The sequence below is a fragment of the Lissotriton vulgaris genome, chromosome 1_1, assembly GCF_964263255.1.
Source record: "Lissotriton vulgaris chromosome 1_1, aLisVul1.2, whole genome shotgun sequence".
Lineage (NCBI taxonomy): Eukaryota > Metazoa > Chordata > Amphibia > Caudata > Salamandridae > Lissotriton > Lissotriton vulgaris.
Genome location: NC_141685.1, coordinates 542,695,463 through 542,767,551, shown reverse-complemented (window position 1 = coordinate 542,767,551; position 72,089 = coordinate 542,695,463). Strand labels below are relative to the sequence as shown.

The 72,089-nt window shown below is 44.4% G+C and overlaps 1 protein-coding gene and 1 non-coding gene across 3 annotated transcripts; both read left to right on the top strand.

Moving 5' to 3' along the window:
• The first annotated feature begins 21,824 nt into the window (after nucleotides 1–21,824).
• Nucleotides 21,825–55,699, top strand: RPL5 (ribosomal protein L5). 2 transcript variants are annotated; one of them, XM_086953927.1, is made up of 8 exons: nucleotides 21,825–22,083; nucleotides 24,039–24,108; nucleotides 24,191–24,306; nucleotides 25,291–25,425; nucleotides 46,169–46,371; nucleotides 48,865–49,042; nucleotides 53,914–54,002; nucleotides 55,540–55,699. In XM_086953927.1, exons 1-8 carry the CDS (start codon nucleotides 22,081–22,083, stop codon nucleotides 55,637–55,639), a joined length of 894 nt encoding a protein of 297 aa, XP_086810053.1. In that variant the 5' UTR covers nucleotides 21,825–22,080; the 3' UTR covers nucleotides 55,640–55,699. The 2 variants fall into 2 exon arrangements, with proteins under 2 accessions (XP_086810053.1, XP_086810054.1); XM_086953928.1 differs by lacking the exon at nucleotides 21,825–22,083 and having other exon boundaries at nucleotides 24,006–24,108.
• On the top strand, nucleotides 52,322–52,407 carry LOC147747458 (small nucleolar RNA SNORD21). The gene has a single exon (XR_015300481.1). It is a non-coding gene; the product is annotated as a small nucleolar RNA SNORD21 (small nucleolar RNA).
• Nucleotides 55,700–72,089: the final 16,390 nt, after the last annotated feature.

The following is a 72,089-nucleotide window of genomic DNA, read 5'->3' as shown; positions in this document are numbered from 1 at the left end:
AAAGCATTAACCTTTGACGGCGTAGATAAATACCATTTTAAAGGCTGAATTGTATAGTCTGAAACTAGAAAATCCCTTCTTGGACAATTTGTGTGATCCTAGGCAAATACATTATGTTACTGAGCATCCCTTTTGTTCGTTATCACTTATAAGAACACCTCAATAAACAGATGAAAAAAACATATAAGAGCACCTTCAAATACTTTAGTTAAGGATGTACGCTGCACAAAAAACTTCTCTTGTGTTTGATTAAATAGCTTATAGTTGCTCTATTCATAATACGAATCTAGGTCATGTATTCTGCATGCATGACAACTGATGTGCCTCTTTGTTCATTGAAAGCATTGTCACCAGGTACGGGACAGGAATGTTTCCCAGTTCATTTTAAGAAAATCCCAGTTTTAATAAATACTTTTGAAATAAAATGATATGCCAAGGTGAAACCGTTCTGTGTGTTAAAAGAAAACGTATCATATTCTAATGTGATGTTTGTTGCAAGATTTAGATGTTAAATATTTTCAGAAATCGGCTAGTGAATGGGATGTTAAAGCTAGAGTCTGCACTTGGTTCAGCTCTCCCTGTTAATATGTTGGCCTACCCACCTCTTCTTACTCACCACTTCGCTGCAGGCTGCAGACAGTAGTTAATTTGTGTTCCCTCCCCTTCCATGGCACCCAGCGTCAGCTATTTCATGATGTCTCAAGTGTGCTGCCTGCGAAAAGAAAAATCATACTTGTCACCATGGCTTTAAGTGGGATGGAACAATAGAGAGTCTATAAAAGGGGCATGGCAAACGGAAGTATAACTGCTACTGGGGTTTGTTGAAGGTGTAGTGCAATCATCCCTTACCTGTAAGAAATGCATTTTCATTTACTTTAGCTGTTTAGGGTGTTTTGTATCTCCATCACACACGTTTGCATATAATCACAGTTACAATGGTAACATTGCTTTGTGCGCTCTGCAAACGGACCAGCAATTGGATGCAAAGTATTGTGAACAACATTTGGACCCATTGACGGGCATTGTGTGAATCTCAAACCTCCATTAGACTCAACTTCAGAGCTCTCCATTGTGGCCCATTATAAACAACCACCTAAAACCTGAGCTGGCTTGGGTGCAGAGATCTGAGCACATAAAAAAAGCAGAGTCTATAAAATGTTGGTTCACTTTCTCACAATTGACATACCATGACTAGGGCGGTTTGTATTAATTAAATTTACTTAAATCCTCTACTTTCCATTAGGGAGCAATATATGCATGTGTGTAACAAGTACAATGCTCAATCATGTTTCTGATACAGCATAATGAGTAAAAAGTAACATAATTAACACTGTATTTGTGTAGTTGGGTGCTAGCACCCCAATTTCCTTCTATTCATATTTACCAACCAAACTCAATAAGAGAGTGAATACTGGAGCACAACAAATTCATCCAATGTAATGTACGAGTATAAAATGACACACTTCTCATAACTACCTATGCAATGCATTCCCCGTTTTCCCCCTACCCGTCTTCTTGCAGAAGAACACCCAATGTTTAGCTTCAATCAATGATTCCACACAAAAGCACTCTATGGTGTCACAGTCTGATACCAGTGCCTGTTTAAACTCTACTTTGACTGCCCCAGTAAAGCATTTTCAAATTGTTAAAAAATCAGACACATTTTGCCTTATTTGGGACTTGCTAGTGTGATGAGGAAAATACTTTCACCTGCGGTCCCAGATTCCTGATGGATTAGCAGACAGCAACACTACTGAGCAGAGTGGTTTAGCAGGTTTTTTCAGGATTGTGGGGACAGTTTTGGTGTTGGTGAACACATTTAATAAGAATGTAAATAATGTGGTGTTCAAGATCAACTGACCTAGCACCCATGGAGGTCCTTGATTCCATGAAGGAGGAGAGCCTGGGAAGAAAGTGCTCAGGTGGGAAAGGGGGACAAGACTCATGGGGAATAAGGTCAGAAGCAGTGATGGAGCAAGGATTCGCACATTAAGCGACTTGCTTGTATCAAGAACCTCAAATAATGTTAATAGATTAAATCAACCTGTTTGTCTTACTAATAGTGCACATTTTTTACACTACACGATGTGTTCAAGTGAAGCTTGCCTATGTGTCTACTAATCGTAATATGCTTGCCATTAAAATGGTCGCTGCTACGCGGGAATTTAATCTGCGCATGCGTCGGTTATACCCATGTGGCGTGAAGTACCCACAGTTCTGGTGGGAATTTGTTGCTCATGCGCAATTCAGCTGATATGGCCGCTTTGTGTTCTCACATGCTCTGAGCTTGCATTGCCGCTTTTGCATAGCTGTTTGTTCTGCACTTACTCATAACGCTATAGTTATTATAAAGTAAGGGATGTAGTATAGCCATTCATGGTAAACAGTGTAATCTTTTATTCTGTGTTTCTAAATTGTTTTCGCTTGCTTTTCATGTATCGTATTCTTTGGGCCTGGGTGGTGCTTACTACCCCATTTTGGAAGCCCGTATGGTACCAGTCAAGTGATGGGAGAAAAGAAAACCATGCAGCAGTGGAACCCAGCCAGCTGGCAGCCACGGCCAAGATGCTCCTGGGAACCTGAACTCCAACCTAGCCGAAGAAGCTGAACTGTACTAGAATTTGTTACATTTGTAATAACTGCTGTATATCCCATTGTTCACTGTAAAATATATGTCATGGGAAGTTAGAATTTAAGGGGTGGGAACGAAAACTGAATATTAAGCCTGAGAAAGTCTAAAATTTAGGTGGTGTGATGACTTAACCTCGTCCTTTGTCCAATCAAAATTGGGGATCCTTACACTTGCAACATTGGGGGGTGGTACACTGACCCGAAAAACAGTATAACTAGCCTAGGTTAAGCTGGAGAAATTGTCCGACTTGTCTGAAAAGCTGACCTGTCACTGACCCAACGCACCCTATAGGTGACTGAACTCAGAGAGCTGCCAAGCACTCTGTTGGGAGGTTCGAGAAACCTATTCGGGGTTTATGCAGACTTAAAGTGCTGGCGAAGAACTTTGCTGGGAGTTTCGAAAACCCAATCAGGGTTATTGGCAGATTCCTTGCAGAGAGGGAGTAGCGCAGGCGTTGCAACCAAAGCTGCGGGTGTTGGTCATACCCTTTGGTGAACCCGGTCCTGATCCAAATTCTGGGGTTATCCTGTCCTGACTGTCCATGAGCTGTACCTGCTCGCCTACTGGCATCTACGTCCTTGAGGGTCCTTTCCCGTCTTTCCAAACTGACCCGTGGCCAGGGTTGGTCTTCACTCTATCCTAGGTAAATATAAAGTCTCTGTGGGTGATTGTTTATCTAAACTTGCCTTCCTAACTTCTCGAATAAAGCATAATTGCATATGTTCTTTTTCTCCCCTGTCCCTTATAAATGAGATTTCCATGCATTAATTGCCTAATAGCATGTTCCACTTTTGTACCTACCTTTAGTCAAATGCTAAATCGTTTTTCATATATAGTTTATGTTCCATTCTTACCCTCCCTGTAGAGAATAAGCACATCTGGATAAATCAAATTGCATAAGTTCCATTTCCTTTGAACCGTTAGTGAATTTCGAAAGTCTACTTTGATTTAGCATGTTCCCTTTCATTACCCGCCTTTAATGAAGTTGTGAAAGTCTGTTGATTTAAAATAGCGTGTTCTTTATTTTTCTCCTTCCCTTTAATTTTCGATTTCTAAATGATTAATATTCTCTGCCTTATTCATAGCTATACGATATTTCTAATTCTTGTTATAGATAGTTTGGTCTGTGTTAATCTTCTACTCATTAATTTTACACAAAAACAAGGGAACCCTAAAGGTATGCCATAGGGACCTTGGGCGGTATCATATTACACAAAATAGTGGTCCCTATTATTGGACAAGATAATGTACAGGAGCACTTGACATCTAATTGTTCTCATATCCTCTGAAATTTAACTGAATGAAAAAATAAAATTCTTGTCCGGCTGGACAAAAGACATATCACTTATTAGGTGTATGATTACTGCTCCTGTACATTATCTTGTCCAATAATAGGGACCACTGTTTTGTGTAATATAATCTTCTACTCATGGCATATGATGATGATGATGATTAGATAAAGGTTTTCAAAACTTCCTGAGTCTGTGGTTATTATAAAGAGTACAAACATTTCAATTGTATATTGTATTGTGTTGTCTACTTATTTTACAGCTAGCTCCTTGATCCATTGTGATCTTAGGTACCTGTGACGAGGATTGGTAAGTAAGGTACATTGGAAATAAATAGAAAGGAATAGGGTTGCTGGTAGTAGAGTGTAGGTTACCCAATTAGAATAAAAGTGAAAGTGAAATATATTATGGGCCCAAGTGTGAATATTTGGTAATAAAATTAGTCCGGTGACCTGCGTGCTCTATCAGTAATTTTCTGGTAGCAGTATGATGGTTAAGGACTAGTTAAGATAGGTAGATAGGTTAATTTCTGATAACTGTAAAATATAATTGCTGCTAAAATTTTATTGCTGCTAAAAGTATTGATCGATCAAATGTAAAATTGCTTTGAAATGTTATAAAATGTTTTTGAAATATTTTTGATGAAATGCTGCTACATTGATTCATGTATTAACACAACTCGTTAGTGACTGTTATATGTTAGTCTGGAATCCCCGGGGGCAGAATAGCGGGTGGTGAGGAGAATCCACCTCGCAGTGAGGTCAGTGGCTCGAGGAAAATTAGTGCATGGTTAGGCAGAACTCGAAGCACTAATTAGTGTTTTTCTGTATGAATAATTGAATAAATGATAGCAACGAGTTCGCTAACGAAACTTCAATTGTGATATAAGCTAGTAAGGGTCACACAGAAGGAGTAGTAGGTTTGTCGGAGCTTGAGTGATAGCAAAAGGGTTCGCTAGTGAAACTTTAGACCTAGTATATATCCCGAAAAGAAGTGGATAAGTCAAAGAAGTAGCAGGTTCTCTAATGCTTGTGTGAAGGATAGGCAGAAGGGATCTATCCGCAGTAAATGAAAAGTAGACAGAAGAGGTTTACTTGCAGTGAAACAAATCTTTCCTTTCTAGACACTCGAGTACAGTGGCGAATGTTTTACGTTGTAAATTAAATAGAGCACTTGCACTTTAAGAAAAGAAGTTGAGTTTCAGTTACCTTGTGAAGGAGGGAGTCAATCGCGGAGCTGCACTGACGTCACTCTGTGCCGCGCTGGTATTGGTCGAAACGGCGGGTGTGTAACGGAGCTGGTATTGTAAAGGAGGGGTGAGCGCAGGAGCATGAGAACGCGGCTCACGGAAAGGCCGCGCTCCCATTGGTCGAAACTATTTGCAACCACAGTGTTGATTGGTTGTCGAAAATTGAAAGACTCGCTAGCATTGGAAAAATATTGTAAACAGAAGTACGTATTTTTACACGATTTAAGTCTTTGCGAAATATATGTGGTATCGGACTCATCCCGAGACTCGACCTGATCCAAGATATCAAGGGTTTGTGAGAGATCAGTGGAAAGGTCGTAGATTAAACAGAATGTACGGAAGCAAGAGAAAAATGACTCTGGTAAATAGAGTAAAGAATTATTTTAAGAAAGACAAGACAATTAAGGCTACAAAGGAGTTATCATTCCACCACCAAACACTCCCGCTTCATTTACGATGTTTGACAGAGGGTATCATGCTTGTGTGTGGTTGGAAAATTGGGCGGAATATACTAAAGATGACGGAATTTTAGCATTTCCCTTAGAAGGTACTTTTAATGGTAGGATTTTGTTTAATTTGAGGACTCGAATGAATGATTTGCATCCCAGACCCAGACTAAAGCAATATGAGGCCCTAGAAGAATGGGAAATAGAGGCTTTTGAGAGAGACAGACCCAGAAAAGACAAAGGGTTAGCAAAATTTTACCCAAAAGCAAAGAAAGAGACCCTAGAGAAAATAATGAAAGAATGGAGACAGAACATGATGGTAGAAGGATGGTAGAAGGACTGTTCCCAGTATTAACTGTAGACGAACCCATGGGAGGAAAAAGAACTGAGAAAACTAGACACTTAATGACTGCTGGTGATTCTGAGGATGAATACCTGGAGGATTTATTAATGAAAAATCCACCACCATATAATGAGGAACCTAGGTCCCTGAATACGAAAAATCCATTCTTTAGGCCTCCCTGTAATGAGGGGTCGAGCACGTCTGATCTGACTGTTCCATATTATAGGCCTTCCTGTAATAAAGGACCAAGTATGGCAAATCCAAGTGCACCGAATCTTTACCCTCCCTTGATCCCACAGATCGTACATGAAACCACCATAGAAATATATTATAGGATCGAGAGAGAGTGGCTTTAATTAAACAGAGACCTGAACTTATCCAGAAGATTTCCCAGTTAAATACAAGTCCTGAAGCTCTAACAATTCCAGTAACTATTGGCCCAGTCGTTCCTCTGTACGGGGATAAACAGGCTAGTCCAAAAACTCCAGTTGTACCTCCATCTGTAGCGCAGCCAAGAAAAGAGCCCTTAATAGTTGATGATCAGGCAAGTGAATGCGAATCTGTGATTTCCTTGATGGATTTACCCATAAGGGAACCAGAAGGCAATTCACAGAGAAAGAACATTCATATTGGTGCAAGAGAAATCCAGATTGAGTTCTCGTCTGGTACTAGAAGTGCCACAGTAGTGACTCCTGAAGAAATAGATCGATGGACCAGAGAACTAGAGAAAATAAATCCTCAGCCGAAACCATTAGTTATTTATAAATTGAGAATAGAATTGGAAGAACTGATGGCTGGGAACGTAGGAATGGACAGGCTGAACACCCTTAGTGAGGAAGAATTACTATTTATTTACAAAAGTATTACTCAAAACACCAGAGTGTTCCATAAGAAATGAATGGACACCACAGCTAGCATGGGAATAGATGTTAGCAGATCCAAAGTGTTGCAGAAACCCTACAGAGCAGAATTTTCTGACAAAGATTTAGAAAACATGAACGTGTCAGGGAAAAAGGTGCAGATAAGAGAATTGCTGAACCTGTTACAGAAATGGGGAGACTTAGAAAAATGGAAAGCCAGGTGGGCAAAGAAAAAGGAAGACAGTAGATACAAACAAATTACTTCTGAATATGTCCTAAAAGAAGCTGATCAGGCGGAGAAATTATATCCTATGAGAGAAGAGCCAGGTGGAGGATATGTACATGTCCCATGGTCCAGACAGGATAATGTGTCATTTACAAATGATTTCCCAAAATTACGAGAAAAACCTGTAGAGTGGTACAGGCAAGTTGAGAGATTTGTTAAAGTCCAAAAATGCCTCCTGAAAGATCTAGATGGGTTCGTTGACATTGTAGTTTCTGTAGAATGGAAAATTGCTGTTGATTGGCCAAGTGAAGAATACGCCAGAGACCCAAAGACTGGAGCCCCCTCATGGGAGGTGATGAGGAAGTATAACCAGGTAATGCTGTACCTGAAAGGAAAGGTGCCTGCAAAAGAAACTGATTGGACACGAATAGATAGAACTACCCAGAATCAAGATGGAACTGTGCATTCATACTATGAATGACTATAACAGGTGTTCAAAACATACAGGGGGTTAGACAATATTAAGATGAAAGAGATGACCCACTTCATTTATCGATTTGTGTTAGGATTAAGACCTGAAATTTCACAGTGGATTAAAGATAATAAAATCTGTTGGCAAGCCAAACCTATAGATGAAGTCCTTAAATATGCAAAATACTGCGAAGATGAGCTAGAAAATAAGAAAAAGGAATTAAAGGAAAAAGTCATGTGGGCACAAGTAAAATTAGCAGAGCACCAAGAACAGCAGTTAAGCAAAATGACAAATACTCAGAATCAGAGCCCTGGGGGTGGAGGAAAACCAAGAATAAAAATGAGCAGAGAGGAGGCCAGGAAGAAGTTCCCATGCCATGGGTGCGGAAAAATGGGGCACTGGAGGGACGAGTGTAAGGCTGTACAGAACGATAATGTGCAAATTAATGATTTAAATCCACAGGCGCAGAATGAGGGACCACAGAGGACACAGCAACAGGTAAAACAGAATCAGTTGCCTCGTGCACCTAGGCCAAATTATAGGAGCAAAGCACAACAGGGAGAGGAAGTAGAGGTTTGGGAAGGAAGGGAGGATAGAAATGCAGCAACTTCGCAATTTCTGTTGAATGATAGATTCCGAGCCTTTCTGACGGTGCCTGAGGGGGGAGGACGAGGAGTGCGTGCTTGGCGCCTCCTTGCCGGTAGACCAGTCAGGGCAATACATTGAAGGAAAGGTTGAAGGAAATGAGATCACCTTTCTGTTGGACACTGGTGCTACCCGTTCTACTGTGAGAACAGCAGACGTTCCAAACCTACCCCTCTCGGGAGAAGCGATCCAAGTAGTGGGCATTTTTAATAAATTAATTAGTACCCCAGTTACAGAACCCATGGAAATCAAATTAGGGAATTACAAAGAAATGCATAGATTTGTTGTTTGCGATTCAAGTCCTGTGAACTTACTAGGACGAGATTTGCTGTGTAAAATGAACTGCACCATCTTTTGCACACCAAAGGGCGTTGAAATTCAGACCCCAGATTAAGACAGAATTTACAAATTAATGTTATTAAGACCTGATTCAGAAATTAAACGACTGACAATACAAGACTTACCTGAAGAGCTCCAACAGACAGTGAAACCAGAGGTGTGGGATTTCACTGGGAAAGATGTAGGACTAATGGCAAATGTTGACCCAATTAAAATTTCAATAAAAGAAGATGCAGTTTACCCAAATACTAAACAGTATAAAATGAGTGCAGAAGTGAAAGCAGGGGTTGCTATTGAAATAAAAAGGTTGTTAGAAGCAGGCATCATACAGGAGGTATTGAGCAGTCCTTGTAATTCGCCCACAATTGGAATCAAGAAACCAAGTGGTAAGTACAGGCTCTCCACATCACTGGAGTCAAGCTATCCAGGCTGAAGTAGGCTGATAGCCAGAAACCGGTCCTTGGATGCTTGATTCCGGTCTAGGAAAGACATGGCTTGGTAGTTCGGGCTGGACTGTTCCCATGAGGCACAGGGTCAAGGCTGATTTGCATATAGCCATTGTCTGACCTAGGGTGGTGTGGAGTGCAAACAAACAATGGATTTAGGCCCAGATCCTTGCACTGGGGTGAATGTAAGACATTGTTCTGCATTCTGTCCATCAACTGTGGTTTTTGCAATTTTCACCCCGAGTGGGCTGGGTATGCTCAGATGTGAGTCCCAGGCTCTCCACATCACTGGAGTCAAGCTATCCAGGCTGAAGAAGGTTGATAGCCAGAAACCGGTCCTTGCATGCTTGATTCCGGTCTAGGAAAGACGTGGCTTGGTAGTTCGGCTGGACTGTTCCCATGAGGCACAGGGACAAGGCTGATTTGCATATAGCCATTGTTTGACCTGGGGTGGTGTGGAGTGAACAAAAACGATGGATTTAGGCCCAGATCTTTGTACTGGGGTGAATGTAAGACATTGTTCTGCATTCTGACCATCAACTGTGTTTTTTGCAAGTACAGGGTAGTACAGGACCTGCGCAAGGTAAATAAAATTGTCGTTCCTTGCTGTCCTATTGTGCCAAACCCTGCAGTGATTTTGTACCAAATACCATGGAATGCTGGATGGTTTACTGTCATCGACCTATGTCATGCATTCTTTTCAATTCCGTTGCATCCAGACAGCAAATTTATTTTCTCATTTGAATTCAACAGTCATGTTTACGTCTGGAATCGTGTCCCTCAGGGGTACATGGAGAGTCCTTCGATTTTCAAATAAATTCTGAAAAAATGCCTTGAATCATTGGTATTGCCTAGAGAATCAATCCTGGTGCAATATATAGACGACCTCTTGGTGGCGTCTAAAAGCAGGAAAGACTGTGTCGTTGACACCATTGCCTTACTGAACCATTTAGGTGAAGGGGGACATAAAGTGCCACCAGACAAACCACAGTTACTTTTCAGTAAAATATCTGGGGCACCAGATAGAGAAAGGTATCACGAAAGTTACCACAGAGAGAATTAGAATAATTTGAAACATGCATCTGCCCAATACCCAGAAAGAAATCAGAAGGTTTCTTGGAGTTGTAGGATACTGTAGGCAGTGGATTGTGGGATTTGCAGCCCTAGCAAGACCATTTATAAAAATGACAAAGAAAGGAGCAAAAGACCCAGTGGAATGGGATGATGAAAGCATGACAGCTTTTGTGAAATTACGAGAATGTCTGTGTACAGCTCCTGCATTAGGAATGCCTGATTACACAAAGGAGTTTGCACTGTTTTGTGACACACAAGACATTTGTGCACTTTCAGTCCTGACCCAAAGTCATGGTTTAACCAGACGACCTGTAGCGTATTTTTCCTCTACTCTAGATCCAGTGGCTGCTGGATTACCTGGATGTCTGAAAGCAGTAGCTGCAACTTGCATGAGTCTTGAACAAAGTGAGTCTATCATTATGGGACATCCTGTAACTGTGTATGTTCCACATGCAGTTGTAATTTTGTTAACCAGAACCAAAACTCAGTACCTCACACCTAGTCGGCTGACTAAATATGAGAGAATTCTTGTAGGTGCAGGAAATGTAACCATTGCCCAATGTAATATCTTGAATCCAGCCACTCTCCTACCAAACTCACTCGCAGCAGGAGTGAGGGGAGAAGTTGAGCATGACTGCGTAGACCTGACTGAGTTCAGCACAAAACCCCGCCCTGACATACGAACAGTACCTTTAGCTGATGAAGATTATGAGCTGTTTGTAGATGGCTCATGCATGAGACATGAGAGCGGAGGCTTAAGTGCGGCCTTTGCGGTGTGCACTTTAGGAGGTCCAGTAGTAGCAGCCTATTTATATGGAGTAAAGTCTGCACAAGTAGTCGAATTGGTTGCATTGGCAAAAGCCTGTAAATTTGGGAAGAACATGAAAATAACCATATACACTGATAGTCAGTATAGTTATAGGGTTGTGCATGACTTTGGCCAATTGTGGCTGCAAAGAGAGTTACTGACTTCTTCAGGTACTCCTATCAGAAATGGAAATTTTGTGCAAGAATTACTGGAAGCAATCCAGTTACCAAATGCATTGGCAGTGGCCAAGTGTGCTGCTCACAAATCTGGCGATGACAAAGTGACAGCAGGTAATCAATATGCTGACCAACTGGCCCAACATTGTGCTAAATACAAAATATCAATCAATACAAAATTGGGGGTAGGCGGAAACAGCTGCCAACTTATGGTGTTTGAAGACATAAAAATATGGGACGTACTGAGAGATTTGCAGGATGCAGAAGAACCAAAAGAAAAGGAAAGGTGGAGAAAATTTGGTTTTCGGAGGAGGAATGAGGATGGTGTCATTGTTTACCTTGTTGATATGCCTGTGTTGCCAGACTGCATGTTTGCTCCTATGGCTAGATTGATACATGGAGATACCCTTTTAGGAAGAGATGCAATGATCCGTGTTTTTAGACAGACATGGTTCAATTCGAAATTCAGAAACATAGCAGAGGCACTCTGCCAGAGGTGCTTAATATGTCAGCAATTTAATCCTGGAAAGAAAACAGTAGTTTTACCAGGTACAATTGGAAAAGCAGAAGGTCCTTTCATAAGATTACAAATTGACTTTATTCAGTTACCCCCCTGTCGAGGAATGAAGTACGTCCTCGTCATTGTCTGCCTATTTTCAAAATGGGTAGAAGCTTATCCTGCACGTAGGAACAACAGCATCACTGTAGCCAAATTGTTACTGAGGGAACTGATACCTAGGTACGGTTTTCCAGTCACAATTGAATCAGACAGAGGTGGGCATTTTCAAAGCGAAATAATAGGACAAATCTGTGAAGCATTCAAAATCACGCAAAAACTACACTGTGCATATCGCCCAGAGGCTTCTGGAGTGGTAGAACAACTGAATGGCACAATCAAATCAAGATTGGGAAAAATGTATTGACTCAAATGGAGTGGCCAGATGCTTTGCCCCTTGTCCTGATGGGACTTAGAAGTATTCCAGACCGGAAGGCAGGCCTGAGTCCCCATGAGATACTGATGGGAAGAGCAATGCGGCAAGCATGGGTGCCAGGACACAAACTGATAAACATATCTGATGATTTGGTGCTAAAGTACTGCAAGCAACTGGATGACCAAGTGCGTTCTATCTCTCACCAGATTGGAGAAGATGCCGTCGCCAGACCAGTAACTCCAGCCCATGACTTGAACCCTGGTGATTGGGTTGTAATTAAGAAACACACTGGGAAGAGTTGCCTTGCACCGAAGTGGGGAAAAGAAGACAGGTGATTCTTGTTACCACAACAGCGGTGAAGTGTGCAGGTGTGCCACGGTGGATCCATGCCAGCCATACAAAGAAAGTGACAGAGGAAGAAGAAACTGAGGCTGAAGGTTGTGCAGCTGAGGGGTCTCCTGAAGTTGGTCCTGAAGTAGCTGAAGAAGAACAACCGAGCTCCAGTCAAGATGATTGGGTCCCAGTAATCGACCTGACACTCGATCCAATAAGAACCAGAAGACAAACCTACTTAGATAGAGAGTGGGATAGTGAGGACGAGACAGGAATAGAAAGAGATAATCAGGTCATCGAGATCCGAATCAAATCTGATGATAAGGAATGCCAGGTAGGGACAGATCAGGTTATCGACACACCTCCAAAAACTCCTGAGCCTGAAAAGGGACAGATAGAAATTAGAGCAGAAGTTTAAGCGGAAGAAAATCAAAAGTTCAAAGTGCTTGAACAGGATCAGATACAAGTAGATAAATGTGTTCAGGAAGAAGAAATTGAAACAAAACAAAGCCAAATCCAGCATATACCTGAACAAGGCGAGCTTAGTGACCAGGCAGAAGAAACTGACATAAGACCTGGAACTAGTCAGACAGGAAGGGAAGAAGAAGACACTGAAACAAATGTGCCACAACTGAACGAGAATAAAAGAGCATTTGAAGAAAGCCAAATTACAGTGCCAGTTAAAAGATTCAAGAAAAAAGATAGAGAACTAAGATGTGTCAAAAGACTCAGACTGAGACTAAAAACTATAGACGAAGAACGTGAGCAGGAAAATCAAGACTCCAGTAAAGCTGACCAGTCTGGACAAAACCTAAGAGAAGAAGTGCCCAAATAAAGAGACTAAACAACAAGTGTCAGAGTCCTGAATGGACTTATCTGGTGTTGGAAGACTTTGAAAATCTTGAAATAAGGGACGAAAGTGATGAAGACTTGATTGCTGATCAGACTGACGAAGAAGTGCAACCAACCTGAAAGATTGCCCTGTGTAAGCAACCTGTGTAAAGTTACAAAGAGGGGTTGAAGCTTATTTTGAGCCAAAATGTCTGATTCCACTGTGAATGGAAGGCCAAGATGAAATCGTTGTAAAATATGCTGCAAAGTATGTTTGTGTAGTATAGCATTAGTACTGATATTATGGATAGGACTAACAATAACTATTCCTTACATGATGAGCAAAGATACTAATTTGTACCCTACTAAACCAGTGACAGATGACACAGAAGAGCAACAAACAGAAGACGCACCACAAAGAGGCCGAGGTCATGCTTTTTGGAAAAGCCAACCTCCTATGGTCGCCAGACTGGTGGCCACTGGATTTAGGACCCGTCCCATGCCCTAAGCAATCGGTGAAGAATCTGGGAGTGCGTTTGGATCAGGGACTAGTTCTAAAAGAACATGCGAACTTGGTGACTTGATCATGCTTTCGGACAATTGGACTTCTGAGACGAGTATTTCCATTTCTATCAGACGTCTACAGAAAGACCCTTGTCCAGGCCCTTGTAATAAGTCGGTTGGATTATTGCAATGGTCTTTTCATCTCCGCTAATGAAGAAGTACTTAACCGACTGCAAGTGGCTCAAAATACCGCAGCAAGATTGGTCCTCAATGTCCCGTCGAGAACACCATCCCGGCCCCTTTTGTTAGAACTTCATTGGTTGCACATTCGTCAGCGAATCAAGTTCAAGATTTGCTGCATCATACATAAAAGTCTTTTTGGTTCAGGCCGCCAATATTTGACCCAAAAATTTAAGACTCATATACCTGAACGCCTTCTGCGCTCTAGCAGCCAACTTCTGCTAAAAATTCCCCCAATCAGGAAGGCTAGACAGGGTGGCCGAGCACTTTCATACATAGGGCCTACCCTCTGGAATAAACTCCCTTTTGGTATAAGACAAAACTCTAACCTCCTTTCCTTCAGGAAAACATTGAAGACACACCTGTTCCTGACAGCATAGTTTTTGGCACTTCCTAAATGTTCAGACTTTGACATCTATGGCGAACCAAGCGTGGAGATACCCCTCCGGGGGTCGAATCCTGCGCTATACAAGCATATAAATAAATAAATAAATAAAGAGTAGATACACTAGAGAAAGCAGTTAGCCTTAAACAGACTAGAATAATCTTAGATACACCAGATGAGGAAGGACTACATTATCATAGAATCGAGAACAAAACTCATTTAAACGTATTTGCAAACTTGTTAGTACACTACGTAGAAGCAATGGAGATAGAAGACTGTTACGTCTGTATGAAGCTACCTACTTCAGTAGCTGAGGGTGTGACCTACCATCACTTGCCACTAACATATGGAATTTCCTGTAGTATTTTAGCTAGTTTATTCTATAAAAGAGGACTATTACAGTATTATTACTCAAACGTAGATGTGATATTTTCTGAACTTCCTGTGCGAAGAAATCTGAATCCTGTACATACTACTAGAGACGTAGCAAAATACATGGGAGAATATTTTCTGACTGTAGGTAAAATAAGTATAGATGACGCACACAGAAATAACCTGACCTGTACATTACAAGAACAAGAACAAATATTTCTAAATATGGTATAGAAAAGAAGAGAGTTTCTAAAAAAAAGCAAAGGACAAGAATCAGAAAATTCCCAAGTGGGCTGAAAATATAGATAGCACCTCAAATGGTGGAGGTAATGCTGCATTGTTGCTGGATTTTGAAAAGAAAGGGAAACTTTGTCTTCACAAGGAAAAGACTAGTTATTATAATAACATATTCATTGGTTCCAGTGAATGCGAACACAATCACAAGGTAATTGGGGGATGGGGTTTCAAAGATGGGTCAGAGCCAGTGTTTCCTGGAATTTATTTTATATGTGGGAACAAGGCTTACTTCAAATTGCCGGACCATTGGTACGGAAGCTGTTATTTTGGTATTGTCTTTCCAAAGATATACCATATGTGGAATGTCACTGGAAGCACTGAAAACACTAATGGATTAATGCGTAGTAAAAGAGAAAGTGTGGGAGAAATAATAGGTGATATATTTAGTGCAATGATACCTACAGTGGGAGTGGCTCTGAATACACACAGAATTTGCAAATTGTCTACAGTAGTAGATCGGTTATCAACTTACACTGCTGGAGGTTTCCTGATGGTCAATACCGAAATGGTTGCGATCAGATCTATGGTTTTACACAATAGACTTGCTCTTGACACTCTATTGGCAAAAGAGGGCGGAGTCTGTAGAATGTTGAAAGCGCAACATTGTTTCACTTACATTCCAGATAAAAGTGTTGGAATTAAGAAATATGTGAGAAACATTACCAATTTGGAAAGAGAGCTCAAACCACTGGAGGTTGATAGTGCCTTGAAGAGACTAACTGATGGTGTCTCCTCTGTAGGTAGTTGGTTTTCTAACTTAGGTAGAAGTCTTGTGAGCAAAATACTTATGCCAATAGCGGGAATCAGCTTATTTGTACTCATCATAATGATTTGCTGTAAATGTCGAAAACACCAAAAGAAGTATGCTGTGAATTAGAGAGGAGCGAAACGAAATGTGTAAGAACTCGAGCTAGAAGAATTGAATAACAAGATTTATAAAAGGATGAAAAATTCTCATCCTAATAAAGATGCAGAAAAAAAGCTGAATAGAAATTTTGAAGAGATTGAAATGGGTGAAATGTGAAAAGTTGGCATCTGGTTCCATTAATAGTGATGATAGTAAATATCATCAAAGAGGGGATTGATGGAGCAAGGATTCGCACATTAAGTGGCTTGCTTGTATCAAGAACCTCAAATAATGTTAATAGACTAAATCAACCTGTTTGTCTTACTAATAGTGCACATATTTTACACTACACGATGTGTCCCAGTGAAGCTTGCCTATGTGTCCACTAATCGTAATATGCTTGCCATTAAAATGGTCGCTGCTACGCGGGAATTTAATCTGCGCATGCGTCGGTCATACCCATGTGACGTGACATACTTGCAGTTCTGGTGGGAATTTGTTGCTCATGCGCAATACAGCTGATATGGCCGCTTTGTGTTTTCACATGCTCTGAGTTTGCATTGCCGCTTTTGCAAAGCTGTTTGTTCTGCACTTACTCATAACGCTATAGTTATTATAAAGTAAGGGATGTAGTATAGCCATTCATGGTATACAGTGTAATCTTTTATTCTGTGTTTCTAAATTGTTTTCGCTTGCTTTTCATGTATCGTATTCTTTGGGCCTGGGAGGTGCTTACTACCCCATTTTGGAAGCCCGTATGGTACCAGTCACGTGATGGGGGAAAAGAAAACCATGCAGCAGTGGAACCCAGCCAGCTGGCAGCCACGGCCAAGATGCTCCTGGGAACCTGAACTCCAACCTAGCCGAAGAAGATGAACTGTACTAGAATTTGTTACATTTGTAATAACTGCTGTATACCCCATTGTTCACTGTAAAACATATGTCATGGGAAGTTAGAATTTAAGGGGTGGGTACGAAAACTGAATATTAAGCCTGAAAACATCTAAAATTTAGGTGGTGTGATGACTTAACCTCCTCCCTTGTCCAATCAAAATTGGGGATCCTTACACTTGCAACATTAGGGGGTGGTACACTGACCCGAAAAACAGTATAACTAGCCTAGGTTTAGCTAGAGAAATTGTCCGACTTGTCCGAATAGCTGACCTGCCACTGACCCAACGCACTCTATAGGTGACTGAACTCAGAGAGCTGCGAAGCACTCTGTTAGGAGGTTCGAGAAACTCATTCGGGGTTTATGCAGACTTAAAGTGCTGGCGAAGCACTTTGCTGGGAGTTTCGAAAACCCAATCGGGGTTATTGGCAGATTCCTTGCAGAGAGGGAGTAGCGCAGGCGTTGCAACCGAAGCTGCGGGTGTTGGTCGTACCCTTTGGTGAACCCGGTCCTGATCCAAATTCTGGCGTTATCCTGTCATGACTGTCCATGAGCTGTACCTGCTCGCCTAGTGGCATCTAAGTCCTTGAGGGTCCTTTACCATCTTTCCAAACTGACCCGTGGCCAGGGTTGGTCTTCACTCTATCCTAGGTAAATATAAAGTCTCTGTGGGTGATTGTTTATCTAAACCTGCCTTCCTAACGTCTCGAATAAAGCATAATTGCATATGTTCTTTTTCTCCCCTGTCCCTTATAAATGAGATTTCCATGCATTAATTGTCTATTAGCATGTTCCACTTTTGTACCTACCTTTAGTCAAATGCTAAATCATTTTTCATATATAGTTTATGTTCCATTCTTACCCTCCCTGTAGAGAATAAGCACATCTGGATAAATCAAATTGCATAAGTTCCATTTCCTTTGAACCGTTAGTGAATTTCGAAAGTCTACTTTGATTTAGCATGTTCCCTTTCATTACCCGCCTTTAGTGAAGTTGTGAAAGTCTGTTGATCTAAAATAGCGTGTTCTTTATTTTTCTCCTTCCCTTTAATTTTCGATTTCTAAATGATTAATATTCTCTGCCTTATTCATAGCTATACGATATTTCTAATTCTTGTTATAGGTAGTTTGGTCTGTGTTAATCTTCTACTCATGGCATATGATGATGATGATTAGATAAAGTTCTTTAAAACTTCCTGAGTCTGTGGTTATTATAAAGAGTACAAACATTTCAATTGTATATTGTATTGTGTTGTCTACTTATTTTACAGCTAGCTCCTTGATCCATTGTGATCTTAGGTACCTGTGACGAGGATTGGTAAGTCAGGTACATTTGAAATAAATAGAAAGGAAGAGGGTTGCTGGTAGTAGAGTTCGTAGGTTACCCGATTAGAATAAAAGTGAAAATTAAATATATTATGGGCCCAAGTGTGCATATTTGGTAATAAAATTAGTTGGGTGACCTGCACGCTCTATCAGCAGAACATTAAGTAGAAGAAAAAAAAACAGATGCCATGCCAAGACCCTTACTTTTACCTGGCCATGATCACACTGATGATCCACAAATCCATGGAAAAGAGGCTTGTGCTCTTCCAGGTAAGATGACCACCCCATTTTAGTGCCTTATGATTTGTTTGCCATTAGGATCACTTTGAGGTAAATTTTCTTATTGCATACTGTAAAAGCTAATACCACCACTCAAACCCCCTCTCACGAGGCCAAACATGCTGAATTAACCAGCTCCGGCCCTTCCAGATTATTGTCACCAGGACACTACTTTAACTTCAGTAAAATCCTATTATGCTACAACCTTCTGAGTCCTGTCCTTCTTTAAACTTAGGGTGTAGGTGCTACTAGAGTAAACAATTCATGTCATATCGGAATGTATCTATATTGCACAACTGTCACAAGTCCCTATTAAACGTAGCTGTATATGTGAAATGCACCTGTTTTTGCTGTTTTTGTACATAAAAGTTTGGAGCGGTGATGGCCACAGATTTATATAACTGAGCACAACGCTCACATGTATGATCATTTCCTTGGTGCACATAGACTTATCTGCAGTGCACAGAGATCTTACTCTGCTGCACACAGAGGAAACAAATATGAGGGAAGATTGATCATAGGGGGTACTTTATCCCATATAATACATGGTCACACCTCCACCTTCCCCAAAAACCACTTAAGACCTTAGTGCGGAGCTCTGTCATACAAAAGAGCGATCACATTTGCAAATATGAAGAATAAATATAAAACTTCTATAGCAAAATTAATTGCATCAAAAATGTTTTACATATTTGCTGCAAACAGATATTAGAAACAGTACAACACAAGTCAGTTTTAAAAAGAAAAAGCTGCAGTGCACAGAATGTGTAGAAACATGCAGAAAGATTCTAGCTTTTCTCTATAAAAGGAGTGCCAAAAATAAACAAATTCTCTCTTATCGTCATTGCAAGCTATTAAAATAGAGTAGAAGAAAGAAAAGCAATGTTCTGTTTGTTACTTTAAACAGATGCTTCAATTAAGCGCCCTGCCCTGACCTGCCTTTCACCTTAGCTGCTGGTTCTGACAGCAGGCACTGTGATGTCAGAACTCTACTGTAATAACTTATAATAGTCGAGTTCTGACGTCTTTTCACCTCGTGTGTGGTGATTGGAAAAATGATGATCCACTCGCTGCCTGATGATCTGGAAATATCGCATTAAGTATCGAAGTAATTAAGAAACCTCAGAATGTCCATGGACTCCAAGCTATCAATGAATGCCCAAGTGGACAAACTAGCAGGTTCAAGCTTTGTTACTGTAAAAACTCTGCAACAATTCTTCCCGCATGACTAGTGCGGGGAAGGAATAAATTCACTTTTTATATACAACCCTCACACACTCTAGTAGAGTCATGCTTCATCATCAGGTTCACCCTGACTCCTAAAGGTTATGGTGGGCTCGACCATATTTCAGGGAGAACTTAAGGATAGTGGGAGACCAGGGAGCTTAACTAGAGATTAAAAATCCCTCACCTTCTCCTAGGTATCCCTTTATTAGTGGAGAGGGTGGGAACATGTAAAATAAGGTAAGGGGTAAAGTGGACTTTTATGGTCCTACGACCCTATGGTTTTTGACCCACATGTTTCAGCCCTATTCTAAGGCCTAACAAGGTCTGGGGCTTTCACCAGGGTATCAAATAAATACCTCCTGGTAAATTGAGTCTCCAGTAATAGGAGATGGTGGGGGATTTGTAATCTCTAAATAAGCCCCCTGGTGAGGGTTATATATAAAAAAGGAATGTTTCCTTCCCCGAACTAGTCATGCAGAGCCAGTATACCCACTAGGGGTGACCTACCCCCCCAGTCTGTGTCTTGTGTATTATACACTACTATCCTTACAACCCTTGGCGGGATACTTTATTGTTGTATTGAGTTTACAAGGGAGGACATATCCCCCTATCATATTTATTTTTTTGACGGGGCCTTTCAACCCTTATGGTCCCACAGGTCGCTCCTGTGTGAACCTTGTTTGTTTACCATATCTAAAAATTGATACACATCTCATATATTTGCCATTTCCTTGCTCACATGTTGCCCCCTCAGCAAAGCTCATTACACCCTCATTTTTGCTGAGTTCCTCCTTTGTCGGAATGTGACCCTATTTGGCTGCTCTGGATACCCTTATTTGCCCCTCCCTTTGTACTAACCGAACAATGTCACACAAAATGATGTGATTTGCAAATGTGGGCCACCTTTATTTTAGAGCTGGGGCTATTTTTGGTCCCAAAACAACCCTGCTCTGGTTGTTGCTATTGAAGTATTGTTTAGTGTTTTTTGTGTTAAAGATTACATTTCTCTCTACTTTGGGGAGAACTGTAGTGTCTCACATACATCACTAATCACACAAACACCCTGTGTGTACTGTTTGTTGGTTCATTGATCAGAAACAAGAAGAGAGGGGTCCCTTCGCCTCACCAAAGGAATAGGGTACTCTTGACAAGTTGGAAGTACGTTTATCCTTTGGTTACTCCACACTTACTTTTCTATGTATAGTTAGCTCACACCTCATGCCAATCAACCCCATGACTCAAAACGAGGAACAATGTAGCCCAAGCAGTAAACACAATAACTATCAAAAGTAGAAATTTCATACCAAAATATTTATTAAAAATTCTTTATACTCGTATATTATAACAACAATTTATTTAAAAAAAACGCTTACAAATAATTAATTTGTGCAAGAGTGACTGTTACCACACTGGACGAATAATTTAAAAAGGCCAACTACATGCATAGTAAATGTTCAACTTATCCACTCGTATTTATAATTGGGTAAAAGAAATACCCAATTACAATTAATATTTATTATGATTTAGAATTCCAAAGAATTCCACATAAACTACATAAATAAAACATCAATCATTACATACAGAAATGCAAAGTAAGGATATAGGTACAGTTTTATACTATGATCCCAACGATTAAAAGAGAGGACATATAAAAAACATAAAACCAAAACCTTTACTGATTTGCAACATGACGTCAATGTTGTACCTTTCACTTAGCCGTGTGATGCACCTTTTACTTTCAGCAGCTAGATCAAAGTATGGACTTACTTTATGCATGACATCCAATGCTCAATTATTTGCGGCCGGCCCTTTGGGTTGTAGGCAAATGGCTGTGTAATTATGTGAAGGTACAATAAAGGTTTAAAAAAAAAAAAAAAAGAGAGGACATTTTCCTACAATAGACTAAACTGTACACTGGGTTACGTCATATCAATGCAAAAGATCTTTTTTTCAATTAAAACACAAGACAATATGGGCTGCAAGAAAAACCTGTTTAAAAAAGATACACAGCAGAGGTAAACACAATCATAATAGGGCCTTAGGGAGAGAGAAAAGCGCTACCTCATCATACAAAAGTGAAAGTGCTCTAGGCAATTTCCTAAGGGGTGCCTGCCTACCAAGAGCTCCCCTACGAAAAGTGCAAGTGCATTGTGCAATCCTATTGGGCAATCCTATTGGGCACTACGGGGCCTACAGGGAACTTTGGATGCTATGTGAACGGCAGCCCTTCATCAACTGGGCCTCTGCACGTCCTCTTCGAAATCTCTTACGGCTCTCCTGGCTCGAATATTCACCCAATCGATTGGGTAGTAGAGGTAAGCGACGTGATAAAAGGACGACTTTATGTATACTGTCAGTGCCATTCTGGACATTGGGAGATTATTGGGTTGCTATTCCCCAATGCCTCCTCTAGATGGCAGCAGTCTTTTTTTCACTCGGCTGCCGATACGGACCGCGCACCCTCTTTCATGAGCAATGACTCTTGTTAACTAAGCTTTAACCTACTTACCACGCATGCGCAGGAGGCGCGGCCTTTTCCAAGTGCTGCGGGGGCCCAGCGTCGGTGCCGTGACTCCCCTGTCCTCGGCAACACGGGACAGAAAAGTGCAAAATGGTTAGTAAAGTGCCACCGTCCTTCCTCCAGTGGTACCGGGAGGGTGCCGGGCTGCTTCGATGGGGCCGTAGCCAGCCTCTAGTGGGCGGATGCTGTTGGATTAGGAGAGCAGAGAATCGGCGCCGTTTCCAGCGTGGCATTAATGGCCGCCGAGTCCAGAGCATTGTGTGCGCGTGCTGTGTGCAAGAACCAATGAATTTGAGTGTGTTGTGACTCCATGGCCGATGCAGTTCCTGGACTGAAAGGGCAGCCGGCCGGCTGCGCCGCCATGTTGGGAACTGGGTTTGTACTAGGTGGTGCTGCAGTCCGGTAGTCAGTATGAAGTGTACACTGCGCCCGACACTAAACCTAACTGCTGGACGGGACACTACTTTCTGGATGCCACTGCGGGGCCTCTGATTCTGCCGTCTGGCATCGGGATGCAGTGGCACGTCTGTGGCGCTGCTGTCCGTGCTGGCATCAGCTGGTGTGAAATGTCTCCGTTTATTACACTAGCTCCATTCGTTAGCACTGCTATTTCTGGGACCCCAGCTTCTGGAGATCTGTTTTGTGACCTGCTGTGGTTTTGTAGCGGGGTGTGGTTAGAACCTACGGTGTATAGAAAGGGTAAGGCTTGTATTGTTTAGGTGTAGCTCCTAGACATTCTATTCTACCAGTGTGTGGTACCTCCCAAATAACTGCTTTGTCATCGTCCCCAAGTCGTTGAAGTTCTGCTTGCTTTTTAGGCAGTACGAGGAAACCAGTACTGGATTTTTCCACGGAAAAAGTAAATTCGTTATTTGTTAAGCACGAACTAATCAACCCTGATGGTCTCAAGGCGTTGGGACACATACTTGGGTAGAACAGTTAGTCTTGCAATAGGTTTGCTTTGTCAAGTGTGTATTGGCGTGTTGGTGGTCGTTGAGCACGCGTGTTCGAGGAGTCCTTGACAGCGCAAGTGGAACTCGCCATTATCACATTTATGACACTTGATTTGAATAGGCCAAACACTAAGTGAAATTTAAAAAAATAGGAATACTAATTGGATACTAATTGCTTACACAACTTTACACTCGACCGCTCTCAGCAGTGGACTACAAAACGCTGCGTTCAGCGGCTGCAATCCATATCTTTCCACAAGTGGCAGAGGCTATGTTAAACCATTGCAGTAAACTCATATGCACATACAGAACGCTCGAAATGTTAGTGGTTAATACTAAACGACTATATAAATCCCGTTCTAGATGGCACAGGGTATTTGCATCACTGCAAAACATACACACTTGCTGCAGATACTCGCATAGCACACCACCACCACGTCTCTGGATGTACAGCAAGCTACTAAAAGTGTAGTCCTTTCACAGCACTGTTCCAGGAGTACAATAAATAGTAAATAAACCTCTTCAGTTGACCGTGCTTTGTTGACTGTTTGGGCCGGGTTAAAAATATCACATTAGGTCATTTAAATTCGATTTTGCGATAGCTATCCTCTGGTGGCATCGAGTGCTTTCATCTTTTAACAGAAAAGTCTGTAGATTTATCTAGTTTCAATGGTGTCTCTTCTCTGCGTTGTATTCTGTGCTCTCTAATGGCATCGCAAGACTATTAACTAATCTTTGGCTGCTGGCCCTTGTTAAATGAGTTTGTCAGTCGCTGTGCAGTGAACCAATTGTAGGAGTGACATTAGCAAAAGAGCGGACAGCTGATGTTTGTAGTATTATATAAATGGATACTCCTCCAGGCACAGGCTTTATGAACACTGTACCAGTGCGGTGGGGCCCCTCCTGTGCATTCTCAATTTTTGCTTAACGCGAGAAACCACTCAATATGTCAAGTTTATTCTTGGTGTGCATAGTGCTTTTTTTTGGGAGGGGGGGGACTAGGTGTGTCGGAAAACTGCAGTTTGTATTGCAGAATAGTGTTTGGAGCTATTCTTTGTAGTTCTCACTTAAAACTCAATGTTGTCTACTTCACAGGGGTTTGTGAAAGTTGTCAAGAACAAGGCCTACTTCAAGAGGTACCAAGTGAAGTTCCGTCGGAGGAGAGGTGCGTTTGTAGGACTGCCTTTTTATTCACTTGTATGTGCATTTAGCAAATCTTTTCTACAACTTTTGATTGGTCTTTACAGAGGGCAAAACTGATTATTATGCTCGTAAACGGTTGGTGATCCAGGACAAAAACAAGTACAACACTCCGAAGTACCGGATGATTGTGCGCATTACCAACAGAGATATCATCTGCCAGGTATGTTGGTCATGAGGAAGTATTTTATAAAGTCATTCTTGTTTAATGAACTTGCTTCGTCACGTTGGGGAAAAATCTGCATGTATTTAAATGAACTATATACTTTCCCTAAATAATTCAAACCTGTGCACATTAGAAAGAAAATAGAAGTTTTATGGCCCTGATGTAGAGTGGTTTCGTGTTTTCCGACCGTTATGTAAACCAGTTAGTGCAAGGATCGGAATTACTAGTTTGGTGTTATCACATCCGGTAATTACCAGGTGTGTTTAATATCGAACCTGTTAACTTTTGACATTTCAAACCTGCCAAAATGTAACTGGGAAAAGTGTATAGCATTTAATGTACCATGCTTACATTGGTGCATGCTGCACCAAAATCTGCATGTTACTCTGACAACTCATAATAGATGCCATTTATCTCCCCATATACACAACAAGCCGTGGTATCGTTATTAATGTGGTGCACACTTGGGGCTTAATGGTCCCTATGGAAAGGGACACTAGTTCTCCCCCTCTAACTCCCATTCCTGTTTTAGGCCCTCGTGTAAGCTTGCATTTACCTATTTTTCTGAATGTTTGATTTGCAACCAATTAACTGGATTCCTATCTATTTGATCTGGTTTCCTCGTTTTTGCCATTAGCTGTGTTCACTTTTAAATGTGAATTTTTGTAAACAAATTAAATCCTGCTGTCAGAAGGGATACATAGAAACTATCAATTTTATGTTAAACAGTGGCTAAAATTTTCCATGCTTTGCAGAGTTGCTATCTCTACTAGAGAACATTGTAGTCACAGCGCCCCAAGTTATTTTAATGTAAGGATTCATGGTGTTAAAATCATGGGTAAATCCTACTCTACCAACCAGCCTGTTTACTCATCTTTGCTTTAAAAATATAACTTCAATTGAGCGACCGCCTAAATGCATTGATTTCTTGTTCGTCTATTAATTTGATGTCTGTTTTTCAATCTTATTCCATTCATCTAGGTTGCATATGCCAGGATTGAAGGAGATATGATCGTTGCTGCAGCCTATTCGCATGAACTTCCCAAGTATGGTGTGAAGGTTGGACTCACCAACTATGCTGCCTCCTATTGCACTGGTTTGCTGTTGGCTCGAAGGGTATGTATCTGGGAGATGATTGCTTGAGGTGTTTTTTTTTTTTCTCGAGAGCCCATTATAGTCCAATGATTTGTTTAAGACTGGCCTGGTTCTAACTTGCCACCCGTTGAATTGCCTAGAAAGTTTGTTAGTAGTCCAAATAATGCTTGCCGTATGCTGTGAATCAATTTTTCACGGTTCAACGGGGAAAGCACAATTGATTCTAGAACAGTATTTTTCTATTGAGAAAGGTGGGTATTCCCGTTGCAGCAAGAAACCGTTCTCACTCTGGGTGTATTGGATGAACCTTTTCTTCAGTGCTTTTTGAAGTATCAGCTGTCGTGTATTCACTTTTATTTATCTATATTTATGCATACATATCTATCAATTACGGTCTACCCTCGAATGGATGCAATGTATATCTAATGCCACTGAAATGAGAACACAATAGGTTTCTGAAATTTATCATGTGTGAAGTAGCACCAAATAGGTTATTCTCCCCCCTCCCCACAAAATGGGACATAGATGGTGAAGTCTTTGGTGCTTACCACACCAAAATCTGCATGTCTTGTCATTTACTGTGAATTTTTCCCTTGTTAAATTTTGGTATGTTTGACCTGCCGGAAATTACAGCTGGGGGGACGGGAGTGTGTGAAGCTTAATTTGCAACTTTTATTTTCAATATGTAGAAACGTGCTGCTTGTAATCTGAACCCTTGTTATATGGCTGTGTATTGGATGATAATCAGAAGTTGATGAATTTTTATTTCACAACTGTTTACACTATCAGATTGTGTACTTCTGGGCTGCTTTAGCTTGCAGTGAGAAATATTAGTTGGAACAAATGAACTGTGATATTTTTACACCGAAACTTGAGGGACGTTTTGTTTTCCAAACAGTTGGCCTTCTGAAGAGTGGGTTTTATGCAGGTACTTGCTTCAGTGTTGTCATACTTAGTATGCAGTCCGCTGCGAGTTCGCGAACTAGTTATTGAGATGGAGACTTTACCTGAAGGTACAGTTAGTGGGCTGTTAAAAGGGGAAGTGGATGTTTTCCGTAGTCTAAAGAATGTCTAAAGTGCTGGATGTTAAGTAGGGGTGTGCGTAATTTGCGTCCTTTGTTTTTGCAAAATGTTGGAAATACATGCAATTGCCTGAAATGTGAAACCAGTATTTGATGCTGTATTTTATTTTGAAATGCATCTTGGTCTACAGTCCTTCTAGATACGAAGTCTCCTTTCGTGCTAAACACTGCAAACTATAGGCACACTCCTTCTGACTGTTCCATAGCACATTTTTGCCACAACTGATGTGTAATTGCGCGAGGTGGTACAACAGCTAAATTTCGGTAACGAGTGTAAAGCAAAAGTGAGCAAGATTACTTCAGCATATTGCAAACTTTACTCCGTCCTAATTTTAAATTGAATAAGTAAACATTAATGTGCACATTTTAGCATTGTGTTGGTTACTGTTTTGGATACCATTTTAGTTTGGATATATTGTTTCACTTCCTAGAGCGTAAGGATGGATTTTGTAAGCCAATTAAATGGAGACCAGTATTATGTCTCAAACAGCCTGCATGATTGTCTATTCTGTGAACTTCTAAACGTCATTTGTTAAAAAGAACAGTCCAGTGTTGCTCCTGATAAAGGCAGGTCTGTGCAACTGAAGCTCTTTATACTTGCTTTCCAATATAACTTAAAGCTTGTAACCCTGCCATCTTCTGTCTTGTATGTGTGCAGCTTGAATAGCATTTGATAAAATTGAATGAGATTAGAAACGGAACTGTCGCAGAATATATAACACATTTCTCTTATAAACTATCAAATCTCCAAAAATATTTCTTCAGCTTACAATGTCCGCTAACAAATGTCATACAGCATCCGCGACTAACACGGTCTTGCTAACTTTGCCTCAACCCATTTCAACTTTAAAAAAAAAGGGGGTCTTCCATTAATTCCCTGTGCACTTGTTTACTTCAACTATTTTTTAATGGTTCAGTCATGGTTATGACCATCCCCTTTTTACCCCTTAAGGCATTATAGTGACCCAAATCCAAAACGTGGTGTTTTTCTTGTCAGTGATGTTGTTCGTGGTGTTCTGCTTCACGGCTAACTGAAATACAGAGAAGCTGTGCTTAGATTTAGTTAATTACGTTTCATGTCTACAAAAAACTTACCCTGTGCATGAATTATATTTCCCTGATAAGTTGGCTCTTGGACCACCCATGGGAGTAATTCATTCCCATGTGGCCTCTTATTTGAATGTTTTTGTATCTATATAGTTGTATGGTGCAATTAAACCTGCCCTGCTTTTTACAAGATTTTTTTTCTGCACAGCTACACCATTTGTATTTGAGAATTTATAGAAATAAAGACAGTCAAAAATCCGTAGGAGCCTGGAAACCCATTTCATTCTGTTAATCTATCCTTGGAATGCTGATGGAGTAGCTAGCTTTTGTAAATAGTTAAGTCTACTAAAATTGTTTTTCTACTAAGGTGTATACAACTGCTAAACGCTCACTCCTATAACTACCCAAATTGTGTTTAGTATTACCCTGATGTGAGGATAATACTTGTCTTAACCTAAGACTTGAATTTAGCTGCCAGTATTTAATTTAGCTCCTTGACCTACAAGCATACTTGATGTTAATTTGCTGATTTTACTTTTTAATGGTTGATGTGAAACAAATTCAATTTTTCCTAAACTTGTCGATGCATGAGGAAACGCCTTCCTGTGTTGCATTAATTGAAACCACCTAGTCCAAACCAATGTTTACACTCAGTAGTAAGTACTCCATGTAGCCCTTGCTATCAGAACGATCGATTACTAGTTCCGACATTGTTACACTATCCCATGATACTTCTTACAAAACAACTTGATTTTCCGATCCAACCGTTCCAAGGCCTGGTTTGCTCCAACAGATTTGTCCTGCTTTCTCACTGCAGTGAGGTTTACTGGCAGGATGTGCCTATCTAAACTTGCACAGGCTTCCCACATGCTACCCATACTATATACCTCCCAACCAGGAACCAGCCTCCTGCTGATTCATTGACTACAGCTACACCGGAGAACCAGAGTATACAAGCCAAGGATAAATGCAAGCTCGTAAAACATCAAGAGCTATTGGGCCTCACAGTAATCATTTAAATCCCTCTACGAATTTTTGAGATTATCTCAGGTCTATGTAATAAGCTGGAGCTACCTGACTGGCAACTGTTTGTAAAAACGTTTCATATTGTGCTAATACAAAAGGCTTGGGGATGTCAATCCAGTATCCTTAAAAACGTTCTTCTGCTTCAGTTGTCCAGCTATTCAATCATGACAGGGTGTGTCTCAGGGGGTAGATGGAGGTGGAAGCAGGCGTTTGACCATTTGGATTTACCTACGGTCAGGTGGCCATGAAGAGGATCTCAATGTACCTGGAATGCCTTTCAAGTGGTCTAATTCAAGGGGCCCTGTCCTTACATCCTAGTACATTTTTATAATAATGACTTTTAAGACGCTCAACCAAAGACAATCTAGCCTTTTTTAATACATCTCTCTTATGGACGGAGTAACCAACAAGGGACAGCAATTGTATTTGGGTGATGACTTGAATGCTAAATTACCCAATGTTTATAACTGCAGTGTCCCTGAAAGCGGACTGGTAGGGGATGTGAGAGATAAAGGGCTGGAAAGTTATTGTTGCATCGTTCAACACAATTGAAGTGGCAAGGAACAATACACTGGACATACCAACCTTTAGGGGCAGGAATAGTCACTGTGATTTTTATTTTCGCTTCCTGCAACCTCATTTTTTTCTGTCCCATTGCACAGTAATCAACAATTGTGGGGATCACAACCTAGTTATCACTTACAGTTCCATCCCACGAGGATTTTAAAATTGTAGTTTCCCTCACAAATTTATTAACAAACACTGACAATCTTAGACTGTGCTGGAAAGTGACAGACCCTCTTTTTCTGGAGAAAATAGCAACACAAAACCTTGAGCTAGTTATGGAATGCCTGGCTGAGGCTACTGATCAAGGGGCTATAGTTGGCTCTTTTGTGGCCCTAATTGCAAAGATTAGACAGTCTCCTTTGTAAAACTAATAGATCAGCGTCTCGGGCCCTTATATGGTTTGAACATGAATGCTCTCCCCTAAACCGCTCTCTGTGCAGAGCTTTAGCTGAGAAACCGAGACCCAGTTGTGGTAGCCACCATGTGGAAGCAATCTAAAAACAGCGATGGCACGCAGGTGAATCTAAATCGCCCAACAATAGGAAGCGCTCACGCACACAGTATGCACTAAAGACAGAATCGTTTTGGGTGGCCTTCTCCAATATGCGCACTCTCTATCAGAAGCTATCCTGCACTAGCTTTCCCATAAATGAGGCATATGACTCCTTATTCTGAGACGTTTTGCTCCTAACTCTAATCTTTTAAAGCCTGAATGTGAGACTCTGCCCATGTTCATCCAGGCTACTGTACAGGAAGTCACTTTGGCCATTCAACAGAGTTCCAGGGGGGTAAAGTCCTGGACCTGAGAGCTTCCTAGTAGACTTAATAAAATGTAGTTGAATCTATAGGCTTCTCTTCATCATCCTGACCCATTCCACTATTCATGGGTCTTGGGTAAGCTCAGTCATAGTCCTAATTCTTTTAAAAAAAGACGATCGCTCGAAATTGCACTTCTGCTGCCTCTTGTAGATGATGGATAGATAGCACTGCAAACATTCTTGCTAGAATCCTTTTATAAAGGGATACGAGATTTGGTCATTGACTTTAATATTCTACATGCCTTCCAGTACGGTTTTCTTGCTGGTATTGGCACAGTTAAACAATGTTGGGATTTAAATTTTGTAATAGGCAAATATACAATTGCAAAACGGTCCTCCTTTTATTTGGCATTTATGGGCTTGTCCATTGCATTTGACAGTTACCTGGGCAAAACTGTGGCAACTCCTAACATAGTCTGGGTTAGACGAGGCCCTTGTGAATTAGTGAATTAATCTCTACGTACAAACACGAAAGGCAGGGTCCGGTTTAGCCAATGTTGCTTGCTCGCCCCACTGCTATTCATCCTATACACTAACCATCTTAGTTCACACATAGTTAAGAAGTCACAACATTCCCAGGACTGAGGGCATTCCCCTTCCTGCATTACTCTACCTGGAAGATGCCGTATTAATTGCTCGAATGCCCTAACTCAGCTAGTTCACTGTTTAGTGCATTTTATGGCCAATCTAGATCTACTGTCCAACTTTTCCAAATTACTAATTATGACCTGTAGTCCTCAGCGGTCTCAGATCTCTAGTATTTCAGTTCAATCAAATTCCTTGCAAAACACTAAACTATTTTTACTTGGGTGTTCCTTTTAGCTCTGCATGTTCTTGGGCTCTGCATTGCCCAAAGTAGGGCAAAGCTAGCCAGAGCAATTGGTTCCCTGTTAAGCCTTCCATGCCCCAACGCGGCAGGGCACTGGCCCCGATGTTACAGATATATATCGTGTGAGGTATCATTTTACTCTGGAGAACAAGGGAAACACTGAATGGTAGGACATTTGTGCCGACACGATCTCGCACAATGTGTGTAAAGTTAAATTTTTTCGGCTAAATTTGTGGTTCTCAGGGGATTCTGGGTAGGGCAACGTTCCAGTATCCACACAAGCCATACCTCCCTATACTCCCCAGGGTGTCTAGTTTTCAGAAATGTGTGGTTTTGGTAGGTTTCCCTAGCTGGCTGCTGAGCCTGCGACCAAAAACCTAGGTTACCCCCTTGCAAAAACAGGTCGTTTTGTGACTAGTGAGGTCCCACTTGGCGGTAGGAAATTTGTGTCAGCCTGGTGATACCACAACTTTCCCACACAGAAATTTGAGAAAAATGTGGATTTTTTTTTCCTGCAAAATTTGACGTGTTATGGGGCTTCTGGGTAGGAAAACTTTAGAGGGGTCACACTTTCCTGGACTCCCTGGGTGTCTAGTTTTCAGAAATGTGTGGTTGTGGTAAGTTTCCCTAGATGGCTGACTACCCCGGGACCAAAAACGCAGATGCCCCATGTTCTGAAAACAACCTGGTTTTGCAAGGGGGGGGCACCTGCTTTTTGGGCTTGGGCTCGATTGCCATCTAGGGAAAGTTTTTAGCTGATTCTGCATTGGACAGCCACACAAGTGACACATCATTTTACTCTTGAGACCAAGGGAAACTCTAGGTGGTAGGACCTTTGTGCCGTCAGTGATTCCACACATACATATGTGGAAAATGTATTTTTTTTCCAGTTAAATTTGAGGTTTTGCAGGGGATTCTGGGTAGGATAAAGTTGGGGATCCACATAATCGTACCTCACTTGACTTCCCAGGGTGTCTAGTTTTCAGAAATTTGTGGGTTTGGTAGGTTTCCCTAGATGGCCGCTGAGCCAGTTTAAGTCGTTTTGTCATAGGTAATTCTAATGTTTCCACAATGTTTTGGACCCCTGCTTGTCACTGGTACTTAACCCACCCACACGAGTGAAGTGCATTTTTATCGGGAGACTTTGAAAAATGCGGGGTTGGTGGAAGTTTGTTGACCCATGCAGATTCCAGAACTTCCCTTCACAAATGTGTGGGGGCGGGGGATATTTTTTTGGATTTTTTGGGGGGGACAAAGTTTGAGGTTTGCAAGGGATTCTGGGTAACATAACTTGGTGAAAGCTACATCCTGGATTCCCCTGGGTGTCTAGTTTTAAAAAATGTATAGGTTTGCCAGATTTCCCTAGGTGCCTGCCGTACTAGGGTTCAAAATCTACAGATGGGCACTTTGCATAAAAGGGGTCCATTTTAACTGTGAAAATGTGGTGTCCACGTTGCGTTTTGAGCTGTTTCCTGTCACGGGCACTAGGCCTAACCACACAAGTGAGGTACCATTTTTAATCGGGAGACTTAAAGGAACACAGAATTGTAGAGCACCTGTTATTACCTATTGACTTTTAATGCATTTATGCCTTCCAACTTTAAGACAATGTATTGTATTTGCATATATATATATATATATATATATATATATATATATATATAAAATAGTGCGTACTACCCCCTATGAGGCGTCAAAGCGCTTTTTCGACGAGTAGCATGCTACTCCAGAACCTATAAAGGATTTGTTTAATTAGTGTAGTGAAATATGAAAGTCATTTGAGTGGTGGATAGGTTAGTCAGTTATTTGGATTCCGAAGGATAGTGGAGGGATAGAGGAAAAAGGGTTTGCCTTTATATAGCTCTTGTTACCCCTGATGGGGTGTTGAAGCCTTTATTCGTCAAGTAGCATGCTACTCTGGAACCCTTGAAGGATTAGTGGTGAATTTAGTATAGTGAAACTTGAGAAGTGGACATGTTAGTCTGTTATTTTGATTGAAAGGGATAGTGGAGGGGCATAGATGGCTGTCTCCTAAGTGAGCTCTGTTCCTCCAGCGGCTCCACCAGCTATCCGGACATCCATCCGTACTCCAAACCATGCTTAAACGGCAAGGGGAGGTCTTGCTCCCCTCCGCGGTGCAATTCCGGTAGCTGTGGAGGCGCTTGATTCGCCGTGAGGGAGTGGATGGCACCGGGCTACACCGGAGGAGATCCGCCATTATTGACTTTGGCAGACCCTGCAATAGTAGTGCTTGTAAGACCGTACAACCCAGTTAAGTGCGCTTGAGACTGGGAGGAGGGCCCGCTACAAGGAGTCAGAGATGCACATGAGACCAGCCTGTGCAGGTCCAACATTCCCTAGTTACTACGACATTGGGGTTAGATCCTCGGCCGGGATCCCGCCCGGTGGTGCAGAACGCAGACAACCAGGCCTGGTGCCCAGAGCGCGCACCATGGCTGCTCCACAGTGCCTGTAGACACAGCCTGGCTGTACTGTTGCTGCCCCAGGGATCCACCACCCACGATGCTGAGGTGGGGTAAGGCCCATATCACAGACTGGGTTGTCTCTACTGCAGTGACCCCAGCAAGACCGCTGGTTGGTAGGAAACCCGACAGGCCGCTTGCTTTGCAAGATTGCACTGGCTGGCGTCGGTGAATACAACAGACTAGCGAGTAAGGGCTGAACTTTGGAACCACAGCACAATGGGAGGCTGCGGCCAGCAGGTGATTCGGCTGAATAAGCTTGAAAAGAATGCGTACTCCATACCTGCAGGATAGCCCCCCTACCAAAGCGGCGGGGAAGGGACCTGTGACGGAAATTACGCTACAGGACATTAAGTATACACTCAAGTGCATACTTCTCTGGAGTCCTGCATAAATACAATCGCTACTGAACCCCCCTTAATCCGCACCGACTTTAGAAACCTCAGTTCACGAGTAGCTGACATAGAAACATCAACCGCATTGTGCGTGGACACCACCTTCCCGGAAGAAACAAATGAAGCACCTAGAAATGGAAAGATCCATGGCGACCAAGCTGGATGACTACGAGGGCAGCTCCTGTTGTAGTAATGTGCGTATCGTGGGAGTGCCTGAGGGAACGGGAGGCCCGCAGTGGACTTCTTTGTGAGAGACCTGATTAAGACTTGCCTGCAGCCCAAAAGCCTCTCCGACTATTTGTCGGTAGAACGGTCTCACCATGTTCCCGGGAGGAGACCCAGGCCGGGTGCGCCTCCATGGTACATACTGGCACACTTTTAACTTCCAATACCTGATTCTGCAGACTGAGAGAGCGCCCCCCCCCCGCTAGAGTATCAGCAAAGTACGATCTATCTTTCCGGATTACACTGCTACGGTGGACAAAAAACAGCTAAGCTTCATTGCCATCGAACAGGAACTCCGGAATCGTGAACTTAAATACTCTATGCTCTTCCCTGTGAAGCTGAGAGTAGTGGAGGATGGGAAGACATGGTTCTTAACTCCAGAGGCTGGAGAGATGGCGTCAAGTCTTGCACCACAGTAAACCGGGAAGACACACCAACGGCAGCACTGCGGTACCGACCTCCTGAGAACTGGAAGAAACGTCTGGATCGGCTATGATAATAAAATAAGGAGATCACTCCCCCTTCCTCCCCCCCCCCATGAAGGTACCGGGTCATGGGAAATAGGCACTCCTCAAAGTTTGGGAGGTGGGTAGTTCTTGAACAGTCTTGCTGGGAGGCAGGTGGGACTGAGGGTTTATTGGGGAAGTTTGGTTTCAAATGGTTTCTTTGTTTTTCAATGTTATATGGCACTCTCTATACTTGTATACACTGCTCAGGCATTACCACACAAGCACCCAGACTGTGTAGCACACGTCACCAATACGACCCATAATGACGTCACCTGACTCTGCTAATCCAGTAATAGCACGCCCACAGCACCTACCCATCATATCCTGGAATGTCAATGGGCCTCCAGATAAGCTCAAGCGGGGACTGGTCTGCAGTATCGAAGGCGTAAAGCACAGACAATGTCTCTGATACAAGAGACCCACCTAACCGGAACAACGTGTAAAGCACTTGACAGATAGGGTTTTAGGCTAGCGCTACACTGAGTTTACAACCGGCTCCGGGATTTGAGGGGGGTCGGGTCCTCATTAAAAGAAAACACCAGATTATCATCAAACATTCATATACAGACTATCAAGGCCGCTTCGTAGCGCTATGGTGCCAATGGGAGCGAAGGTTGCTTAATGTAGTTTCAGGTTATATGGCCCGCGCTTCACTCGCTAGCATTACAGGTGTTCGGTGCCTTGCTGCTCCAGCAGGGTAACTTGTTAATAGGGGGCTATTTCAGCGCCACGCTGGATGATACTTTAGACTGGACACCCCCTAGACAACATTAGACGCGCACCAACTTTGCAGATTTCCTGGACACCATGGGTTGGACAGAAACCTGGCGACTTCGCTTCCCCACAGGCGCCACAATATACATACTTTTCAGACACGTGCAATAGCCTATCAAGAATAGATCACATATTGCCACCAGCAGGTGAGACCGGGAACTTCCTAGAAACCACACCTATATCGAGAGGCATGTCAGATCACTCCCTGGTCAGCATTCTCTACACGTGCCATGCCACAACAAACAGTCACATATTCCCCATCTAACCCGGGTATCTATAAAATTAGACCATTTAGAAGAGGCTGACTGATACCACCGCACAATATTTTCAAGAGAACGAGCCCTCAGTCTCCTCCCGCTAGTCTTGGGGGAAGCATATAAGAGTGTTCTGTGGACAGGCGATCTCTCTCATAACAAATCACAAAAGAGGGAAAGTCCAGACTAACGACCCTTGAGCAGGGTGTAGGAAACCTGGAGAGGGCCCAGGAGGAGGACCCCTGACACAGCTGCCCATCGACAAACTATTTATGGGAGGAAGTGAAAGCGCGACCCTGCCACTCAACATACTGTATATGAAGTCGGCGATAAAGCCGGCAAACTATTGGCCTGGCTTGACAAGCGAGAGAAGGCAGACAGGTGGATTGGAGAGCTCGAGACCACCACTGGCGATATTACATCAAATCCTCAAGACGTAGTAGACATTCTAGAACAACCATACGAGCAGGTTTACACCTCCATTCTTACAATAACCCAAAAAAGGCTGAGGACTTCCTACGTGATATCAGACTTTCCAGCTCTCAGAAGAATAATCCCAATTATTAGAAGCTTAAATTTCCGCAGAAGAAATAGCGACATTCCAGGAAAGGCGCTAGGCCCCAATGGTATCCCAATAGAATGGCACAAACTAAATACGACACTTAAACTCCACCTAGTGGCGATGTACAAGGCTGGGGTGGGGGGGGGGGTGGACTCCCGCAGGACCAATAGATGGAGGCGCTAGTGGCCATACACAAATCAGTTCGGGAATGCACAGCCTACATGCTAATATCTCTGATCAATTCAGAGGCCAAAATATTGGCTAAAACCCAAGCCACCAGATTGACACCGCATCTAGCTACTTTGATCCACCCAGACCAATCTGGATTTATGCCGGGGAGAAATGCACCTTGAAATCAGAGACGCCTCCATGGCGTGCTGGGACGGAAACATACTATATAAGACGACGCGATTGTTCTATCTCTGGATGTGCGAATGGCCTTCGGTGCGGTCGAATGGCCTTTTCTCTTTGCCGTCCTCACAAAGATGGGGTTCAAACCTAAATTCTGTTCCTGGGTTAGGCTGTTATATACCACTCCCATGGCGCATGTAGTAGCCAATGGGCATATCTCTTAAGAATTCCCACTTCACTGAGACAAGAGATGGGGATGCCTGTTATCACCACTCCTCTTTGCCATTATACTAGACCCTCTGGCGGCCTGGGTAAGACTGGACCCGGTCATTCGTGGACTTTGCTGGATGGAAAGCTACGAGGATCAATTATCCCTGTATGCAGATCGCCTCTATATGGCCTCTCCCAGGCGTTCCCTCTCGTGTTTATTAGATATATGTAGCTCCTATCGGACACACTCTGGGTATACAATTAATTGGGATGTGTCCTCTGTCCTGCACGGGCCTCCACCAACGCTATTAACAGGCTGAGATATAAAAATAGTGAAGGATACTTTTAAATACTTGGGAATCCATATTGCCCATGATACGGAGGTCTTAATGACTGAACCTCCAAGCTCCTCTGCAACAACTACAAAGAGATACGAAACACTGGCAATCCCTGCCTCTCACGCTCCTGGCGAGGGCAGCACTCTTTGAGATGGCGCTCCTGAGGTTTCTATACGCCTTACAAAACACGCCTTTCCTAGTCCCACAGTAGTTCTTCTGAGCCGCAGAAGTCACCAAACTCCTCTGGGGTAATAAACCAGCTCGAATAGCTATGACTAAACCTGACATGGTACGATGGTGGCATCGCACTCCCCAGCATACAGTCATACTATTGGGCGTCCCAATTGACCGTAATCAATCAATGGATGCATATTCCCCACACTGCCTTGATAGAATTGAGTTGGGCAAGGAGGGATTGTTTCGAGAACTCTACAACAAAACCCAGGCCCAACGAACCATACACTCCAGATATGAACTTAACGCGCAAAAAGCTGGGATGGCATAATATTACTCTAGCAACACCCGTCTGGGTCACAGATAAAATTGGGCTGGCTGGGGAAGAGCACAGGCTTCAAGCGATGGGACGACCTAGGAATCACAAGGGTGGGCGATCTCTGGGCATGAGCAAAGATGAGCCCCTTCACACTGCTCCAGGAGCAGTATGAGATTGCACCCATGAAGCAATTCCGCTGTCACCAGGTCAGACACGCCCTGGAGGCCGCAATCCCCCCTGGCACTACCCTGCCAGAGGCCTCTTCATTAGAGGACAGATTGCTAACCGATCATATACATACCAGAGCAGTCTCGCTAACATATCAAAAGATCACTAACTTGACTGACCCCTTGCAAAGGCTGTGAGAGAAGTGGGGGGAGGAGGTAGGCGATCTAGACGTTACTGTTTGGCAAGAAGCATTAGCATCACCCAGAGAGGTAGTGATTACATCAAAGCTCCGCCTCGTACAGCTCTAAATCTTACATAGAATTTATTACACTAGAACCACTCTATAAGATAGGAAAAGCAGATACCCAACTGTCCGACAATGTGGGTCAATTAGTTACTCCTTTTACACACTCTGGATCTGCCCCTCCATAATGCAATACTGGAAATCTGTTATGAACACCATTGAGAGTACCCGGGAAACCCTGTCCCTCCGGAGCCCAAACAATGCCTGTTAAACATCCAAGAGGCAACGGATCTTACCACCATGGCACAGACATGGGCGACACTAGGAATACTGCTGGCAAAAATGAATATAGCCAAAGACTGGGGGTAGCTTCCACCATCACATCGGAATGGGGCAAAGATCTGGATATGGCCATGGTGGCAGAAAAGACAGTATATGTACTTAGAGGGTGTTCAAAAAAAGTGGATAAAACTGTGGGGGGCTGGAACACCTATAGGTGAGGAATATGTGAATTACCAACAATGACTAATGACCCAGGAATGTATTAAGGTGCAAGAAACGAATACATGAACATATATGCATGTGAAGCACGATGCAAGTAATGTCTTAGCAACAAAGGCGAGCAATGAATATTGTATAAGAGTAAATGCATAATATTTGCTGTATAACTGAATGACCTAACATTGCCATTTTTTTCTCAAATAAAAAGAAAAGGATAATGGAGGGATAGAGTAAAGGATTTAGATTTTTCTGGGGGGGGTTGGGGAAGTCATAGCAGTAGTGGGAGGCTTGGGATGAGTAAAAAGGGATGTTGAGGGGAAGAGTCAGAGGGAAGAGTTTATAAAGCTTTTCTGAAGATAAGGTGGTTGTCTGTGTATCTTATGTTGGGTTAAAGAGTTCCATATTTTGACTGCTGAACAGAGAAGGATGTCCCACCCATGGTTTTTTCTTGTATCATGAGATTTTGAGGCGAGGTGCCGCTCTAGAGCGGAGGTTCTTATGATGAATGTTTGGAGATTTTATTCCTGATGAAGAGTGGTCCCATTCCATGCCTCGAGGGATCACTGATTCATATCAGAATGTGTAAAAAAAAGTCGCTTTGAAGAATGTCCTATAATTCACATGCTAGTATGGGTACCCACAATTTCAGAGATGTGCAAATAGCTGTTTCTAAACTCTATTTTGTTCCCATTTAGGAAATACACGGGTATCTTTTTATACCGATGTTTTTTCATTTATTTATTTTTCAATGTTTTTATTTTCCCAAATGAATTCTAATATATACAATAAAAAAACATTGCAAGACACGCTGGTCAGTTATTGTCTGAGTTCCTCGGTTTCTTGGTGAGCCTACAAGTCCTATATATTCCCACAACCAGGATCCAGCGAATTTAACAGTATATTCCTTTAAAAAAAATCTGTCATACTTAGAAGTTATAGGTGAAAACGTTAGCACAAATGGCAATTTTTTTCAACTCCTTTTCAATTCCTGTTTTCAGCTCTACTTTTTTTTATAAACAAACCTTGACGGATCTACACAAATGACCCCTTGCGGAATTCAGAATTTTTTTTTTACTTTTCTGAAATGTATAGCTTTCATACCCATTTCTACCATTACTGGAAGAAGGTTGAAAGCATCAAAAATAGGCTATATCCCAGTAAAATGCCAAAACTGTGTAAAAAATGTTGGTTTTCTGACCAGTTTCAATCGTTGAAAGCTGGGAAGATGGTGATTTCAGCACCACAAACCCTTTGCTGATACCATTTGGAGGGGAAAAACGGACTTTCTTCTGCTTCACCCATTTCCCATTTTAGAATAAAAATTCCCTTTTTTTATAAAAACAAATTTTATTGACTGAAGATAACTATGTATGTATGCAAAGCTCTGTAACCGAGTCTATCATCATCGTCCTAATATCCACTTCAGTGATTTAAAAAAAAAAATAGGAGCATAAGGAAAGAACACAACAGACCCCCCCCCCCCCACCCCCAAATGAACAAAACCACCCCCCACCCCCGAGCACTGCCGCTTGCTTTGTTCAGCACCTATAGGTGATAAACAATATACGCTATGTACACACGGTTACTGTTCGTGATGTCGTAAAGTTCAATCTTTCTTGGAGCTGTAAGGGCCGCCTCCTCCGGTGGAGGGTCCACCTCCAGACCCCTTTAATCTGCCCATCGTTTCCAGATCTTAAAGTGTTTTCGAGGGCAGCCCCTAGCGACAAAGACTGGTAGTTCAAGCCCCATACAAAAGTCCAGCCCGTACTTCCAGGCCGCCAGTGGTGGAGCCTGGGGCGCCTTCCATGCTCTTGTGATGTCTCGTTTTGCCAGCGTTAATCCCAGTAATAGTAGGTGCTGCTTGTGCCTATTACTTCCCCCCCCCCCCACCCCGGCCATAACATGAAGCAATACTAATTTAGGGTTTCGAGGGATCTCCCAGGCCAGAACCTCCTCCAGGCATCTAAGAACCCCGTTCCAAAATCTCTGCAGCGCTCTACATTCCCACACTGTATGTATCGGGGTACCCACCCCTATCCCGCAGCGCAAACAATCGGGGAACCTCACCATGCCCGCTCTCCACAGTCTGTCAGATGTAGTAGGTGCGGTGCAGGTATCTGAACTGGATGAGTCGCAGGCGTGTGGAGAACGCCGCCCCCCCGGGCACCCTCTAAGGCCTCCACCCAGTCTTCTTCATCCAATTCGCCTACATCCTGTTCCCATGAGGTCCTAAGGCGCTGCAGATCTGGGGAGCAATTTCGCACAAGCGTCTGGTAAATGCAGGACAGCTTCTTGTCTGGCAACTCACCCATAAATAATTTGGCTTCAAGCGGGCTAAACTCAAGGAGTTGCTCCAGACCCGCCACATACGGCAGTAATGCGTGGCGAAACTGAAGATACCTTTAAAACTGTGTATGGGGCATGGCAAATTCCTTCCGCAGAGTCTCAAATGTCTTGAGGACACAGCCTGACATAACATCCCCCAAGGTAGAGATGCCAATGTCATCCCATCCCCGGAAGCCCATCAACGTGCACATCTGAGGCAGCCTACGATTGTTCCACAACGGTGTTTCCTGGGTGAGCTTGTTCTGGGTGGCGCAGGGCCTGTCTCCACACCTGAAAAACCACCTGGGTGGCAGGGGGAAGAGACCATCTCAGTGGCTCCGAGTATAAGCGTGTATGTAGGGACGAGGTTCCCATTAGGGCCCTTTCGACCGCGTAGGCCGGATCGCTTCTATCGGTGTACCACCACTCGTTAAGTATCAGGTGTGAGGCCTGATAATATGACGGCACATCAGACGTAGCCAGCCCCCCTGTATATGTGGATAGGAAGCACGTGCGCAGGCCACTCGCGCCACGTACCCCCTCCCACAGGAAGCCACACAGCACCGAGTTAAGTCGTTGAAACCATTAAGGCGGAACCGCATGTGGATGGTTCTGCAGTTGATATAGTAGGCGCGGGAGTGCTACCATTTTAAAGATGGCAGACCGTCCCATAATAGACAGAGGCATCTTGGACAATACTTTAAAGTCCTCACGCGTGCGGTCCCATACAGGAGTAAGTTTGCGTTCTCGGGGTAGGGCCGCGTCTTCAGTCAAGAAAACACCGAGGTATTTCACCCCTTCAGTGGCTAGCTGTAGGCCGGATGCCCAGTCCCCCACTGCCTGCGGACCTCCCAACGTCCACAGCGTGGATTTGCTCGGATGAATAGGCCGGACGTTTCACCAAAAATCTGCAATATGTGCAGCAGCCGTGGCCCAGAGCGGTCGACATCAGTGAGAAAAAACACGTCATCCGCGTAGAGCGCAATTCGATCCGCGTGGCCTGCCGACCACTGGAATCCTTTAAGCTGGGCATCTATACGCACCCACGCCGCAAGAGGCTCCATGGCGAGCGCAAACAGGTACGGGGAGAGGGGACACCCCTGCCGCGTCCCCCGCTGGACCTGGAGCGAGTGAGACACCCCTCCCACGGCTGTGGGATTGGTGTACAGCAGCCTGATATATTCCAAAAAGCGCGGGCCGAGGTTCAGGTGTCACAACAAGGCAAATAGGTCCAGCTTAGGGAGTCAAATGCCCTGTTGGCCAGAAACAGCGCCACTTGCACCCCCAATCGCCCTGAGGCTGATATCGCGACCTGGGCCCTCCTGATATTATGCCGGGTAGCCCGCTGCGGCATAAAGCCGGCCTAGTCTGGATGGACCAGATCCGTTATGTGCGGCTTGGCTAGGGCCTTGGCCAGGACCTTGGCCAGGATCTTTGCCTTGATATGGAGTAGGGATATCGGGCGGTAAGAAATTCCCTCTATTTTGGCTAATTTCTGGTCTTTAAAATCCTCATGATTTTAGAAGGAAAGGGTGCAAATTTGGCATGGATACCTATTGTGGTCAAAAAGTTACAGGGGCCTAAGCGTGAACTACCCCAAATAGTCCAAGAAAAATGCTTAGCATGGGGGAGGCCTAGCAGCGAAGGCGTTAAAGAAACCAGTGTGGGAGACCAAGCTTGGTTTTTTGTTGCGTTTTTTTGCCACTGATTGCAGCAAAATAAACAAATGGATTTGGTAATCAGACCTAAGGGTTCAAGGCATTCTTACCCTCCCTCCTTCCCCCCCCACCCCCCCTTTCTGTCTTTCTCACTCTTTTGCTTTAGGGCTCAGAGGTTGAGGTGATGGCAGCTAATCAGATCTCGGATCTCCTGGGATACAGAGCCTTCACGACCGTAGATCTACAATGTTGTTGAGAACGGATTGCTTAAAACGACTGAACAGATTTACACCAACTCACAAAAAGCATTTCTGGACCAAGATCTAGCTTTCCGCCAAACTTGGTGTAAATCTCTGCAGCGCGGTTTAGGCTGTAGCTTTCTTACGTTCCTATTGGAAAATGGATGGGACAGCTTGTTTTGACTTTCTCCCGCCCCCCCCCCCCTCCTCCTTTTTGGGAGAAGGTTCATGGATATTTGTCAAACGTCGCCAAAGTTATTAGTAACACAAAATGCATTTCCTGCTTTGTTGGCCTATATGGAGTTCACTTTTTTCAGGAACTGTTTTTTTCAACAATTGCCTTTAACATGCTGATTTTTCAGTTTGAACCACACTGTTTAAAGACCAGAGAACGTTCTTCTGGTACTCTGCAATAATGTGTCTAGTAGGCAATAGTCAATTCTAGGAATGTGTAAGTATATATATTTTTTTCTGTATTCTATAATGGGTACATTCGTAGGAGATTGCACCGTTTTTGTATTTGAATTTATAGGGTGCGCAGCTACCCACAGGGGGTCTCCCGGCGCCAAATTAGTAGTGATTGCACGTCTCACTTGTTATTGAGAAAAGAGCCGGGTTTTAAGGTCTCTGCGGAATTTCAACAAAGATGGTTCGAGTTTCAGTGTAGCCGGAAGAGAATTCCATAACCTGGAGGCAGCACAGCAGAATGGGCGGACGCTCTTTCTCGTCAATTTAAAGTGTGGAATCAGAAAATTGCCATTAGCTGATGATCTAAGATGACTGGGTGGATAATATTGTTGGACAAGAGCCTGGAGGTAGACTGGAGCTGACCCTAGCTTGATTTTGTGCATAAATCAAAGGGCCTTGAATTTGACACGCTTGGCGATGCGGAGCCAGTGAAGGTCTCTAAGAAAAGGGCAGATTGGGGATCTCTATGGGACCTTACAGAGGAGGCTAGCAGCTGAATTCTGAATGAGCTGAAGTCTCCTCTGAAGCTCCAAGGTGGCCCCGAGGTAGAGAACATTTCCGTAGTCCAGGCGGGAGGTGATTAAAGCCTGGACCACTGAGCGTCTGGTCCCCTCTGGGAGCATCCATAATATTTTTCGAAGCAAACCCAAGATGGAAAAACACGTGGCTGCCACCTTGACCACTTGCTGTCGCATGGAGAGAGAGTCATCCAGGACAAAGCCAAGGTTGCGAACCTGGGTCACTGGAAGGTGAGGTGGGTCCATTTCTGGGGGCCAGTGCGCAGAGCTCCGGAGGTGCTTCTGCTTGCCCAAAATGAACACCTCCGTCTTATCTCCATTCAACTTCAGGAGATTCGCCTGCATCCACTCTGCCACCCGGCTGAGACCAAGTTTAAGAGCGGATGGGGCATTTGCTGCGGCTGAGGAGAGGGAGAAAAGAATCTGGGTGACCGTTGCCTTTTATTAGTCAATACCAGCAGTCTTGCAGATAGTCATGCCTTCTGCCCTACCTCTGACCGCTTCATTGCCTGCGCTGTTAGTCAAGAGGAATTTGCTGTTAGTTGTACAAGTCATGAACTTCCTGGGTTGTTTGAATAGGCAAAATATGTTGTTTGTACACCTATGTAAGGGAATCTGAAGTTGCTGTGGGAGAATAAGTAACTAAAGGGACTACCTTGTGGAGTTTTGTGTAAGACTAGTTTTTCCCAGACCAGCTACTGTCTTCGGAACAGAAAAGCAAACATGACTGATGGTTGCTATCTGTAGTAAGCAGAATGCTGGTGATTTTGTGTATACACAGAATACTTGCTTTGTGTCCTCATAAGAACCCAATGTTATAAATATGCAATCTACTAGGACTTTTAACACTAGATCTCCCTGTCCTTTGTTCAATCAGTCTGCATGCTTAGTCGCTGAGTTGTGTTGGTCTGTTGGTTATTTGTTTAAAAACAATTTAACACCATACGTGCGGCGGCTTTTCCCGCTGTGCGCTGAGTTTTTAAAAAACCTGCGGTTCCGCGTACGACAGGCGTAACTCCTGACGAGCTGAGCTCATCATGAGCGTCGAAGGGGTTAAAGAACTGGAGTAATCCGGTTTACAAAACGTCCCAAAGGTGAATAGGTTTTCTGACTATTCTTTAAAGGGCAATGATTTGGTCAAGAGTGTCTGGTGGGAATGGTTCCAGATTGTGGCCTTTAATCTGGAGTATGATTAAAAACATCTTTGACATAGGAAATTAATGTTGTTGGTTCTTCAAGCTTAAGTTAGCTAAAAAAAAATGTTGGTGCAACACGAGTATTAGATATGAAACTTTGAGTTTTATTCTGGCAAGTGTTTGAACTGGGTGAATGTCATTTTATCGACACAGTTGACATCTTTTGTTGAGAGTACAGTAGTCGGAGGATCTAAGATTTATTGATGGAGCAAGTTATGGTTCAATTTCTGAAACCTGTTTTGCACAGTTAACAAATATAAAGTGATAGCTGGCAGAGGTGCTTAATTCCAATGAGTACCGATTGAGCTGAAAGTTTGCTGAATTTCATTTTAGCATGGTTGACAGTTCTGAAGTTGGCTATGAATTACACAGGTACTGTGCAATGAAATATTGGTATGGTACGATTTAGCATTTCTGGTTAAGAATTACTGCACATGGATTTCTTTGGTCTGAAAGCGAAGTGATTGACTAAATTTAATTATCCTAGGAATGATGTTCCATAACTGGACAGAGTATAGTTTCTCTAAGCTGTATCATTTGAAGCGGCTCTGGTTCTTAACTGGATGTGCGTAGTAAAAGAACGTTTTTTTAATGAAAGTTGGAATTCGATGACGTCCGTTTCCATTGTTAAAATGAGAGCTCTTAACAGTGCCCACGTCCCCTGAATCAGTCGAACATGCTGGGGTGGTAGTAAAGTTATTTTACTCTAAGATTCTTCCCCACAGTTTACTCATTACCAGTGGTGCCAATTTTCTTTTCATGTGGTTGACCAGAACCATAAACCCAGCTTGTGGAAATATTGGAGTGCAATACTGATGATAGTATCTTTGGGTTCAGTAGACGTTTGGAATATAATAGTGAATACTCTATTTGCAGTTGAGGAAAAGGCAGTGGATTCATGACTTCAGATATTTAGGTGTTTAGCGTAGTGTCAGAACAGCTGCATATAATGCTAGGAGCTACTGCTTAGACAAATGCCTTCATTTATGGTAGACTGGATGCTAATGTTGTGGAGGAGGTTTAAAAGGCTTTGTGGAAACTTTTCCGAATTGCTTGAAGCTGAACAGGGGCAGTAGAGACTTGTCGCTGTGGTGGAGTTTAAAAACATTTCACTGGTAATATTGCATTCCCTTTTGTTTGCTATGTTGGCTTCCATAGCACCTGCTACCTTCAAGCATTGACCTTCCACATGTGGAAGAAGCCCACTGTAAGAGGTCATTCTCTGGAAGGAGAATCTTTGGGAAATGCAGGTTCTATTGGATATTGCGCAACAGACAAATGAGATTTATGAACATTTCAAGTATGTGCCATAAGACCAGTACTTTAAATTGGGAAATGATAATTGGGATCGAAATAGTCTAGTTTGCATGTTTCAGAATTTGTCTTGCAGTGTACTAATGTTCCTGATTTTCAGTTGAAGTGGTTTCCTCTTCATTGTGTTTTAAAGCATTCTGTTATGTAAAATATCTGTTCCTGTCTTTCAGATTCTCCATAAATTTGGCTTGGACAAAATCTATGAAGGCCAAGTGGAAGTGACCGGTGATGAATACAACGTGGAGAGCATAGATGGGCAACCTGGTGCCTTTACTTGCTATCTGGATGCTGGCCTTGCCAGAACCACCACTGGAAACAAAGTTTTTGGAGCCCTCAAGGGAGCAGTGGATGGTGGATTGTCCATTCCCCATAGGTAATTGTATACCATCTTGCACAAAGTCTCAACACTAGAAGTTTGAAGTGTATTTTCTGCACCAGCCATCATGACCAGTTTAAAACCCTTTGCACTAATAAATGTAAACTTAATTTACTTTTTGTATGTGTATTGCAGATGTCTGGTATTACATTTGTCCTTGCTTTACGATTCCATTGATCTGTGTTGTGTAGCTTCCACCCTACGGTAGGCATTGCGCTGAGTCGAACGCTTGCTGTTGTGTGTGTAAGGGTGTCTTTAACCAATGGTATTTCTATTTTTTCATATGGAGTATAGTTATTTGGTTTTTTACCCTTAGAGTAGGTGTGAGGTAATTGTATGTCTGTCTGCTGCCAGGAATGCAACCTAAGAATAGAACACCTGTCCAAAAATCTTTGTGTGCCTCAAACGCCAAGGTAACATCTCCAGACAAAATAAAAAATTAATTGCAGAGTGGGTGTACTCAGCGGAAAATAGGAATTTAAAGGTGTAACCTTAACCTGCATGCAGCCAATACATAAGAGTTACCTACTCATATGAGGAGGAATTCCCTACTACTACTGGCTTCTCCAGTTTGAAGGGGAGTGGGGTTCTCTGAGAAGGCACGATTGAGCTACTCGGGCGATCCATTAAAATAAGAACCCAACCATCACTGGCGGTACCATTTCACGAAGTTTCCACTTCACGGAAGGATGGTGCTAGTCCCTCAGGATGTTGTTCCTACAGGCCAGCTAGCTCAATGCCACCATGAGTAATAGGACCGTGAACACAATCAAAAGTTCCATCATTGTGCTAAAACTTTGTATATATGCAGACATATAAATGTTATAGAAATCTGGCGTACTGCTGCTGTGCGTCCCCATACCGAATTGTCTAGGGTGCATGTGTTGCCAAGAGTGTCTGTACTGGATGATCCAACCCCTGTTACCTGAAAGGAAAGAATGTGAGTCTCCCGTCGTGGTCACGAGCTGGACACTAGTTGCAGAGATATCCGCAAGTTGCTGGGCCAAAGCTTTTGCGTGTAGAGACCTCACCAATGACACAAAGCGCTCCTCTTCCTAATCCCGGAAATACATTTTTATTTATAATGAAAAGCATCCTTGCGAGTCCTCGGGCAGGCCAGCATAGTTATGGTTTATAGATATCTGTGTTACCTTATGGATGAAAAATAGAATGACATTTGCGCAATGTCAACTCCTTGTACATGATGGTTAAGGAGTCGTGATTGTGGTTTCGCGCAGTGGAATCTTAAAGCGAAGCAGTTTCAGAGAAACTGATCCAGCATGGTCACGCACCCAAATGTGTGTAAAAGGTTACTGTGTGAAGGGGAAAGGCAACTTGAATGTGTATGTGGTGAAATATGGCATTGTTTCTACATGGACTAACTAAAACACATGACCGCAGATCTGGTTACAAGGGTGGCTCAAACACTCTGCTGTGTTTCTTTCTATTCTCCCCCCCCCCCGCCCCTCCCTTTTGTCTGGGTGGGTTTTTTCCATCCTATTTTCCCTTTCCGTGCCTATTTGGGAGTTGAAATCTGAAAGCTCTCTCAAGGACCATATTTTTTTTAACACTGGTGGACAAGTACTTTAACTTGATTATGCTTTGCCACATGATTTGTTTCTTGCCAAGATGGCTCAGTGGCCGTTTAACAGTTGTGAAATTGCCCGTGGCAGAAAATGGTGAATTTGAGACCAAACTGTGCTTCTTCCTATTTAGAATTTTTAAGAAATCATTCCTGCCACAATATTACAACTCTTCCATTTGTCTGCTTAATGGCATCTACTTGGATTAATTTGGAGTCCAGCTACATACAGCAACCCATATTTCAGAGGCCTTAACCCAAAAGGCAGATAAATCCAGCCTAAAAATGTTCCTTTCGGGTCTACCGACCTCACGGCGAAATGTGATCACTTGGACTGCGTTACACAAGCTTGTGAAGTGGAGATTTTCAAAACTTAAATTGTCATTGACAAAGTCTTTCTCGATGAGATTAATTCCATGAGGATCATCTTGGACTCCTGTGGCAAACTTTCTCGAAGAGATGAATATTTCTAACAACTATTGGAACATCCACATGGGCATTGTCAACTCAATAAGTGTCCTTTGGAATGTTTCTTCAGATGATACTTAAAGGAGTCTTGGGTCTTTGTTCAGATAGTTATTTCGGTGTTTTGGTTGTCTTGAGGCTTGTGATGAGTTGTATTAGATGTGTTGCTGACAGTTATGTACTCCCTTCTGTATTACTTGATTTACCAGTTCAATTTATCAGAACCAAAATATTTGACCATTATTTTCTTCTGCTGTTAAAATGTTGAACTGTTTCACTGCTGTATGATTCCAAACTGACTGAGCTGACTGTAGTTTATTTTGTTTTCTTTTTTTGCCTGCATATGATATTCAGTTTCAAGACCGGACTGATCCAGAGTAATTTTTGGGCTGTTATTGGATTGTTTCTGTTTGGTACTGAAAGGTCTTTAATTTTCTTTTCAGCACAAAGCGGTTCCCTGGCTATGACTGTGAAAGCAAAGAGTTTAATGCCGAAGTCCACCGCAAGCATATCCTGGGAACAAATGTAGCAGACTACATCCGCTATTTAATGGAGGAAGACGAGGATGCATATAAAAAACAGTTCTCACAATACATTAAGAACAATGTTGCACCCGACCAGGTTTTCACATTAATTTTTCTTGATTCTCTGGGTGCACTAAGTCACGAGACAAAAAAAGTCCCTAATGGAAACTTATTCTTAACAGCCAGATATTCACTAATGAGAATAAATGTGTGCAAATGAAAATCAGTTGTGGGAAGGAACAAAGTGCAAATGGTGGGGTTTGATAAATATAACCTATTGGGAATGTCCACTTGAATGCTGCTATAATCCTATTGTAGCTGCTGTTTGTGGCCATTTAGTTAACTGGGATTTGAAGTATGCCACACTGTTTGACTTGTGAATCCAGAAGTCCGGGAGGTGTGGTTAATGCACAACTTTGTTCTCTACCTCTTGCTGTACAACCTGATGTGTGATTATCCACAGTTAATGAACTTCTGCTGAAGTGTAGAGAAATGAGTATCTGGGGAGCACTGGAAAGTTACTAGTGGTTTTGTAGTATGAGTTAATTTGTGGTATTGCTCGTCCCTGGATCTGCAATTATACCTTTTGAGTAGAGTACTATCCATTGAGGATATACTAACGTTTGCTCTAGTAGTTCAGTAGCATTTGATTAGTAGGTTAGGGAGAGTAACGCCTTCCACCAGGAAGTTGGAAAGGCTATATAAAATACAAAATGTACTAAAATTATGAATGTAACAGTTTAACCAGTACTGGGTATGTTGAAAAAGTGCTCTGGTTGTAAAGCTTATTCAATGTGGGGTTTCCTTACTTTCCATCCTAAATTATGAGCTATTGTACATCCACAAACCTGGTTCTTGTTCAGAATATGCATGAATATATGAGCAGTGACCAACTTGTACCTTAAAACATTCTGTAGGTGGATGTGAGCATGTTCACTATATCAAACCTATATTGTCCCACATTTGGGGCTCCTAGTTCTTGGTACAAGGGAAGCCTCCCATGCAAGTTCCACCTTCACAGATTGAGTGATCCTTACCACATAAGAGTATGGCTTCAGTGTCTTCTCCCTGCACCATGTCTCATTATTTTGACCGTTTGGCAAATTAGATCGCTATGAACCACAGGCAATCCTGCTCCAACTTTGCCCCATGTGCTTAATTGGCTTTCCCCTGGAGTATTTTCTGGAGGTTTCTCTTTCTACTTTTTGGCAAGTATGTTGATGCTTTTGGTTGGGGTAAATGTACCCTATTTGCAGCAACTACCAACCCAATCTAGTCTTGGCTGTTGACTTTTGGGAGTGTCATTAATGCAAGTTGACAATGTTTTCCCTTTTTTGTTGCCCCACTTGTGATCAAACTTATTTTGCACATCAGTCTCCAAATTATCTAATGCTTATTAGGACATTGGAATGTTGGAAGCTCCATTGAAAACAATGGAGTAGCTCTGGTCTTATAATGGCTGGTATAAACCCGGCGCTCCAACATTCTAATGCTTCTTTGTTCACAGCTCAGAGCCTGAGGGAATTTCAATCCCTTTGCGCTCCCTAAAGCCTTTGTTTAATTTGTTAGAGCATTCGGACCTCTAGTGGCAGAATGTTCTAATAGCCTTATAGCCCTTTGTAGCTGGGCTATACCAGCTATTAAAGTCCTGCTGCCTTGTTAATAGTCCCTCGCCTTCGGCTCAGGCCTTTAACGCTGCAGCGGGCCTTTTAATAGGTGTAGCCCGCCACGGCGGGCTATAAGGCTATAGTATTTAACATTCAAATGTTTCGACTTCTCAAAACTGATTGAAAAGATTTACAATGGCCCTTTCAAACAAGTGTTGGGCCAAGTTTAGGAGATGGTTAATGTGACTCAGTGTGGACTCGGTGTAGAACAAGTAGCCTTGCGCAAGTGAGCATGTTCTAATTGTAAAGTACCAAAATGCGTTGGAAACATCGGCGAACTAGAAGTTTATTTTTTATAAACCAACTATTGGCATTGCTCAAGTACATGCTTCATAAGGTATTTTTACAGTTGTTCACAATTCAAGCGTCCAGGCCCAGTGGGTTTATTTCGCCACTGAGACACATTTGTCATAGCAAGAAGAAAACGTTTACAATCTTTTTTTTAATTTAAGGAGACATTCAGGTTATTGTTAATTTGCAAAATAATCGTATTTTACAGTTGAAACTAGGAACACTGTAGTAACTCACTTTCTTTCACATCCCCCTTTTCCGCTGGTGGCCCCATATATTTCTATGAAGTAGGAGCCATGGCATTGTCTGTACTCTTGTCATTTGAATAGTCTTTGGATTGACCATTTACATGACTGTTAGGGGACAAATTCCTCACACACCGTCCACTGTTTAATATAGTTATTAGTCACATTTAATTATTTAAAATAACTAATGGTTTTTATTTTCACTCACATCCTCACGGGCCCCCACTTAGTTTAGAAGTGCATCCCTGTTGTCCGGTGTATGCCTGCCCTCTATCAACCCAAGGTTTTAGAGGGCGAGCACTGGTCAATGATGAAGCATGACTCCAGGTGGTGTGTGAGACCAGTCTGTCACATTTTGTGAGATGCCTTTGCTCACAACAGTCGTAACCTTAACAGGGTCACTACACTATGAGCAGCTCTTTTGTGGGAAATGGTTAATATTGGAGGCTGCTAGCTACTAGAACCCTGCGCCTCTTGTTCCCTACTCCACACATCGTGAAGTTTGTCTGTGATTGCAGTAGTGTTTGTATTTGCAATTTTCACTAATTTGATGCGTCCTAAGTGAGCTAGAAGTTTAACATCTCCAGCACCCCCCAATAAAGTGTTGATCTCTACTGAATGACAATTATCCTGAAACACTTGCCTAGAGATATACAGCAATGGCTGCACCAACAAGGGTGAAAAACTAAAGCTGGACACCAAAAAAAGTGTTAACATGCACTGCATTTATTATGATGCATCGGGGCAAACTGAGTTCTGGAGTGTGAGTCAGGGTGTGCCCACCCCCCTCCTATTTGAAAAGGCTCCCTTGAGCTAACGAGCTCTGGTTGATGCACCTGCACCAAGCAAGTGGTACCGAGACCTGAGAAGACTTTGGGCAGCATCTCCAGTACACTCAAAAAGTGTTGCTCTCTACTGAAGGACCATTATCCTGAAACACTTGTCTAGAGATACACAGCACTGGTTGCACCAACAAGGGTGAAAAACTAAAGCCCGACACCGAAGAAAGTGTTATCATGCTCTGCATTTATTATGATGTATCGGGGCAAACTGTGTGCTGGAGTGTGAGGCAGTGTGCGCCCACCCCCTCCTAGAAGTTTAACATTGTTGTGGACTGGTTGTGTTTTTCTGCTAGTGGTGTGCTTGACAAATGTCTGCTGCAGAAATCTAGCTGCTATATGATGATCCCCAAATGACTGAGCTCTCTGTAGTTGGTCCTTCGTCAGCATGTGATGTTTCAAGACGGGACTGATAGCAGCTGGTATGCAGCATGTATGAAAGTTCCGGAGCCTTGAGTTGTCAACCCGTGCTCCTAGAACCTGTGTGCTAATTTTGGAACTTGTGTCTACTTTTCTATAACTTGTCATGGGGGTTTTCTCAAGCAAGCTACTTACCCCTCCCTATGTGATAGTAGAGATTCCGTTTTTAAAGGGACTTTGAATAGTATATAATTTGTGCAGTATTTGACTAGGCGTAAAACATTCAAATTTTGCTAAAAGTAAGCATGTAAAAACTAGTGATGGAATCCAGGCAATAAAGGGGTAGCTTATTTTAAATGTACATAGTGATGTAGAGGTAGACCTCACACTTACTCGCTGCAACGGGATGAGACCAGGTTAGAGCAGAAGCTCATCACATGCCAAACGTCATGTGAAAGGTAGGTCGCACTAAGAGCTTGAGTACAGCTGTTCAAGCAGGACTGTTGCTAAACAGGTGGCCTATCGTACAAAACATCCCCTCTTTACAAAATTTCTGATTTTCAGTAGCATTGAAAGTTGTACTTAAAGTCAGTGCAACAAAGGAGACTCTTAGAAACTCAGTTAAATCAATACATTCTTCTTCATAAATCGGGTGATGTTTTAAAATGTGATGTATTGCTAATTGGTAGCCCTCGATCTCTTCATGAGTTAATGTATTTAGTATGGAAAAAGGAAATGCTTTGTGATTAAGCATGGAACGGTTGGCGTACCACTTGTCTTTTTAGAACACTACCTTTGGGGTAATTCAGTTGCTACTAGTGTTGCATCAGTCCATGCAGTGTGTAGGCGGGTAACAAAATCCACATTTTGCTCCTACTAGTAAAAGATCTGTCCACTTTTATATTTAAAATTTTACCTCTTTCACTTAGGATTTGGGTTTTATGCACTTTAATTCCTGTGGCTGGGAGAAGTTTAATCCATGCAAACAAACAGCATATCACTATGCAAGACCCTAAAGTGAAACATCTGCCAGGCGAATGGGCTAGACTAGTATATCAATATTTGAGCGTTAAGAACTAGTGCTCCACAGGACAAACTCCAAATAAAGAAAATATGGCATCAGTGTTTAAAAGTAAAGACACCACTCTACCAAGCGTGACCTGTAGGTCTGGAATAGCACCATATAAAATTATGAGTACTGCCGCAGCCCGTGCAGGTAAGAGCGGTGAGGGGGAATTTCGACGGAAGATGACGAGGGAACATTGAATACATTATTTTCCATCGTCAGTCCAAATTCCTGGCCTCACCCCTCTTACATGCACGGGCCGCGACTGGAGTACTGTACTCTTTGCAGTCTGCTACTGCATGGATACAGTCTTGTTAAACATTGAAACGGGGGCCCCCTTCTCTATATTTGTGGCTTAGTTATTGATGAAATGTAACACATTTAGGAAAACGTAATTTATATAGAGTAGTCGGGCATCCTCCTTTTTAGTGTGGGGCCTTGTATGTCATCTTTGTGTATACTTGTTTGTTTGAATTTAACATTTGTTTGATCTTTCGCAGATGGAAGAAATGTACAAAAAAGCCCATGCTGGTATACGTGAGAATCCAGTTCATGAAAAGAAGCCAGCAAAAGAAGTTAAAAAGAAGAGGTAATGTGGCCACAGATTTTATGCAGAGTAACTTTTTGTTAAACTGTTCCAAACACCGCACCACCCTACCTTTTCTAAGCTCTTCCTTTTAGATGTCCATCCAGGGTTGGTTTGTTAAGCTATTGGCTGTTTGAAGTGGGAAACATCATTAACAACGAAGGCAGTACTACGCGTAACGTTTACAACGAGTCACTTACCACGTAAACGTCTTTCCAACGCGTATGCCTTTAACGATCGTATTTACCACGAACAAAAAAAACCGAAGGATTAAAAAGGGGGGTTAGGGGGGGGTCTTCCCCCCCCCCCCCCCCCCCCCCCCCCCCATAAAAAACCGATCCCGCCGTGCCGAAGAAAACAGTGTCATAAGAGAGGAAGCGGAATAAACTTCCGCTTCCTCTTTATGACGTAAGAACGACGTGGCAAAGAAGATGAGGGGAAAACTAATTCCGTGGTAACGCATGCGTGGAAAAGGCATGCGTTGCAACGGAATTCGTGGTAACAACATATAACCGTTTGAAGTACTTCTATAGATTACTTGATTTAAGCGCTGGCTGGTCCTCTTCGAAGCGCCTTTCACTGACTCTATTTTAATATCCCATCTTTAAAGACCCATTGTTCAGGTTGGTTATTTCCGTGCTGAGATGGGAATACCCACGATAGTGCTGTGCAGCGAGAGCAGTGTGTAACCGAGTAAAAAAAACGTTTATGATGCCCTTTTACCGTTGAGAGTCTAACTGAAAAAGAAAATGTTCATTGAAGTTTTATCACATGACTAATGTGTGTGTGTGTATGTTGGGCTTCTGCAGGTGTACTTGGGACCCAATGCAAGAAGCATTTTAGAGGAGCAGGCCGATAAACTAACATTTATATCGCAGCTTCAGACCTGAATTTTAATGTGTGATAAATGCAATTGTTTTGCAAGTGTAACGCATGTAGTAGTTCACTTCCTAATTCTAGAAGCTCTGTACGTAATGTACCTGTACCATGTTTTTGGCAGAGTTATTATATGCCGAATAAGACTGCACTGAAACACTTTTTTTCACTCTGAACTAGGCGAGGGTTTGCTCGAAGAATGACATTGTAATTGCTTCGCCGTGTATTCTGTTTTTAGTGAGTTGTCTTTTAACGGTTTTTTCCTTTCAAGAAATACAGATAGCCATACATAACCAATTTCACTGATTATTCAGTCACACCAGGATTACATGGATTTCATTTGTATTAGGCAAGCTGAACCTCTCTACTTGTAGTTTTATGGAAACTTGTAAAATATTGTGGCTTTTAGGAAGCGGAGTATGGATGGATAATTTACCACCTTACATAGTACACTAGGTAAGGATCCTGTGCACAAATGTCAGCTTGCATATAAGCTGTATTCCACTGCCGAGTGAAAGCATTGGGAGCCATGTTTGCTATAATTCCTTTCTTATTCTTCGGAATTGTACCTTTTTTGATATAAGGCTGTAGTGAACCCATTAGATTACTGCAGCAGATCATTTCACACCAAGAGTTTGCTTACAGTTTTATTGTTTGATTATAGGTGGAATCGTGCAAAACTGTCTCTGGCTCAGAAAAAGGATCGCGTGGCTCAGAAGAAAGCAAGCTTCCTCCGAGCACAGCAGCAAGCTGCAGATAGTTAAAATGATTTTCTCGATTTTCTACAAAGATAAAAATGCTAAAAATAAATATATTGAACCCAATTTTTTGTTTCTTTTGTAGACCTTGACCTTTGCCCTTGAAATTCGAAGCAATTTGTTTTTGTCTACACAATATTCACAGGTTGGCCTCTAGAAATAGAATAGAATTTTGGTTCAATTTAAATTATGCAGATTTCTCAATGGGTAATTTTGTACCACACTAGAGTTGTCAGTAAGGCAACTTTAAAGTAGTGTTTTTCTTCATGTAGTGGTTAAAATGCACCCTGGCGTGCCATCTTTCACATACACACTGGGGCTGTGATGTGGGGAGTTCAATGCCGCCTATACACATGCCTGATAGTAGTGAGTATGTGTGTGTGTGTTTAAAGGAGAAACCTATATTTCCACTACATTTCAGCTTCTGCCTTCCTCTGTGCAGCCATTGAGCAAACCATCTTTTACTACCTGAGGCGGAAGCTGAAATGGTGTAGTGGAAATATATTTTTGTCCTTTGAGTCAATCTGTGTGAGTCATTTCTTTCTTGGCTATTTTATTTCTTTGCGACTCATTGTATCTTCTGTGATACAGGTTTTTGCTACTCTACTGCGGTCTACTGGGACCTTCGCCTTTTGGGATGGCCATTCTCGTCTAAGTTCTTTCCAACAGATGTCCAATTAATGATTAATGTCTCCCTTTGGTTTATGCCCATCTTGTCAAGCCAACTTTTCATGCACCGATTTACACCAGGTGTGTAACTTGTGCTGGTCTTCAGAACTCCAGAAGACAACCTGCAAGGCCTGCAAGTCTTTTTGATCCAAAAAGACATTACAGGATCCAAGAGCAAGAAAACTTGAAATGTATCAGAGGCCACACAGGACCTCTACAGTCATTCAGGTTAAGGCACATCCTGCTGCAGCAGATGAGGGCAACATCTCTTCAGATCACAGCTCTGAGTTGAAGATGGAGCAGAAGGACATTGCTCCAGGACAACCCGTGTGTACTGAGCCCCCTCCACCTCACTCGACCACAGCTGGGACTGGCCAAACTGCACATCTCATAAGGCAAATCCTATTGTTGGGCCACCGCTGCCTTTGGGGCCATGTCTGCATCAAGCGGCTGTTAAGTGTCTGGCCTTGACGCCTAAAAAAAGAGCCTTTCAGGATGTCATCAATCCTAAGCCAAGCACATCTGGTTCAAGCAGACCATCTGCACCAAAACACTCCATCAGAATCTAAAAGGAAAGCCGGCCAGTCTAGAAGCCTCGGGAGTTCCAACTCCCTCTTACTCAACCCACTGAAAACACGCAAACAAAAAACCGCAGCCCGCTCCTTTGCAGGAAGCACTCCCAAAATCTGGAACTCCATCCCTGTTGACATCAGAACTACCCCCTCCTTTCCAAAATTCAAAAGCCTCCTAAAAGTCCTCTACCTTAACCGTGTCCCAAACTCAGATCCATGACTCACATGCTTCCACCTGGCAGTCACCTGACATCGCGCACCCATTGCCTTGGTTCATCGCCACTCGGAGAAAATTTCAGCCTAAAACTTTGTCTATGCATCGAGCTTACCTCTAGACCTCTATCTCAATGGCGCACCTCGGATCCCTAGACACCTCTACCTCAACGACGCACCTCAGACGCTCAGCACAACTCTAAATTTTGAACACTTATGAATGTTTATTTTGTTCTATTATCCTGTATTTGAATTCCCTCCCTCCTGCTGTAAAGCGCCCAGATACCTTTGGGTCTGGCCAGTGCTATAGAAAACTTCTTAAATAAAAAGAAAGGGAAAAAAATGGTCTACTGCACACAAGTCCACCATCCCTGCCAGCAGTGCCTGATCCCTTACAGATGTCACCAGTTCATGACACCTTGACACCAGAGTTAGTGATTAAGAGGGCAGAAACATTTCACAATGTGCCACTTAACACTGAACAAGTGGAAGACTACTTCCTGTTTGACACCATGTCATCTACGCAGAGGTCAACACAATCTCTCCCTATGCCTAAAGCGATGCTTGGGTGCACACAACATTAATGACCTAGTATGATCCAGTGTCTACAAAATACAAACCTTTCCCAGGTGACCCTACATATATTAAAGCAACGCTTATACCAGACTCACTGGTGGTGGCACCAGCAAGAAAATGAGAACTCCTAAATATGTGGAGGAGTCTCTGCCACACAAGTAGAGTAAATGAATGGACTCAGCAGGTAAGAATGGCAGCACAATCTGCCATCCATTGGAGGATTGCAATCACCATTGCCCTTTTATCCTGATAATGACAAGAGACCGCTGGGACAAAATGGATAGCATTCTCCAGCATCGCCCAGATAAATACAAAGACTAGGGAATACTAGGTTGCCGCAGAGGGCAAACTTATAGCAAACGCTAGCACCGGCTGTGTGCTTGATAGCAGCCAGAGGGTCAATACAAGCATCATTCTCAGGAGACATGCTTGGCTAAGGGCATCTGGTTTCAAACCTGAGGTACAACAAAACCTGATAAAACTTCCCTTTGATGGAGAAAATCTTCTTGGGCCGCGGGTAGATATACTCCTAGAAAACATGAAAGAACAATGAGACTTGTATGTGTTTATGATGTATATGCATATACTATTTATTTGTAAAGTTTAATAAAGCGCAAACATGAACCTTGCTGGTATCTGGCTAACAGAATCTTCTACACCTATAATGAACATTCTGGTTCCCCCCCCCCCCCCCCAACTACCACATCGCTAGACTTGACAGGTCTGGCAATAAAAAAGGTGGCGGAATCTCATGTATATACAGGAGCAACCTCTGTCTTGAAAGTAACTTCCCCTTCCCTACCCTCCCCAACCTCCTGTGAATACATCTGCCTCGATATTATCAGTGAGGGCAAACAGATCTGCACTCTTCACGGCGTTTACCACCCACCCGGCGACAACCTTACCTTCTCCCAACAAATCATGGATATGATCTCAACCAACTCCGGGCGACAACTCACACAAATATACCTTGGTGACTTCAACCTCCACTGGAACGATCATAGTGATGCGGTGGTAAAAGGTCTGAAGAATTTCCTTAACGCCCTTGACCTCACTCAAATTTGCAACAGTCCAACACACGAGAGGCTCTATCCTCGACCTTATCATCTCCAAAGAGGCCTCTATCCAACTCTAATCTATTCAACCCTGTGACTGGTCAGACCATCATATTATCACATTCTTCATCAATGATTTAACCCTGTTCAATCCGCCAGGCCCAAAGTCTGGAAAAGAGACATGAAAAAACTAAACTCAAACTCTCTGCCCCCCAACAGCTGTAACTTACTGCTTCCTCCTATTGGCGTTAAGGACGTCCAATCCTTGTCTGATCACTATCTTAACACTATGACCGCAATAATCAATGAAGTCGCACCCTTGCAGCTAAAAAAAGCCTCCGCAAAGATTTCCAATCCCTGGTACGACGGGAGTCTCAATGACGATAGACGCGCCATGCGAATGGCAGAGCGCACCTGGAGATAAGCTCCCTCTGCACTGAACCTAAAAACCCTGAAGAAAAAGAGAAATGCCTACTTCAGGAAAATAAAACGCTCTAAATCAGACTTCTTCAGCCGTCAGCTCGACCAAGCCAAAAATCGTCCGAGAAATCTGTTTGAGCTTATCCGAACACAATCCAAAGAACAACCCCAACCTCTCAACACTATGTGCGATGCTCCCTCCTGCGAAGACTTCGCCTCGTTCTTTAACCAAAAAACTGACAACATAAAGAATGATCTCCTCATGGACGCAAGCCTCTATCCCAAACTCCACTGCATAGCACCCACTAAACCAAAAAACAATGCCACCTGGTCAACCTTTGTCACCTACACAGAAGAAGAAATTGGCAGACTGCTCAGCACTTGAAACCATCCAATCACCTCACGGACCCCCTTCCTGCTAACTCTGTCAAAGTCCTTACCCCGTCGCTCCTTCCACTCTGGACTAAAATCATTAACAGCTCACTTCAGCAAGGGACCATTCCCGACTCCCTCAAAGTTGGACAAGTCACACCTTTGCTAAAGAAACCTACAGCCGACCCCTCTGACCTAAACAACTACCGTCCCATTACCAACATTCCGACTCTTGCCAAACTGCTGGAAAAATGCGCACAAATACAATTGACTAAACACATTACTCAGTTTGATCTCCTCAACTCTCATCAATCAGGCTTCCGAGCAAATCACAGTACTGAAACTGCTATGACTCACATAATTGACGACGCCCTTCAAATCCTAGATCATAACGATACCTGCCTCCTCATCCTCCTTGATCTCTCCTCCGCATTTGACACCGTCAAACATGAAAATTTACTCGAACTATTAAACACAAGAATGGGCCTATCTGGAACTGTGCTCAAATGGTTCACGTCCTTTCTGCATAACAGGTCGCAGAAATTCAAGAGCAACAACTTGATGTCCGCGCCAAGACCTGTATCGCTAGGCGTGCCACAAGGATCCTGCCTATCCCCAACTTTGTTCAACCTAGTTATGGAATCTCTCACCACCTTGCTACAAGAATCCAATGTACACTTCCACATGTATGCTGATGACACCCAACTTTATCTCAAACTACAATCACCCAAAGACATCACGCTCTTGAACTCAACGATCAGAAGCACCCAATCCTGGCTGGCCGCGAATCATCTCAAACTCAATGCCCTTAAAACAGAGTTCCTTCTGATCTCACCTCCCGCGAAGATCACTACCGCACAAATGTGGCTTAAACACCTAACGGCACTCAATGTTCAACCCACCATCGTGAACTCAGCAAAATCTTTGGGCATAACACTTGACACCAATCTCAGCATGCAGGAACACATCAACAAAGCAAATAAGGGAGCGAACTACCAAATCAACACCCTTAGGAAACTTAAACCCTTCCTTCCAGCCAAAGACTTCCAAACTGCGGTACAATCGCTAGTCACACCTCTAATAGAATACGGCAGCACAGCACTCTGTTATTTGTGTTTGTTTGTCACCAGCAGATTTTTCTGCACTTCACTATTTGTCACTTTAAATGTTGTTTGTTTTGGACACATCTTTTCTATCCTCTCACTTTTCTTTGAGAAGCAAGTGACCACCGATGATGAGTCAGGGGCCTGTCTGGAAATTTCATACCAGTTACCCCGATGGTGGTGTTTCCGTGAGGGGTCATTTGCTTCTCGCACATATTTTCTCTCTATTATGAGGAACGTCTAATATTTGTGGTGGACGTGTGTGACCAACACTGGGTTGTCTCATTGTGAGTGGGTGTTCTGAGGTGTTGCCAGGGAGAACAGGTGTTTTTATATGAGCGGAGCACAGTGCATTACCTCCTTATAATGTTTATAAGAGTGTAGTGGGGAGAAGGTTTCCAATAAATACCCCCCTTTTTTTGTCACTGTTATAGCAGCACGCGATTGGATTGGGTCTTTATTTTGAAATACAGTTTGAGTGGAGGGCGACCCTTTCCATTTTCCCTCTTAGCTCCTGTGTGGTTTGAATTGAATCTGCAAGTTAAAATCTACGATCTCCAACACCAAACCTTGACTTGTCCACCATTCTTCCCCCGAACACACTGCACTTGTTGGGGAGACTACATCCGTTCTTTCCAGCATGGCAAAATATAACATCCAACAAGTGGGTTTTTGATATTATCCAACATGGTTATTGCCTGAAGCTCACATCAACACCTCCAACCATTCCAACCCAGACTCATCAGACAACCAATAGCTCCACAAAGGGGGAATTCAAGCTCTATTACAAAAAGGAACAATAGAACTTGTGCAGTCATGAGGTACAGGGGTCTATTATTTGCTTCCTTGTATCCAAGAAGGACATGTGTTGGACAAATCCTTGACCTCAGACCCTTAAACGGAGATAGTCTATCCAAACACTACGACATGGTCGCACTTCAAAATGTAATTCTGACATTACAACAAGGCTACTTCAGGGCTGCAATGGACCCCAAGGATGCCTACTTCTACATCCCAATTCATCCAGCACATTGTCAATATCTCAGATTTGTGCTAAATAGACATTTTTAATTCAAAGTGCACCCATTCTGAGTCACCAGAGCATCAAGTACATTTACCAAATGCTTACTGGTAGTAGCAGCAGCTCACTCAATGCAGACAAAACATTAATATTTTCCTGTACCTAGATGATTGGCACATCAAGAACACTACTCAACAGAAGTGCTTTCAACGTACCCGATAACTGTACACCTACTCAACCAGCTAAGTTTCACGGTCAATGCAGTCAAATCTCACCAGTAGCCACTTCGGATACAACCGTATCTCTGAGCCATCCTCAACTCAAGAACGGGATAGCTTATCCAAACTCTGTAAGGATCCAATCCTTCACAATACAAATTCTACAGTTTCACTCAAAAAAATGCAAATAACAGAGCAGTCAATCCGCTTCCAGGCGCTATGGCATCATGTGTAGCCATAGTACTGCATGTCAGACTCAATGTGTCAGTTATAGGACTGCTTAGCGCATCAAGGGACTCGAGCGGAGGGTTCGCTAGAGGATCTAATGCTGATCATCCATCAAGCGTACCTCTCTAAAATGGTGGGATTCTAAGAATCTGCCTTTTCTGGGCCCAGTTAAGCAGAGAACATAACAGATGCATCTCTGTGTACGGAGCTTATTTACAGGACTTGGACATCCAAACAAGCACATCTCCATATCCATCACCTAGAGCTGCTAGCTGTTCATCTAGTGCTGAAAGTATTCCCTCCATCTCGCTGGCAAAATGATCCTCATGAAACCAGACCTGATTACTATGTACAAAAACGGGAGGGGGAACCAAATCTCCGCTATCATCTAATTAGACCATCTGGAGGTATGCTATCCCAAATAAGATTCACATCTTAGCGGAGTATATACCAGGAGTGAAAAACAGCTTGGCAGATCTCCGCAGCAGACAATTGGTACACGAGTGGGAAATCAACCTAAAAAGATCACCCGGGGGCCGTGGCCAAGATGGCGGCGGAGTAGGACGTCTTTCTCGGTCCCTCCGTTGCCGCTTCTACAACGCTCTGTATCAGCCCTGCAGGGGACCATGCTGCTGTCTCAAAAGCATCGCCGGCAGCCTGAGAGACGATCCGGCAGCCGCTGGTGCGGTTCCTGGCGCCCCAGCCCCGGAGAGGCGGACACGGCGCAGAGTGGCGGGGAGGCCGGCGCGACGCCTGAAGGCCGTGGTTCGCGCGCCATCTACTGTGGGCCCCGGCTCAGCGGCCTACACTGGTGCCGCATCGCGCGAACCGCCATTGCTGTTGCGCCGCATAGCGGCGGAGGCTCGTCGTCGTCGGCGGCCGACGGAGACACCTGGCGAGGTACTCCGCGCTGCAGCTGGTGAGGCGGAGCCGGCGCTGAGAGGGCGGTCGCGTGCCTGAGCCCTGGCCAGAGTGGAGAGGCCCGCGTGGCACCGTCCTGCATCCCCTCCCCCCTCCCAGGCCGGCGGTGGAGGGTGCCCGGCGGGGTGCACCGCGCTGAACCCGGTGAGGCAGAAGCGGCACTGAAGGGGCATTAGCGTGCCTGTGTCCTGGCTGGTGAGGAGAGGCCCGCGTGGCGCCGTCCGGCATCCCCTCCCCCCTCCCGCCTGGGCCGGCGGTGGTAGAGGCGCGAACACAGCGTGTGGGGGCGGTAGTCCCTCCCCTCACCCCCGGCTCCATCAGCCTGACCAGAGCCTCCGGGTGGTGAGCCCTTGCCGAGGACAGCGGAATTGGCGCTCGCTGGCCCCTGGACTGCTCTGTTGCCCGGGACCCCGGGCGCGCTACGCTTGCGGAACCTGCTACCCGCCCGGCGGCTGCACGGAGGCGCGCTTTTGGCGTCTGAGGGCCTACCGCCGCCATGACGGCCAACAGAACCAAAAAGGACAAGGAGAGGGAGAAAGCCCTGAAGGAGGCCTCGCAGAAAAGCTCTCCACTGCGGTCATCGGCGGCGACTGACAAAGCGGCGGCGCCGGAGGAGGGTGAGGCGCCGGCCACCAAGGCCTTTACTCCGGGCGCAGCTAGCCTCGGACCTCCGGGAGGTACGCCGCGATGTCGACGCCATTGGGGAGAGGGTAGCGACCCTCGAGGAGCACGACGTGGACACGGCGGGAGACATCCATAGGCTCCAGCAGGAGATCCTTCGCCTTAACACCCAGCACCTCGACCTGCAAACGCATACGGAGGATCTAGAGAACAGATCCAGGCGCAATAACATTCGTATTCGTGCGGTCCCTTGGAAAGGTGAGGGGTCGGACCTGCGCGAGTACGTCGACGGCCTGTTCTGCCACATCTTACAAGACGAGGAGATCGGCGAGATTCAACTGGACAGGGTCCATAGAGTCGGCCTACCCCGAGGTTCCAACGCACCCCCCCCGGACATCTTGGTGTGTGTCCACAACTTCCAACTCAGAGAGGATCTTGAGGAAAGCCCGTGAGCATGACCCCCTCCTGTTTCGTGACCATCGCCCTGTGCTCTACCAAGACTTGGCGGCCACCACCCTGGCCAAGCGACGGGGCTTCCGGGAGGTCACGGCTTTTCTGAAGGAGCAGGGTGTCTTCCGATGGAAAGGGAAGCTGATACAGGTGCGCTCAGTGGAGGTTGCCCGTGACCTGTTGGGAATGGAGCAGGCTGACCCTGCCGCTGAGCAACCGTCGCCCTCTTCGAGGTCTCGTCGCCGCTCCGAGGAATGGCACACCGTGGGCAGGTCGTCCAAGCCATCGGGCCCGGATTTGTCCGTCAGCCTGCAGGAGCGTGACGCCGCGGTGGCCTCTGTGTCGAGGGTGACTGTTTCGCCCGAAGGGCCCTGAATGGTTCGGCTGAACATCTTTCCTCTGTGCATCTTGGCTGGCTGGCAGTGGATGGACCAAGCTACTGGACACTGATGGGTAATGTACTGACACGTTCCCCGTGTATATTGTCCTGTATCAGGATCTGGGTGGCTGGTGGGAGTAAGTCCATGCCCCCAGCCCTTGGGACTTCACTGACAGACTCTTGTTCCCCCTTGGTAGTTCGCTCCTGGGGACCATGTCGGGGTTTGTTGTTGTTGGGGTGGGAATGTTTTGGGGGGGTTTGAATTGGAGGGTTTTGGGGTAGTTGAGGGTCGGGGGAAGGGAGGGAGGGGGGGGGTTCTTCGCATCAGCCGCTAGTTTCTCTCAGCAGAGTGCTTCTCTTGCTTGCTAGATGGGGAGAGATTTGAAAGTTGTTAGCTTAAATGTGCGAGGTCTCAACAGCCCTGTCAAGAGAGCGGCGATCCTCTCCCTGTTGGAGGGGTCAGGTGGCGACATCTGTCTCCTGCAAGAGACACACCTACTCGCCAAAGACACGAGGCGGATAAAGGACAGGCGCTTCCCCACCCAGATATGGTCCTCCTGTGGCACAAAGAGACAGGGAGTGGCGATATTGATCAGTGCGAAAGCCCATTGTAAAGTGCTGTCTCAGGTGGTTGATATAAGAGGGCGCTTTCTGGCGGTTAGGATCCAATGGGGGGACTCCCAACTCACGGTAGGCTCCATCTATGCCCCTAATGTGCAACAGGAGGCCTTTTTGACCTCGGCGCTTGCAGATGTGTTGGCTTCTCCTGATCCTTGGGTCCTGGTAGGAGGTGATCTGAATGTGGTGATGGATCCGGCGCTTGATAGGTCTGAGGCGCGCTCTCACGCGTCTGGCGCGCTTTTCAAAGGGGGTCTGCTTTGGTTGCAAGAGGGGGGACTCCATGATGTGTGGCGGCATTTGCACCCGGCTGAGCGCGATTTCACCTATTACTCTGCTGCGCACAAGTCCTATGCGCGCCTTGATCACTTCCTCGCTTCCTCTTCCCTGCTTTCCCAGCTCTCTTCTGCGGAGATAGCGCCGCGCTCCCTCTCTGACCATGCGCTTATCTCGGTTATGCTGTCGGGAGGGTCCGGGACGCGGGCGCGCGGGAGCTGGCGGCTGCGCGACTCTCTGCTTAACTCCGCCTCGGTAGTGGATCGTTTGCAGGACACGATCAAACATTACTTTGACACCGAGACCGACGGGATGTCGCATAGCTTTGTTTGGGAAGCTCTTAAATTGGTGGTGCGGGGGGAATGCATCGCGATCTCGGCCTCGTTAGCGAAGGCGTGCAGAGAGAAGCGCGAGGAACTCGAGAGGGACGTTCACGGGCTGGAAGCGATACATAAACGGACCGGGGCGCAAAGGGTCTGGAGGGAACTGGAAACGAAGCGGCGCATGCTGAAACACCTTGACCTTGACAGGGCCGAATACGCGCTCCTCCGACTGCGGCATAAATTTTATCTTAGTGGCGACAAAGGGGGTAAGATGCTGGCGCACCGTCTGAGGGCGCAAACGCAACAAACGATGGCGTCATCCGTCAAGGACGAACATGGGGTGATACAGGTGGCCGACGCACGCGTGGCGGACAGCTTCCAGCGTTTCTACCAAGCTCTCTACTCTGCTGACCCCCCAGACCCGGACAAGGTGCGAGCATACTTGGAGTCTTGTGACATCACTCCCCTGTCGCAGACCTCGGCTGCGTTTCTAGACGCTGAGATACGCATCGAGGAGGTCATCTCAGCGATTGCGCGCCTGAAGGTGGCTAAATCGCCTGGCCCTGACTGCTTTACGGCCGCCTTCTACAAGAAGTTTTGTCCCGCACTGGCCCCCTTCCTGACGCGACTCTTTCCTTCCGAGAGTCTGGGAATGTGACGCCGTCCATGGCCGAGGCCGTGGTCACTGTTATTCATAAGGCTGGCAAGGATGCCCAGGAGTGTGGCTCCTACCGCCCCATTTCGCTTCTGAATATAGATATGAAGTTATTTTCGGGCATCCTGGCCGCTCGCCTCAGCCCGTTTATGGACGGTATCATTGAACCCGACCAGGTGGGCTTTGTGCCGACGCGCCAGGGCGGCGAGAACACCAAGCGCCTCCTGCATCTGATGGACTTGGTTCACCGGTCGCGTACACAAGCATGCTTCCTCTCCATCGATGCCAAGAAGGCTTTTGACCGCGTTGACTGGTCGTATATGTTTGCGGTCTTGCGTAAGTTCGGGCTGGGGGACTCGTTTGTTAGCTGGGTCCGCTGCCTCTACGCCTCCCCCCGAGCAGCTGTTCGTGTGAACGGTTGTCGGTCTGATTATTTTCCGATTACCAGGGGGACGAGGCAGGGGTGCCCTCTCTCGCCCCTGTTATTCGCGCTCTATATGGAGCCTTTTGCGCAACGCCTCCGGGACAATGCGGACATACAGGGGGTGCGCTTTGGGGCAGAGGAGCACAAGGTGAGCCTCTATGCGGATTATGTCATTCTATCCCTCACACACCCGCGCTCCTCACTGAGGCATCTCTCCCGGGAGCTAGAAGAATTCGGCCTGGTGGCCGGCTTCAAGGTCAATTTCTCGAAGTCCCAAATCCTGAACCTCTCGGTGCCGGAGGAGGAGGTCCGGGACCTCTGTGCCGACTTCGCGTTTCAATGGGTCCAGTCGGCCATCCCGTACCTCGGGATCCAGCTGGCGCCCACGCTCACGCAAACGGTTGCTCTCAAGTACAGGCTCCTCATTGACCAAACGGCTAAGTCCGTCTCGGACTGGTCCCGGCTGCAGCTGGCCTGGTTTGGCCGCCTCGCGGCAATCAAAATGACAATCCTTCCCCGCATCCTCTATCTCTTCCAGATGCTGCCTTTGCGCCCCCCCCCCGGGAACCCTGCGAAAGCTCCAGCGGTTGCTGACCACATTTTTGTGGAACCATAAGCGCCCTCGCATTGCTATTGACCGCCTCATGGCACCGCGAGATGACGGCGGCCTTAACTTCCCGTGCGTGGAGGCGTACTACCAGGCGGCGTGCCTACGTTTCATTCTGGAATGGAATAGGCCTCTGTCCAGCAAGCACTGCTCTTCATGGACCAGACTGTGGCCGGGCGCAACATCTGGCGCGAGCTATGGCTCCCGCGCAAGCACAGATCCTGGGGCCTTTACTCCTCCCTGGTGACCTCCCCGACCCTGGCGGTGTGGGATCGTCTAGCTCTCGGGCGCGGCTGGACCACTTTCCCATCCCCACTGACGCCTATCGTTGACAACCCGGACTTCCCCCCCGGGTGCGACTCGCCGGTCTTCCAGCGTTGGAGGGAGTTGGGTTGTAAGAGAGTGGGTCACCTCTTTCAACTGGAGGGGCTGATACCGTTCACCACTCTGCGCCGGGAGTACTTCGAGCTGACCGTGGCTGACGCCTTCCACTACTCGCAGGTAGCGCATTGGGTTACGCTTCCTGATAACATCGCGAACATGTCTCGACCAATGACACCTCTGGAACGCTGGGTGGTCTTCAAGAAGGACGATCGCAAACTTATCTCCGAGCTGTATGCCTTCATTATGAATGCCACCACCCGCAGCGCTCCAAGGCACAAGTTCGTTGGGAGACGGAGTTGGGCCGCCCCCTGACGAGTAAGGAATGGGGTAAAATTTTCTATTGCGCGCACCACACAGCGGCGATTGTGTCGGGAGCTGAAGCGGCCTTCAAAATCGTAACTTACTGGTACCACACACAGGCGAGGCTCCATGGGTGGGACCCCAAGTGCTCGAAGCTTTGCTGGAGGGGCTGCGGCGCTACAGGCACTCTTTCCCATTTGCTCTGGCACTGTCCCAAGCTGGTGCGCTACTGGCAAGCAGTTTTAGATGACATAGACAATGCTTTCGGTATCACCTTTCCCAGGGCTCCGGAATATGTACTACTGGGCCTCCCTCACCCTAAGGCGTTTCCCTTGCGCTCCCCTTGAGGTAGACAGATTGCGCTGGCGCTTCTGGCGGCGCGCCTGGTGATCCTTTCGAAGTGGCGCTCACTGGACGCCCCTGACCCCAGGGATTGGATTAGGCGCCTGTGGCTGCTTCTGGGGATGGAGAGGCTTTCCCTGTGTGTGGATGGTAAAGGGGACACATATGCTAAGCTTTGGGCACCCTTCATACACCTGTTATCCCGGGACTTGCGTGAGGTCACGTGCCCCAAATTCCTCCAGATTTTACAACTCATTCCCTTGGAACCGCCCGGGGCTGTTGCATGATTGCATGATTGCTGCTAGGTCGTCTGAGGGCAGCAACGGGGTCCCTGACCCCTGGACTTTGAGGGTTCTCTGAACTATGCTGATGCGGAGAGGGTGGGAGGGGTGGGGGGGGGGGAGCTAGAGTTGGTTGGGTACTGGGGGGGTGGGAGGGTCCGGTTTCTTTCGGGTTGTTTTCTTTTCTGGTTTTGACAAAAAGCAGCCTCGCCTCCCTACATGGACTCACCGCATGGCTGTTAGCCCACCTTCGCCGGGTCGCCCTCCGGGTTGTAGACCCTATGGCTGTATTATGTGCAATTTGACTCCGCTCTGCCGGCCTGTGGATGTAGGCAGCCCAGCTGTGTTCACTGCTACGTGTCTGCTGAATAAAATTGTTTGATTCTAAAAGATCACCCGGACTTAGACCTATTCACCACAGGAGAGAATGCAAAATGCCCAAACTTCGCCTCCAGGTTCCCACAGTCCAAGGGCAACGCAGTATGGATGAGTCTGTTAGGGATACTGGCTTACGGTTTTCCACCTCTCCCTCTGCTTCAGTTTGTCATTTGCAAACTTTGGCACACCTCTCAAATGCTCATCCTAGAAGCTCAACAGCCATGTTTCACACTACTAGAGCTGTCAGTAGTCCCACACCAGCTACTGCCCAAAAAGGAGGATCTTCTCACTTGAAAACAGGGAGTAGTCGGGCATCCAAATCCCAGGTCTCTTAATCTTGAAATCTGGCTCCTGAGGTCTTAGAATTCAGGTACTTAAATCTACCTCAACAATGCACGGATATTCTTAGAGGAAAGAAGACCCACTACTAGAGCCTGTTGTGCTGCCAAGGTGAGGCAAAAGTGGGGTTCTTGTTTGACAGGGTTAAAATATAAAGATCATTAAATGCATATCCGTAAAGCTGTCAAATTTTTCACCTTTTCAAATATTTTTGTACACATCTATTGAGTAAAAGTTTGTTCTCTAAAAAAAATGTGTATATGTATGCTTGAATGTATGTATATCTATACTACTATTATAAAGTGAACTGTGTCCTTTTTGAGCCAGGTAAACTCAAAGTACACCACCAATCACCACACCCAATACAGCGCTGGAAAGGGGGGGTCCAGTAGATGGACATAGGCTATAAAAAAAATAAAAATAAACGTTATTTAAACAATAAAAAAAAGTAGTCTCTAAGAAGTAGCGCTAATAACGTGCGTGCTGACCGGAGGACAGGAACGCGAGGAAGAGCGGACAACAGCGCGGGGAGGAGCAGAGAACTTAGCCAGACTGGATGGAATGAGGTACGTGAACCGCAGGGAAGAGCGGTGAAGTAAGGCGGAATGGAGTAAAACAGTGCATGGAGGAGCGGAGAACGTAGCAAGACTGCAGCGCCATGAGGTATGTGAAACGCGGGGAGGAGCGAAATGGAGCGGAATAGCGGACTGCAGCGGGACGTGTAGACTGGCTTGGTGTAGTGGGGGCGGTGAAGTGAGGCGGACTGGAGCGGGAAAGCTAAATAAATGGGGTTTTAAAACGGCTTTCACGTTTGGTGCAGACATTTAAGTGAGAGTAGTGGGGGGGCGGTGAAGTGAAGCGGACTGCAGCGGGGGCCTGGGTTTGTGTGACTGGGAGCAAGCGCTGAGGTAAGGTGCACGCAAGCCTGAAATGCTGCCCCCAGCCCTCTTCTGCCCCGCTGGGGCGGGCTGCTAGTATGTATATGTATGCATTACCTAATGGCGGTCGCCAGTAGGTATATATAGTTAGGATTTTTTTTCCTATGGGATTTCTGAAAAATCTGTTGAATAACTTTGGCGTTTGTGGACGGAATTGGCTGAAATATTCAGGAAAATGGCACATTTTGTTTCTGAGCAGCCCCTGAAAAGTTTGGGGGGTTTCGTCAAGGGGGGGCCAAGAAAAAAGGGGGTCCCAAAACGCGTTTTTCCCATTCATTTTTCCATAGGGCGGTTGGAATCACTTTTAGCTCGAACGGCTGAATGGATTTACACGAAACTTGGCAAAATTGTAGATATGGTTTGCCCGACGTGCCTTTGCTATGTCTCAATATATGTGCTCCAGTGGATTTTGAGAAATTACCGTTTTAAAAAATAGATCTGTGACAGCGTCCCGGTTCGCTCCCGGGTTCGCGTACCTGACGCGTAACGGAACTTCGCAAGGAGAAGCGGATTGGCTCCCCGGTGACTGAACATTCTAAACAGTTCGGAGCGGCCGCCATCTTGTGTCTCGGTAGGATCGAGACACAAGAGGTGGCAAAAACAAAGGGGGAAATGAGCATAAGGGGGCAGAGTACATCCTCCCTGACCTCCTAGGTTTGATGAGGGGGCTTTAAAAGGGCCCCGCGGGGCAAAAAAAAAAATTATATTATCGTTTTTTTTGCGGGGGGGAGAGCTCGGTACGCGCACCGGGAAGCGGTCCGGGGAGCGTAATATAGGGAAAATAGAATGAAGGAATGTTCGAATAATGTATGTTTATTGATTTAAAAAAAAAAAAATTATTTAAGTACCAACATGTAGGTACCAATGCAGAGTCTAAAAATAAATATACGCTGTTTCCTTTGTAGATATCTTGCATGTTGTTTCAGAAGTTATTGTGGTATATGGAATTCATAGCATAGTCTGTGAGGAAAGCAGAAAGAACATGGAGGCAGGAGATGATAAAGAGATGTTAAATACACATTGGAGATAAAATAGTGGGAGAAAGGAAGTAACTATGAGCAAACTTACTATGTAACACAAAAAAGTTGCACAGTATATTTAAAGTCTGACTTTACATTATAATCAATTTGGTACTAGTTTAAAAAATACATATAAAAATGAATAATGTCACAAACAATTTTTGAATTATTAAATATAAATTTATTTTTCAGATTATTTTTCAAAATTTAACAGAACTTCTAATATTTGATTGTCAGAAATGTCCTAATTTTCAATCAGGAAATCTACTGATTGGTCACATTGAAGTAGTTCATAGTCCCGTGATTCATCCATGAATTCTGAGTCATTGGGTTCAATTACTTTATCATTGTTGCTTTCCAGAACAATTTCGATGGAATTTATTTGCTCTCCTTCCATTTTTGTGCTGTAATTTGCATTTAAAAAAAATATATCAGTAGAGATAGGGCACTGTTGGGTTTAAGTTCAGACAGGTACTTTGGTTTTTTTAACAGTGATTTTATCTTTGGGCAGTGTATGGTATCAGAGTGGAAGTAAAAATATAAAAAGTGTATGTGATAAAGCCTAAGTAAATTCATAATTATACAAGACAAGCCTAACTCCATCCATAACTATAACAGAGAAGCCTATCTCATTCTATAACTATTACAGAGGGATAGTATATAACTATCAGAAAATGTTTTCCAAATTAACTTAAAGTGCACAACATACTTCAGTTTTTAAAATAACATCTTACCTTTCAAAAGAAGTTTAAGT

Excerpts from the sequence above, each read along its gene's own strand:
- RPL5 (XM_086953928.1), top strand. The coding sequence starts at position 24,021 with ATGTTGTCTACTTCACAGGGGTTTGTGAAAGTTGTCAAGAACAAGGCC. Across the intron at positions 25,426-46,168 it reads GTTTGCTGTTGGCTCGAAGG|ATTCTCCATAAATTTGGCTT; the intron begins GTATGTATCTGG and ends CCTGTCTTTCAG. Across the intron at positions 49,043-53,913 it reads ACAATGTTGCACCCGACCAG|ATGGAAGAAATGTACAAAAA; the intron begins GTTTTCACATTA and ends GATCTTTCGCAG.